The sequence below is a fragment of the Saccostrea echinata genome, unplaced genomic scaffold, assembly GCF_033153115.1.
Source record: "Saccostrea echinata isolate AGI-Se365-2 ecotype Australia unplaced genomic scaffold, CSIRO_AGI_Sech_v1 ptg000009l, whole genome shotgun sequence".
In the NCBI taxonomy this organism is placed as follows: domain Eukaryota; kingdom Metazoa; phylum Mollusca; class Bivalvia; order Ostreida; family Ostreidae; genus Saccostrea; species Saccostrea echinata.
The window spans coordinates 914,864-986,952 of NW_026889758.1; the positions used below are offsets into that span (position 1 = coordinate 914,864).

A 72,089-nucleotide genomic window follows, 5' to 3' on the forward strand; every position below is an offset into this window, starting at 1 on the left:
CGCTTTATTCAAAAAATATGTCATGATTTCATTAAGACATATGGATTTATGGATTTTTGTTTCCTATGTTTTAATGTCTGGGTTGACTTGTGAAAAGTTGACGTTAATGATTTGCAGAACCTTAAATACCGAGTATATAAATTTGCAGAAACATATGTGTGTGTGGTGTTTAATTGTTTTTTTTTAACATATAACGAAATAATTGCAGTACTGAGTAATTAAAAAAAATTAAAATGGCTAAACACAAAAACAAATAATAATAATAATAAAGATTAAAACTCTTGTACTCTAGGGTTTAGACACTTTATACTCGGGAAAACCCTTCATACTAATACTCAACGTTTATCGTAAATTTCGTATTTTATCCAATGAACTAGTCCTCAATATTATGAGTTCAACCCAAAGGTTACATATATAGAATTTCGTGTATTGCATCACATATCACAGGCTACCGTCCACTTACAATAAATATTGTATTTTTGGGAATTCTTTATTATTTCATAAACTTTAACCTTGAAGATTAAAGAAAAATGGGTTGGATAACAATATTCTAAAAAACGCGTTTTTAATCATGTTAAACTTGTTTGGATTTGAGTGTTTGGGAACACAATGTGTCATATATAGAGGTTTAAACTCATAGTCGTCAGAACCGGGGGACTTTTTTGCCAAGTGTGCCAAGACAGACATAATATAGGCATTGAACATTGGGGTGTAGGTTTAGCCCCCCCCCCCCATTCAAGAAGTTCAATCCCCCCCCCCCATCCCCCCACGAAATAGGATTTTTGGTTTTGGACAATTTTCAATTTTCCTTGTTTTTTTTCTTCTTTTTTTGCTTGTCAAGTTTTTTTTTCAGGTTTGAAATTTTTTTTCAATTTCAATTAGCCCCCCCCCCCCCACTTTCAATTTGCTTCCGACGCCTATGAAACTCTATACGTCACTTCTTAAAAAGTTTTTTTTTTCAAGTAAAGAAAATCATGCACTGTAAGAGGTTTATCATTATTTATCAAAAGCCATAAAATAATAATTATCAATTTCCCTTTTTTCAATTTCATTTTTCAACTACGACAGTTGTATCTTTGTTCCAAGGGAAGTTCTAATCTTGCACATTCCTGTTTGTCAACAACTGACAAGGGTACAGTCACCCACTCAAGTCGCTGCAGAAGCAAGTTTGGCGACTTTCCATGAAACAGATCAGCAAAATAACAATAAACGTTAGCACTTCTAGTAGTATATGAATACTTGTTTTATTGTCTAAAAACTTTTTTAAGACAATTATTTGAAAGAAAAAAAATCAAACAGTCTATCGTTTGTTAAAAGGGTTTATAATAAAGCGCTTATGATCCATAGGAAACAAGTACAAAGTATATACAAATAAGTTTTAAAAAACATCTTGTAACGAAACCTGTGGGCGAAAATCTGCTCAGATAAAAGTTTTCTCTTCCTAGTTCCGTTGTCATAGAAACATACATGTGTTCTACACACGGGGCTAGTCTAAGTTGAATTTGCTTGTTAGAACCTCAGGTAAATTAGGAAATGGTGCGCTATACAGATTCTGCATTATCTATAGAACTGAGGATTTTATAATAAGTAAAAGGAAGAAGAGAGAAATACGTTATGATTAGGGCACGCTTTAAAGAATTAAAATTCTTTTCGGGGAAAATTGAGAATGTTTTGGAGATTGACACCCCTCGTTCTAACGATTGGAATCCCCCAGCTCCAATCTGTTATTTCTATAGACTCCAAAGAAGGATGTACGGTTATCTGGCGGTGTAGATGACGTAGCACGCTAGGGGTTCCCTTAGCCAGAGATATACTCCCTGTGATAGGCTATTCCTCACATTCCGTCTCTCTCTCTCTCTCTTCTCCAATTATTTGGAAGGTTAGTGTAAGTGTTTACTTCAGTGTAGCCCTTTCGAGACTGAGGGAGCTTTGGTGCTGGTAGTCAAGCGGTTCTCGTCTGCAGTTGAAGTCTTCCCCGTTCATTCCTTTTTGCTTTTGATATTCCTTTTATTTTGTAGTTATTTGTAAGGACCACATTTTAAATACAAAATAGCCATGGACAGCATCAAGAAGAAGATGATCGCCATGAAAATGGAGAAGGAGAATGCCCAAGACAGGGCTGAACAGCTGGAGCAACAGCTAAGGGATACAGAAGAGCAGAAAGCGAAGGTAAGCAAAAACGTCGACAAAACCAGAAAAAACATCGTTTTTTCAAACACAATTTATTTCAAACTAAACTCGATAATGTAAGAATGTCTTCGTCGAGAATAATTCTATGAAATAATGTATATAATTGTGATTTCTCTTAAAGATTCTAAGATTTATGAAAATGAATATGTTTATTGCAAACGTTTGCTGTTAGAAGCAAAATGGCATCATTTGCAGACACTTTGCGGCCATCTTGAAATCTGATCTTATGCCTTCTGAACTCGATACCTATTTGGCATGATGTCTTCAAGCTAAGAGCAAACTTTGTTATGTTTAAAATTGATTGCATTCTTGTTGTAAACTAACAACTGGTGTTGTTGTTCTGTATTCATTATTATACTCAAGGATTTCTCATCGGGAAGTGTCGCATGCGCTCTTTTCTTTGCGCTAATCATTGCAAAGCATGTGAAAAAAGCTGAAGACGATTCCCTTTATCTTTCAAAGTCCCAGTGTCTATAGCATTAAACCCTATGTAAAAAGGAAAACAAACTGTGTTGTACTTGATTTTTCTAACATTGTCCAAGTTTAATGTGGTCAATAAGGTCAACAATTCAAATCGCTTAATTTTTTGCAGATAGAGGAAGATCTCACATCACTGCAGAAAAAGCACTCCAACTTAGAGAACGAGTTCGACATCGTCAACGAAAAGTACCAGGAATGCCAGGCCAAGTACGAGGAGGCAGAGAAAAAGGCTTCCGAGGTAAGCAGACGATATTTATGATGTCATTTTAGAGTTATAAACATGGCGAAATCTTTATGGAAACCCTCCCCTTTCTCCGTATACATTGCATGGCTAGCTTTCTCAATAGTTTGGAAGCCCAAACTTTCAGCTTTCTAGCTTCTGTATGGGTGGTGTTCATGTGGATTTTTTTTCTCTTAATTACATGTAATTAACATGTATCGTCTTAATACAAACTTCACTATCAGTGTTGTAAATGTATACTATATGAGTGTTGATGTAGAATGTTTACATTGGAATTCGGACAAAATCGGTATATTTCTAACAGTGTGTGTTGTTGATTGATGTTTGTTCAGGGATTTAAAGGATTGGAAAAATTTACGCAGTGCCATGTTTGTGGTTTAATTTTCTGCACTTAAAATCCTTAAGCTGCAACAGACGCTTATCTGCAGCAGATAATGAAGCGCACACTGTCTTACACCTGATGTGACGTCACGGCTCCCTATATGGGAATGTAACGCGAAGAATGTTCTGCCAGTCACTGCGCCGGAACCAGGGCTCAGTATTGGCTTTGCCGATAATTGCTCTTACTCCGTCGCATCGGAGCACTATTTATAGCCAATAAAATACTCAAATGTGACCCCGATTTAGATTTCAAAACAAAGTACACGTGGTCAACGACTTTAAAGATTTAAAAAAAAATAATTGAGGAATAATAAATTTTAAAGTTCTCGGGGAAAAACCCCTTATCACGACCTTGGATTTGTAATAAGTTAGAATTTGATCGTATGGAGAGGAGCGGTGATTCGGACTTAGTGGACACTAATAAATGGACGGATAGTTGTGATAGTTTACAAGTGGACGCTGATTTAGGGATGGGACTTTCTCAGGATTCTGTGGTCAGCATGTCGTCTTCCCAGCTCTCTCAGGACTCCGTCACTTCTTCACATTCCATGGACCTTACTTCGGATCTCTTAACAGACGTGACTGGAAAGAAAAAGAAAAAATCAGGAACGAAAAAAGTGAAAAAGAAAAAAGACAAGGGTGTTGGGGATGGGGGGACAAGTGAGAAAATTAAAAAAAATAAAAAGGACAAAAATAAAAAGAAATTGGCATCTGGATCTTCCTCGTCCGTCCGACCAGAGCCAGAGGGGGGTAACCCCGTGACCCACCCTCCAATGGATGAATATGACCGAGTGATATACAGCAATGACCCGTTATTTTCGGACATAGAGATAAGTGAGGAGGAGGAAGTAAAACCCAGACGTCCCTCCCGGCCTGGGGGTCTAATGTTCTCGTGTTTGTCCCTTGGAATTCAGTCGAATACAATGATTAAATATGCAATTATTGGAACAGAAGTACAGAATATCTTAAAAGTTTCCTTAAGACGGGTATGCTTTCCCAAATAGTTTTTAAGGAGATGCTTTTCCTATCTCGCCGTAATGTTTTAATTCTTCAACCCTCTATTTGCTTGTTATGCATTTTAAAATCATGTCTGTTCAATAGATACGTTCATTCTATAATTTTTCGTTGCTGGAGTGTTTCCAAATGATCAAGATGTTAAGAACAATGAGATGCGTGCGCCTTTTCCCTCGTGTTTTCTGAAGTTTTGTCTGTTTTTACTTTTTTTCCCACTTCTTCTTTGTATTAGAATTCTTCTTGAGCACACGCCAGGTTGCTTTCTGCTGCGCAGGCACCATCCTCACTGTTGCCAAAAATAGACCGAGGTAACATGACTCGCCTGCTGCAGAGGAACACATGTCGGGGATTTATGGCAAATGTTTTGTTGGTATTTTATATTGCACGCAGTAGGGGCTCCGCGATCTCTCTTACCAGATTAACTTAACGGTCATTTGTCAGTAATGATCACATGTAATAAGTGTCCAGTCGTGCGCCGCAAGACAAATGGCAACATGTGGTCAGACGGGGATGAGCCTAGCGAAACAAAGCAACTGAATAAAATCTCATCAGAATTTAACAAAACTAGGGAAAATACAACTGAGCAACATTTAAATTACTCATGGTCTAATCGGTGATAAGAAAAATAAATAAACATAACTCTTTGTCAGTACTTGATATAGTAATGTACTATACAATATAGAAGCCAATACTAATGTACAGTGCCCAGAAATACCGTCTAATCATTGCCACCTTTGTTTCAATTGTCAAGGAATCCCCCCCTCCCCCTTTCAACTGAAAATTGCTTCCTATGTGCCTAAATAAAAATGAGATTTTGTAAAAATACATATGAAGTAGAAGTGGTTTTGAAAGGTTATTTATATTATTTGCGATTAAAAAAAAAATTAAAAATTTCCTAACTGTGAAAGTAATGGAAACACAATAATTATCAAAATATTAATTAATTATTTCCTATTTTACGAAGTGCGAATTATTTTTTGCCATATATGGAATAAATGAACAAACAAGGGCGTAAAGCCAAAACACGAGACAGCCAGGTAAATATTTTTGGGTCAAATTAGTCATGTGACTTTATTTTGCATACTATCCTTCACCATTGATGGGACAGGACGCGTAGTGATATACAACTGAGCAACTTTTAGGATAACCCAGCGAATGCATGCCATTTAATTTTAGGAAAACTTTATTTTAATTTGAAGGATCTCACGAAATCAATAAGGAATATTTTTAAGTTTATACGGACTAACTATACTATTTTAACGCGGAAGAATAAGGAATTAGAGTGAAGCGGTTAAGACCGGCGAAAATATCTACCATTTTTGTGTGGATCTATATACACTAGGATAAAAATTTAACCAAAATGTCGCTAGGAGGTGCAGGCACTCTCAAAGCCCTTAAGGACAAAATGGGCGCTTTAAGGGAAGAAAATGACATTCTAAAGGAAAAGTTAGAAGTTCAAATTCGCATTACAGACAGCCTTAAACAGGAGAAAGAGAATGTAGGTGTTGGCCATATTCATTTCCGCTGTTAATATGTCCCGAATTTCCTCGGGATATTTAGCATGTGGTTCTCAATAATGATTGCTTAACTTCTTATGTATATATATTTAAGTTGTTTTATAAAAAGCACTAATAATGAAACCAAGTCATGAGCAGACATGATATTTATGTAGTATTTCTTTCCAAATAAGTTTAATCATGTTGAGATCTGATGTGTCATTTTTAAAATAACCTTGTTTGTAAATGTGAGGTTAAGATGTACTCACAAGTTTCTAAGACTAGGTGAGTGTTCAGTGTCAAATTTGAGACTTGGAGATTTGGACTGGGCACTTGTTCTTCCATTTCATCAGTCTGCTCTTATAATATTTATCATGAATATGCTTGCTATGGTGGTGAAATGTCCTATGTCCCTGTTTGGAATTTTCATGGCATATAAATTTATGAAACTCCAGCATGTTTGAGGCTTCAGTAAACTTAGATGGGTAGGGGGTATTTTATCTTCAACAGGGATCGACATTAACGGTTGTCCGATTGCCCGGGGCAAGTAAATTCTCAGTACGGGCAAGTGAAACTGCTGATGTACTTGTCCGATCGGGCAAGTGAATATTTGATAGATTTTTTAAATCTTATATTAGTTTATAAACAAAACAATAATTTGAACATTTGATTTCTACCAGGAATATATGACATTCTTTTTGTAGTCGGAAATTCTCGGTAGCGCCGTTTATTCAAAAATCAGGTTCGTTATTCCATTTTTCTTTCATGGTAGTTGACAAAACTGACTTCTTAACATTCTTATTATGAAATATGATATTTAAAAATAGCTCATTTATTCACTCACAGAACATAAAGAAAACCAGTTATTCTCGGCACACGATGTATTCTGATAAGGATATTTATGTTTCAAAACATGGCCAATGTTTTTCTTTAGCGTGGCTTCAGTTTTTCAGGGGGAAAAAATCTAAATTCACAAAAAGATCATTAAGAAAATAATTTTCAAAAATATGAATTTTATTTAAAAGGAGATATTGCTGCATGGCAGTGTGAGTTTACAAGTATTTAAAATGTAGCATCACCTGCACATCAAGATATTCTTGCCAAACATAAAAAAAAAATCTCACTTTATTTACAATAATAAATTAAGTTACCGGTTTCCCTTCTTTCTAAATTTTGGGCAACCAAGTTTTGTATTCGGACAAGTCAAAGTTTGAGTTCACTTGCCCAAAGGGCAAGTGAATCTGTAAGTTGATGTCTATCCCTGTTCAAGTGAAGAACTATCATTGAAATCTATCATATTATCGTCTTGGTAATTTATCAAGTGACATGTGTCTTACTAAATTCGTAGAATGTTTGAGGTTCCGTAAATATTAATTTCTGAAGAAAAATTTATTAGTTTCAACAAGGCTACTTCATAGATTTTACAAAAAAGGTAAAGTTTTTTGGTAAATGAGGTTTGGTAAATAATGATTTCTGAGGAAAATGTTAGCAATTGATTTCAACAAGGATTTGGCTCATTGTAAATTTTGACAAGCCTGCTGAGTCCTTAGTAATTTTTAATTGATTTCAAAATGCTACTCTTGATTGATTTCCTAAGTATAGGTTGCCATTATACAGTACTTCAGACATTACTGTGTGGGACTTTTAGACATTTACGCTGGTGATGGTTCTGTGTGTAGCAAGGAAGGAAAGCTCAAGAATTTGTTTCCTTTTTAGCATCAGAGGCCAGTTATTTGTACAATGACCTTGTTAACACTTGTTTCCTCCCTTAGGAATGTGCAGGATGAATTATATTTCATATTTTCACATCAGCCAATTTGTAGAGACAACTATGCCCAATTGAAACAAATAGCTGATTTTATCAAGGAAGGGTGTAGGCTATAACTGCACCATTAGATAGGGACTTTTGTTTGGGAAAGTGTTTATCAGTTTTTTTCTGTAGCTTGGGTTAGAGTTACCCTATCAAACACATACACACACTGTAAACTGCCACTATCAGAGGTCAACCTTATAAACAGCGGCCTGACCTCATAAAATCTACATTTACTACCTCCTCTATATAGATAACAAAAAGACATAACATAAAGCACTTAGCAAAGGAAAATTAACATATAGTAATGATAGTCTTTATGCAATGACTAATATGTTAATTATATGTTAATGAGGACATCAGCATAGTGAGGTTATATTTATGAATAAGGACTTCTAAGTCAGACAGGTATTCATTGATGGAATATGCAAACCTGCAATGTTATGTAAAAGTGCATATTTAGGATTACACATACTGGGAATTCATTGCCTTGGGACTAGACCACAAAATTATTGACAAACTGCATACAGATATACTTAGTCAAAACCAGTAAACAATACTAATGACCCTAAGAATGTGTCAGAGTCATAATGTAAACAAGAACTTCACCACTACTGATTCAGGTTTTGGTGTCTTGTATTCATAAGACCTCGGGTCCTCATTGCTTAAAAAAAACCTCTTAAGTCAATAACTGTGTTTATACAAAGATATTGACACCTGCAACATTTTTTATTTGATTTATAACTAGACCAGATGGCTATCAGTCCTGTCCCTGAGGGATACACTCGCAGGTGATCCGGTACTGAACCCTATCCCTGAGGAACACGGTTCACAGGTGATCTGGTACTGAACCTGTTCTGTCTCCTACATTGTCATCATAATATTAGGTTTCTCTGCACCAACAATTTTCTCATTCAGTTATAGTTTACCTGTGATCTATATAAATAGGAAGATATTTATTTTAACGGTTTAAACTTTCTCTCGCCTGTCTGAGCAATGGAGGAATTTTCTTTGGGAGGTGTGTACAGTAGCGGCGACCTTGTGTGAGTCATAGCTCCCCTGTGTTATCGGTGAAGCTGCTGACAGGGATAAAATACTGCAGTCAAAATTTTTCAGAGAGTGTATGCTTGTGTTTTATAAAGTTAGCAAAATGAATCATATTTCTTCATTTTCTCCACCTAGATCGTGTCAGCCTCTACTTTGGCTGGGAGATATTTGAGTTTACATCATGTAAACACAGATATTTTGTCCCTGTATGACTGCAGGGATCTCTGAGGTTTTTGATACAATATATTTTTAAAAAATGCAATAACAGCCCAAGGGGATGTTCTTTTCTGAGTGTTATGCATTAGTAACCCATGAGAATATTTTGTGTTATAGATAGCATTTGATCCAAGTTGACTATGAAAGAGATGGATAGTTGTTTCTGGGAAGATAAGCTCTATTCATATTTTGATCAATGATAATAAATTTGTAGGTTAGCTAACACAATGTGCCAGTTGTTACACACACATGTAATCTACAAAATTCCTGTCTGCATGCATGAGACGTAGTACATGTTTTCAGCAAGGTTTGAAGGATTTTTGAGTAATTTTTATACTCATTTTAAAAATTCAGACTTTAGGGTTAGCAAAGTTTCTGAATGAGTTTTGTTACACACTGTCTTGATGTGTGAATGTACAACAGGGATACAATTTTTACAAAAGATAAGTGCCCGGTGAGATAAGGACTTAAAAAGGAGTCATAAAAGGTTAAGTAGAGGCGGTATAATTTTTTATACAAATATTGTCCCCTCTAATCAGCTACACATGTTTACATCAGAAGGTGTAGCTTGGTATTTTAATATAGGACCCTGCCATTGACTGTGTAGTATTTGATTTATGTGGCCTTTAGTCACGGTTAAGTGCTTTCTGTTGAATTTAAACTAGACCTTCACAGATAATGCATGGTTGTAAGATGAATGCAAGGAATCTGGGCTTGATTTAAATTACCTCAACATGAGGATTGTTTATTTCTGTTCTACTTAAATGTCTCTGACTTGTACATATAGAGCTATATGACCCATAGCAAGAGTTTTACATTGTTAAAAATATTCAATGTTTGTTAACTTACAAGGAAATGACTTAAAAAGCTTTTTAAGAATGAACCAATCCACATGTAGTTGCTCCATTGAAGTATGATTTTCCTGCGAATTCTGAGTTAAATCCAAATTTTAGAAAAATTGTGCAGTACTAGTACATATAAGATATTACATGTACTTGTAGAAAGAAATTAAAATTTGTCTTTCGTTAGAATTCAACTTGTGAAGACTACAGTTAATACAATGACCCATGTTAAATACATATTATATAAAGGTTACCAATAACACAAAGTGTGATCCTCATTAGAATGATCTGTTCATATCTAGACAAGTGAAATTGTCTATATATATATATATATATATATATATATATATATATATATATATATATATATATACAGTGGCGCCACGTTTATCCGGACGCCATTTATCCGGACGCTTCACCTTCCGGACGATATTTTTGGGGAACCGATTTTTTCCACGTTATTCTGTCTCATTAATCCGGAAATTCGCGTTCCGTATCCGGACGGTCGATTTCTACTACAAAACGTAATAGTTCGTTGAAAAAATGACTCGTTTATCCGGACGGTAATTTTTCAAGAAACGGCTTTTTCTCACCCATCTTGCAGTAGTGTTAATTGTTGTAAAAACATTGGCCATGTAGTCAGTTAAAAGGCGGTTACCTGTGACCTACAGACAAAAGCGTCTATAATTAATCTATGTGTTTACCCCAATTAAATCACACGTCTATTATGAAACTCGAAGAATTTCGCTTACATTGTGCATTACTTAAATTATAATCCGTTCAAAATCATATTGCTTACCGTATATACATCGGTAAATTCATGAGAATTTTGGAGAGTTGTAAATAAAAAGAACAATAAATTACGAGCGATTTCGTAATGGTCTTGATCATGTTGACTATTAGTTTAAAACGCTTTTTTCTACATTAGGCAGAAAAGAAATATCTTTCTATTTAATGTATTACCGTCTATAAACGTACGTTACTTTAGAAAAGAAATATAAAGCTGGCGTTACGTATAGAAGTTGATTACGTTTTTTCAAGGTATTTTTTGTGATCGAAATTCAAACTTAGAGTCTTTAGAAAAAAATAATTGATAATCATTAAGATTGCTTGTGTTTATGTTGAATGTTTACAATACTTTCACTGATTGCGCGTGTTTGAGATAGCTTGAAGTGTTCAGTTACTATAGTAGCCCTGTGTAAAGAATATACGGGAATATACAGGTATCAAATGTAAAGGCAAAGGGAAAAAAACTGATATTTTGGTTTAAACTTTTTATTTTTTAGCTTTAAAAGAAGTAATTAAGTAAAGAAAAAAATATATTAAAATGTAATTTATGCGATAAAAAAATTGATACTAGGCAATTTTATGCTGAGACCTTTTTTAATGCAGGCTATTTTATTCGCCTTCTCTTTTGGCGTGAATTCATGAGCTGAGAAAATTTTGATCTACTCAGCATGTGCATATACACATGCTTGGAGAAGGTTTTTTTTTTTTTTAGAAGCGATTCACTTATCCGGACGATTCATTTATCCGGACGTTTTTGTTGGGAACGGAGGCATCCGGATAAACGAGGCGCCACTGTATATATATATATATATATATATATATATATATATATATATATATATATATATTATATTATATAATGTCATTTAGATACCTGTAAATTTATATTGTAAGTTTTCAAGTGTGATATACATTAAGTTCCGGAATACCTGTGTTGTATGCTTTCACATGTAGTTGATGTCTACTATATCCAATGTTTTAATATGTTTTAGTCAGAACAAGAGATCCAGAGTTTGAACCGAAGGATCCAGCTCCTGGAAGAAGACATGGAGCGATCCGAGGAGAGGCTCCAGACCGCTACAGAAAAGTTGGAGGAAGCTTCCAAAGCCGCAGACGAGAGCGAAAGGTACCCCCCACCATTTCTCTCATTACCAAAATATCACTCCAGTCTGTCTATAATGGCATAGCTACTAACTGCACAGTAAAAATAACTTTATAGGCACAATTTCATTTACTTGACAAGATAGTTTCAAGATTCACATAAAAAAAATTAATGAAAACTGAGAACTAAACTTTGAAATCAATTTTTAAATTAATGCAATTTGACACAAATATATTTATTCATTGCTTTTCTCATGTATTTATGCTACTTGAAGTTCGATGTAATAAAATATATTGTTAATCATGTTAATTGTAAACTCTATACACCAAACTAAGATTTTTCAAAAGTAGAACTATGATTCATCTCATAATTTTAAAACAGGACAAAAATAAAAATTTGATTTTCTTTGAATGTTTGGATTAAAATATGATGTAAATCTTAGATGTTGAAGGAAAGCTATGGTGTATAGGGTACCTGTATGAGACAAGTTTACATGAGTTGCCTCAGGACCTCAGATTGTAGAGAATTTGTTAACGCTTTAGAATCAGTAGACCAGAACTGCCTAAACTGTCCAGAATGCTGTAGATAGCATTGATTTTTCTCTACCTGCACATTGGCTGTGTCCAGGCTTGTTCAGGTATCCTGTGTACAAAATGAATTCTTTGCAAACATTGGTTCCGAGGCATCACATGTTGATATAACCACAAATCTGTATTTGTTGGAGTATATTGGGAAAATATCATCCCTTGATATCTTGGCAATTTGGTCTTTGAAGAAGAAAAGGAAAAGGGGAGGGGGTTTATATCAATTAAATATGTGTGGGAATGTGAAATTGAAAAATCTTTAAGATGAGAATCATCAGCTGCTTTTATGCTGGGGATTACATCTTACAGTTATGTTAGGAGTGTGATACAGGATTCATAGATCTGCAATTTTAAGTCCTCATTTGATTGTTTGCACTAAAATTTAACTTTAAAATTCTATTTTTATGCTCGCCCTTATCAGTTTGTGATTCTAATGATTTCTTAGGGGATGGATTAGGTAAACTGGGCCTTTATTGCGAAAACATGTAATTAATTTTCCAAAAAATGGAACAGAAGTTTGAAGTGTCTGCAGTAAATAAACTGTTTAATAGAATCTATTTTGAATGGGGATTGTGACTGAAGTATTATACTTATTTAGCATGGTTCTGCATGTGGGTATATTTGTATGAAAATTGTCAAAAATACATGAAATGTAAATTGTTATCTTGTATGGAAAGTTGAAATCTGTTGGCTTATTGAAGCAAAATCCTTTTTGAGTACTTGTAATTGTCAATTATTCATAATCCTCCATTTGACATGAATATAGTAAGAAATATCTGTATATAATTGGTATACCAACATGTAATGAAGTTACAGAATAGAGAAAATAACGACTTATGAGTTTAAAAATTAATTCCTCATACACCAACAGAATTCATCCTCTTTAATATATATCTTAATATTACTATGGAAGCATGTAATCCAGGAGAAAGACTGGGTAAGTTTTCTCTAGAAAATGTTTGTTATTTTTGGGATACCAGTCCTAAAAACAAACATTTTCTGACTCCAAGCTCTATATATAGACCTGTATATAGCTTGGGTAGTCGTAGTATGTCTCTAATGCCAAAGGGTGATGGAGGGAAAATACTGGGGAGGCAAAATGATCTTTGAATTTACGTCACCAAAATTCTACCTTAGCCAGTCACAAATTTCTGCACTCTTATAAACAGTGGCTTCTTCATATCTTCCTTAACACAATATTCCTTGATAAAGTCTGACAATGGTTAGACATCAGCACTTCTATAAAGGTTAAAAACACTACCTGTAGTGGCTTCCCTGTTCATTAAAGCATAAAATCTGATTGGCTAACTGTTGATGCTAATTAAGTGTTTTACCCAATGGCATTAGAGGTCGCAGGACCCTAGAGAGCAGAAGCAGGACAGATGAAAATAGAATGGATGACATGGAAAGCAAATTGCGACAACTCACAGAGGTCGCCGAGCAGGCTGAGAGCCGATATACAGAGGTAATAATACCCATAGCCAAAACATTATTGCATGTTCTATCAATTTTTAAACAGAGCCCGTCGATGCTTAGAAAATAAGAGTTTATTGGATGATGGCCGGATAGACCAACTTGAAATGAACATGAAACAGATGGAACAAGTGGCCAATGAGGCCGAAAGGAAATATGAAGAGGTATGTAGCCATGGTAACCCCATGGTGACAATTGGATGTTGTTCTAAGCAGGAAGTTGGGGATACCTTAAGGTTTGTGTGGCTATTAATGGAGTCAAAAGATTTCTTCTTTTCCAGATGAGGATAACTAAGCTTTTGATTTTGTTTCAGATGTCATCAGAATGGAAATACTGAAACTAATGTTTTTTTTTGTTTTTTTTGCTTCTTAATCTTTTTATTTGTCTGATTGTAACAGAGCGCGAAAAGTTTTAGAGAGCAGAAGTTTTACTGATGATGAAAGAATCGACGCTTTAGAGGCCCAACTTAAAGAGGCTAGATACATAGCAGAGGATACCGACAGAAAATATGATGAGGTCCACTTAGCAAATCCTTATACTCACCATAAACCTACATATACTGGCATGCAGCCTGTAATCTTTGTCATGTCACTTTAACACTGTAGCAGCTCTGCTTCTTACCTTAATCTTCTTTAGAGAATCAAGTGAGACCTTAGAAATAGTTCATACAACCCACATCTAAACCAGGGAGATCAAAACTACCATCTCAAGAAGATCATCCATGGCTTGTAGTTTATTATGGGTTCATTTCTAGTGTGACAAAGATTTAATTTAAAATCATATCTTCTTCCACCAGAAACCGTAAGGTGTTGGAAAACCTCAATAACGCTTCTGAAGAGAGAACGGATGTCCTAGAGAAACAACTCACTGAGGCAAAGTTGATCGCAGAAGAAGCTGACAAAAAATATGATGAGGTGAAGCACGCAACTCTAGACTCTCGCAAAGCTTAGCAGCAAGCTTATTACATATGTACATTTGTGTATTCAAAACTAATGTTAGGGAGAAATAATATTTTGGGGAGTAACATCATATGTATGTATGAAATAAGTTTGTAATCACTGTGTGTGATAGTGATGTTTAGCTTGATACGAGAGTCGTGCATCCCTCAGTAGTTGTGAAGAGTTTTGTTTCCTCCCATTGAAAGTCAATAACACCACCAACAATAACAGACTTCGTATGTTTTTTAGGAGTTTTCTGTTTTGAATTTAGTAGTTAATGTGTTCTCTTTTTTCATATTGTGATGTCAAAGAGATGTCATTTAAAAATTAAACCCTCTTTGAGACAACCCCCAATCACAGCCATGAAACAGAGAACAGTATCGGCCATCATTCCCATAGTTACCCCATAAACTTTGCCTTTTTTCTTCTGATTTAATTTTCTTGATCTCTTTCATTCTTAAATTTTATAACTTCATTAAATTTTACCAACCTTATCTGACTAGATGAATATTGCATCATGGAGACTACAAACTATTGGAATGCATGGCTGATTATCTAATATAGAAACCCTGACTTATTAACACGACACTGCTGATATATGAAGGATAGAAGGCATAAAAAGAATTGAAAAAGTTGATTCTCATCCCTGAAGGATCTTTAACATGTGAAAAATGTTATGCCCGAACATGATGCAGTGGCAAACTTGATTGTTTTTCCAGTAAAGGAAACAAAAACTGCTCGTATAACAAGGACCTTCATGTATCACAGTGAATGTCATTATATTTACAGGATTGTGAATGCTGAATGAAGCCTGGCTATTTTTACTTATTGATCTAATTAGATACACAGGATTGCTGGTAGGAACAGACAGGTGCTTTAGGATCTGCATCCTGTTTTACGAAAGAACTTATGACTAAGATCAAAACTTTAAATGACTATAAAATCTTTTCAGATTAATTATTTTACGAAAAATTGCTTGCATAAATATATTTTACAAAATTCTTCTGGAAAAGATTCATACAATTTTCAAATCATTGTAAAGAAAGTAGTTATTTGCAAAATTATATTTCAGTCTTAGTCGTAAGTTCTTCTGTAAAATAGGCCCAGGGCTGTAAAGCACCTGCTCCTTGTTATTGTTTAGTTTTGCATTTTCAAGCTGATTTTTATAGAAAATCAAAATTTTTTATTTATTTATTTATTTAAAAATCAGGCTGAAAAATATTTTTTTTCAGTAAATTCTGCATTTTTCTCTGTAGTTTTCTCAATGATAGTTTCAGAAAAATATAGAAAAATCAAATTTTTAGTAGATTAATCAGTTGTGAGGAAAAAATCAGGCTTAGGCCAACTTTAAAATAATGTTTGTTTGCCCTCTCCCGACTCAGGATGAAAATATTGGGTCAGTAGGTAGGTGGGAAATTTTTTTTCCCAGAAAATTTCAACATCAATGCTGAATTTTCAAAATTTATTAATTGGAGGTTTAAAAAAAGTTTTGAGTCAGGCCATTTTTAGCCAGTCAGTTGGGAGAGGGCAACCAAAGAATTTTTTAATGATGGCTTTATTTAGATTTTATACCGGAGGTTAAGTGAGTTGTCAATGTAATAGCTCTTTCTGATATTGAAGGGAAAGTTCTATCTTAAAAAGTCTGAACATCTGCAGAATTTACTGAAGAATTGATAGTTTGAATGAAATTAAACTGATCTTGTAAACATATTTTTCTTTTGAATGTTTTGTTGATTGTATCATGATTATGTTGTTTGTTCATATACATTGACATTTTTAAATTAATATTTGAAAAAACGGATAAATATATATCATTTTATCTTATTTTTAATTAATGTTAAACGTTTGTTTGAATCTGCATAAGTAACCTTATAGAGTGATTGACGTTAAATGTATAGCTCAATATTGAGAAAGTTTAAGTTTTGAACTGAATCATGTGAAAAAAAAAACATTTTGAGCTATACATTAATTGTTTTTGTTGTTTGTGATAGCAAGGCATGTCATTTCGAGTTTTAATTATTATTACTAACCCAAACAACGAATGTTTGAAAAAAGTAAAAGACATAATCTGTTCAGGATTCAAAAAAAGTTTAAATTTCATATGAAGAACATTTACTGAAATGAATATCATTCAAGTTAACAAAATTTTGTTCTTAAATTTGGAGTAAAAGTCCATTCTGGACCAAAATTGACTTGATTTTTGGGGCTTTTGTTGACTTTTGACTGACTGTGTCACAGGCAGCCCGTAAACTTGCTATCACAGAGGTGGACCTTGAACGTGCAGAGGCTAGACTTGAAGCTGCTGAGGCGTGAGTATCCAATGGACTTCCTGTCCAGTTCTAGGAATGCCTCAGAGTTGTGTCCCCCTAGTTAGTTTTATTAACACTGTGTGTGTGTGTTTTCAGTCTTGCTTGTACCAGATTAACATTTTGTAGGCTGCACGAAAATTATGTGTACTTGAAGGAGAATTAGAAAGAGCAGAGGAACGTTATGAATTAGCAGAAAGGTTTGTCTTAAATAATCTTAATGCTAAATTGATTTAAATAATGTTTCAGAACAATGTATCTTTTAAAAAAAATAAATCATATTTTGTGTAAGAATAATATCATTAAAGATCAGCAATGCATTTTTAAATTCAATGTTGAGGAAATGAAGGTTCATATGAGTGTACTGCATGGAGTTTTTATGCATGAGTGACTGTCTTTGGGGGGGGAGGGAGGGGGGTCTAGATAGGTATATTTAAAAATAAATGAATTTGAAGATTTTACAGATTTCACTTTGAACTAAACATGGGGAAATTGGAGATTAACTGTTGCTGATCTGTTATGCTCACTGCAAGAGAAATTAAGAAGAAATAAATGTTAAAGGGGAAGGAATATGATTGAAGAAATTACCCCCAAAATTGTTCAAAAAGTTTGGGGGGTGGGGAGGTGAACTGGTGAATAGAGATTCAGTTTATTTTGTTTGAAAGGGATTTATTGACATCCATGCATGGTTTACTAATTTGTGTATGTTTTTGTTGTTTTCCCTTTACAGCAAAGTTAAGACTTTAGACGATGAATTGCATGCAGCCACTAATAGCCTTAAAGCTTTAGAAATTTCTGATGAAAAGGTATGTACCATGTATCAATGATCAGGTGAGCTAAACTTCCAGAGAGCCCCAGCCCTCTGTAAGTCTGGCCCGGCCACTGATTTACAGTAAGATGATGTGTCTATACATTGGGTACAAACAGTTCAAACATTAACAGATACCTTCCCCACTTTTCCCAGAGCATGTCATTTGCACGCCTTTGTTTTGTGTGAACAGTATATTTGAACTGTTCAGCCCAGTGTGTACACACCGATTCAGTCTGGATATTTTCTGAAACGGCTCTGTTACCCAAATTTCTGGAGTTGGTGTGGCATGTTGTGATGGCAACTGACTGCATGCTTCTCTGGTTCCCAGTGTTGTGTGCATTCAGTATCTATTTCAAAACTGTTTTATTAAAAAGTTCAAAAAATTACAAAGCACAGTACCTTTTTTTTCTTTACATTTCATTTCATTTCATACATAGAGAAAAAAAAAAAAGAATCTCATTGATTAAATATGAAATTCCTATAGTCTGTGGGCTGTAAATTTGGAAGATTATTACTATGGAGTAATATTAATTATTTAAATGTAAAAAAAAAAATTATGTGGGATAAAGTTGAAAAAAAAATATACATTGGCTAAAAAATTTTTTTTTTCAATAAACAAAATCAAGGAAAAAAAAAAGATTTCGTACAATGTAAAGGCCACCTGACATGCCCGTAAACCTTCTCTTGTACCATTACAGCAAAGTTTATGAACTAGAGGAACAACTATCAGTTGTGGCTAACAATATCAAAACCCTGCAAGTTCAAAATGACCAGGTAAGGGGGAAATTATCCAGGCTGGATCAAACAGGGTGCAACTTCACAGGAAACCCAAAGGCTGAGTCAGAAACCAGTTCCTTGTTGCCTTATTGAGATGTGTCTTTTGGGTGCTTATGTTAATGAAACAAATCTGCCTAGCTGAAATATCATTGATATTTAAGGACTTAAACATGGAACAGGTTTTTGATGTTGAGGACAGGCCATCTTGGTGTTCTGAAGTGGGGCTGCATGCCTGAAATATTGTTTGGAAATGTTAGTCTTAATTTCTAATATTGCAGGAAAGTTTTGGAGTTGGAAGAAGAACTTAAGGTGGTTGGCAACAATATGAAATCATTGGAGATCAGTGAGCAAGAGGTATAAAAGTCACTCCCAGTGTACCTCAGCTGGTGTGCATGACGATGTATGCAGGCCTCTAAGCATGCTCACATTTGGTTACATCAGAATCAACATTGACCTTTTAATTTTCTGTTTTTGGTTACATTATTTGTATACATATCAAAAACAACAAGAATGTTGTCTTTGTTTATACAGAGAAGGGAAAAGAAATGCAAGACTATTTTATTAATTTAAACTTTTTGAAAATATATCATTATAAATGCATACTTTTTCACTTGCACATTGCCCCTCAGTGCACAATATTAAACTTCTTATTTACAACAAAGAAAGAACATGATTCCCCTTTGTGAGAGGGACAACAATATAACTGCCTACTGCATGACAAGATCCCATATACCCTGGTAAAGAGTTCATCAGTCTTTTCTATTGAGAAATTAATTCATTGGCCTGCAGTCTAATTTTTGATTGGTTGGAAAAAAAGGGGGGGTGGAAACACTAAGTATGGAATTTTTAATATAATTTGGAGGAATACATGCCTTTAAATACATGTATATATTTATTGAGGCATTCAAATCAAAATCTCAGTCATTTACGTGTAGCAAATCACTTCAGTTAATCCTTCATTAGTCTTGCATTTTTTCCCCCACCAACCTTAAGGATTGTATAGTGTTTTGGTTTAACATCAGATAAATAGTTGTATAGAAGTATAGACCACTAGGATCATACAGTGGCTCAGTTCACAAAACAACAGCTTGTTTGGATACATACTGTTGGTGAATTATCAAAAGTTGTCAAAAGATGTTTTTTGTGAATGTCCTCAGATTGACGACATTAACAAATCAGTCCATCAGTGGCTCAAGACTCGAGAGAAGTACAAACTCTTTAGCTGTCAAAGTGATTCAAAAGAAAATCTCGGGCAACTGATAGACCAAGAGTAAAAATAACCTGAATATGTGCATGATATAGCTAGAATCATCCATTATGTTGAGAACTGAAATATGTGACAGCATAGAGAATGTCTACCATCAGTAATTGACTTGGGAGGGCGGTGTTGGCTTGGCCAGTGTTGTGTCCATCTCACTGTGCTTTTGTCCATGCTATATGTCCATGCTAAAGTGTACTTTCCATGCTAAAAGTCGTTACTGAAGCAAAATGTTTGAGTGATTTTTGTCCTTAATGGGGTAAATTTGCACACTGCATGATGAAATTATAATCTGTAATTATAAGATTTTGTGTATAATGTTCTTTGAGAAGAACTATTTGCCAAGACTAACCCTTGAGAAACTAGAGATTGTTAGTGTATGATATCAGTGTAATTTCTGTGCATGCTCCGTACTTAGTTTTGTTTTTTCGGCGTAGGAGTGAGAAATAAGCATGGAGTAAAATTCTAGATCTTCCTCCGACAAAATTGGATCAGAATTTAGGAGTACTGGGGGCTTGTAAATTGAACAGGAAGGTGCATTTCTTAGCCTAGTAGCACTGACAGAATTGCTTCACATATTTCAGTTACATGTATTTATTAAGATATTAGGTGTTCATTAAATTAATGTAAAAGGTTTAAAAGCTTTGAGAACAAAATCAATTAACCAGTTGTTTTGTTTCAGTGCAACTTATAATTAAGTATTGTTAAAGCTAGAAAAAATTAATCAAAAGTTTGTTTATTTCAGTGAGCATATGATGTCACTTGAATGTTTGTATATATGAAGTTTTGACTATAAATTTCAGGCTTCACAAAGAGAAGACAGCTATGAAGAAACCATTAGAGATCTTACTCAGAGGTTGAAGGATGTAAGTCTACCCTTTAATTCTATCTTCTGCTTTATTATCTGGCTTTTCAACTGCAATGTTTCAAGAAAAAGAAAAGAATTTAATATCTATTTTCAATTTTCAATATAAAGAAAAGGGAAAAAATGTGTTTTATTGGTAATCATTCAAGAGAGCTTTTCAGCTGTGTATCTTTAGTTCATTATATTTTTTGTGCAGCATTTTATTGTCAGTGTCCAAAGCATGTTCTGAAAGGGAGGGTTTTATGTACATAGACTATTGTGATTATAATTTAAAATTCCTAGTAGCATTTAATATTTTTAAAATTACAATTGGCTCTAAATCTATGTGAGATATATTGAGATATTTTGTGAGGTATATTGAGATATTTTATGAGATATAATGAGATATTTTGTGAGATAAAATGTGCGAGTCCCTCTCTTCAGGCTGAGAACCGTGCCACTGAAGCTGAACGAACCGTATCCAAACTTCAGAAGGAGGTCGACAGACTTGAAGGTAGGCCCAGCATGTCCAGAGGAGTTATCCCCCTTTAGTTCCCCCCTGCCCACTCCATATAGTGAGCGTTGTATCCCAGTTTTACAGAGGACCAAAATAAACATCTACAAAAATTAAACATAAGCATGAAGGATTTAAAAAAAAAATGTCTTCTGTAATATTCTCAGCTACAATATGTAGTATTAGTTGGCAACTTAGAACTTGGATACAACAAACCACTGGGAATGGCTGCCATATTAATTCAGATTTTGTTTTCAGCAAGTGCCTGGAAAGGAGTGTGCATTGTAGAGTGTTCCAAAACTAAAAGCATGAGAATGCTTAGTATATTTTGGTTAGATATAAAACATGACATTAACTTTTACAACAGAGCCAGAATCGAGCTGAGATTGCGGAGAGACAGGTATACACTCTCCAGCTAGAAAACGATAGACTGTCAGGTAACAATAGCACCTCGTCACCGTCCACAGGCTTCAGACATCCTCTCTTTCTGCCTTCTGATGTTTTAACTTTTTCTCTACTAGATTTTCATTTCATACGCAAAGGACCTTTTAGATCATTTAGGGCAGTGGCAAAAATAAATTAGCTGTAGCAAATTTAGATGACATTTTAAAGCTGCTTTTTATATAACAAATTAAGGAAGCGAATTAATGAAACCTTTTTTTTTTTTAAATTTAATATGTATTTGTGGAATGTGGAAAATTTTGCAGTATTTATTAACCTATTCATCATTATTTTGCGGAGTTATTTAATAAGATGATGTTTTTTCATAAGACTACATAACAATATTTGCCCTAATGCTTAAGATACCCTACACACAGAGAAATGATTTAATTAGCAAAAAACTATTATGCTTAAGATAAGAGGTCAGAAAAATAGTAGTTGTCTCCCCTTTTCGAGCACGCTCACTCTCCTAGTGTGGTCTATCACTACATTGTGCTTTGGTAAGTATCTCCACTCTGATTGGCTCTGATAACATAATGAATGTTGTAAAACTTGTCATGTGTCGCTGATGTTTCTCCAGCATTCTAAACACTTCCTCAAATGCCAGCTTAACAAATCATCATGATGTTTGAAAAAAAGGAAATTTTAATACAATTAATTTGTCAGAAAATGTATTTCTCTGTAAGGTTTACTTTTTTGTGTTAAATGTTAATTAGTGTGAAAGATAAAAAACTGAATTTTTCACATTATTTGAATAGAACTGTAGTAGTAATTTTAATAAGTGTATCTTGAACATGTATATTAAATTGTATTATATTACATGTATATCGTATCTGATATTTAATAACATTAAATAGAGTAGGTATTGAATAATTTTTGTAATCTTCAAACATTAATTCATTCATTTCTTTTTCTGAAATTTATTGATGAGAAGAACTTTTTTGGAAAATCTAAGATTTCTGATTTAATAGCATGAAGCATTGTAGGAACTCTTTTGATAAGTCACTTTTTGTTTAATTGTTTGTTGCATTAAGGTCAGTCTAGGAACTGACCACTGCATGGTGACTTGACCTATTGGCATGTGTTTGTGTGTGAATTCCAGATGACTTAGAACAGGAAAGAAAACAAAAACAAGAACTACAGGCTGAAATGGAGGCAACACTACAGGATCTCAATAATTTGTAGAACCAGGGCTAGTTTTAGATGATCTACACAATTTTGTACAGGTTTGATCCACCTTCATATTATTAACTGTAAACGCAAAGAATTTACTAATTGCATTTGCATGGAACTTTGAAATTTTTTAGTTTTGCATTGGATTGTATGTAAGTTGTTCATGTATGTCACAAATATTATACAAAGTTGATGTTTGCCCAACCCTCAATAGTAGTTATTGATTTAAAAGTACTCACCATAGCAACAGTTTTTCAAAAAGTGTCCCACTGACGTGCCTCAGACTGTAATGATTGAACATTATCACCAAGGAAATGGAAGCAAAATTGATCATCCAGCATTTTGAATTCCTTGTCCTTCTGCAAACATCAATGTGTTTTATGTTGACCTTAGTCCCAGGAAAAATGACTGCATCAATTTTTCTCTAGTGAGGAATTGTAAAGCAGTGTTTTTTGTGAATTTCAGATGAACTGCTTGCAGAAAAAGAGAGATACAAGGCCATCAGTGACGAGTTGGATCAGACCTTCGCCGAGCTCGCAGGATATTAATTTTTCCTCTCTTCCCTCACCTCTGTCACAAGGCCAACACACGAGATGGAAAGACTTTTTTCATGGCTGGCACACGGTCACTGTTGTAAATGAACATTTATTATATTTCATCTGTATAATGGTGTTAGAGATTTATTTAAAATGTGGACGGAGATTTTTCTTTATGACTGATCAAATGTATTTCATGAAGTGTTCTCGTGAACAAACTTTCTAAATTAAAAAAAAAAACATTATAAAACTACTGAGGGTGGACTTAGATCTTTCTTTTTTATCATCAACTCTTGTTTCTATATGTTGTATGTTTCAAATGATAGGTATGTTAAAAACAAACTAGGTTACTAAATCAGATAATATATATTTATATATGTTTATATGTGATACATATTTATATTGTTCTGTATATAGAACGATTCATTTTTTCGAATCTGCATTGAACTGCCAGACTTAGGGTTGCCAGACTTCGGGCCATTTCTCTCCAGTGCTCTAGTAACCTGGTTTTGTTTTAACATTTGGCTGTGGGGAATTTTGTTTGGTCAGTGGTGGAAATTTTGGGGCCATCCGAATGGCAACTTTTATATGGTGACTTCCAAATGCATATCGAGCCAAATTCAGGGGAATGCATTAAATTTGATGTTAAATAAATAAGACTTCCCATCCACTATAGACATGGCAATATCCAGCTTTAATTCATTTCTGTCGGCCATTTTGATGCTAAAATTTCCACACCTGTCTACGATTTACGACTGTATATATAATCCTTGTACACTATGTAAACATTATGTATGCCAGTGAAGGTTTACCATGTACAAGGAAACATCATATTTCCAATTATAGATGTATGTGACAAAATTTTGTCAGTTCCTTAATTTCTATCTTCTATAAATTTTATATGAAATTTGTTTATCTTTTTATCGTATTACACAGTTGTCATATTTTTACTAGACAAGCAATAGGACTCTGTAGAATGTACTAATATCTTGAATTTTGTTTACCAGTAGACAGGGGAGGCCACTCTCCGCTGGTCACGTGATATTCGCTTTCTCTACTGCTTGAGTCTTTTGTCCCTGGATATTGCCTTAACCGAAATAAACTGTACTTGCTTACCTGATCTCATTGTTTTGTACTTAATTATGTCTGATAATATATCCGTCAAATTGCCACAAACGGAGTTGATATGCACTTGGAACCAGACTTAACTGACGGGGCCCAGCGTTACAGAGTGTAACTTTATGAAATTTATTTGTATGTTTTCAATTTTGAGTAATTTTAAAAAGGGAATGATATTTCACTGAATGCTAAAAATCCTCACAATGTCAGGGGTCCTTTGTCAACTCTTTGTCGTGGGACCCCTGGCAAATTTCATTCATTTTATTCGGGCTTGCTTCTTTCATCTAGAAGCACCGATCAAATTGAAATACCGGTATACAGATAATGTATAGATAATCATTTGACACCTAAAATGTACGTTGTACGCATTATCACCGAAAAGCTTAATGTGATTGGTTGAGATGTAAGAAAAACAAGCAAGATTTTTAATTTTCACGAAAGTCGTTGCTGCAGTTAGCCCGTAAGATATCGAAAGAGAGGGGGCCTACAAGATGAGGAAAATCCCCCGCTCAATCAGCCTCAAAACGTCATGGGTCCTGTGTCGACTTGTTGCCGTGGGGCCCCCGACAGTTTTCATTCGATATTATTCGGGCTTGCCTTCTCTCATTGAGAAGCACCAATGAGATTGAAGTATACAGATAATTAAACGAATCATTTGACACCTAAAATGTACATGTTTATCACCGAAATGTGCTGAATTTATAACGTCGCTGTAGCCAGCCCGTAAGATATCGAATGAAATTTGTCAGGGGTCCCATGGCAACGAGTTGACACAGGACCCTGACTTTGTGAGGATGAAATATGGAGATAAGGGAGTTGTATCCATATTTCGAGTTGTATCCATATTTCATTTTATACGCCAGTTGATGGGCTAAATATGAAAAAGAGGACCTTGATACTTTGTCAGAATGGATTAAATGTATCGGATAGATGTTGAAATCTGCGCATCAAGCGATTGAGGGTCAATGGTTCAAAAGTTCACAGAAAGTTTTTTTTCTAAAATTATGTCAGTAATGTCATCTTCAACATAATTATTTTGTTTTAATTGAATGGCTTATTGATTGATATTTTTTTTTAAGTTGACAGTTAAGCATAGTCAGTGGAAAATGGATGTATTGGAGTCATAGATAAATAATTTTAGAGTATAAATGGGTCAAACCACTCTAAATTAACGTTTAAATGATGCAAAAGTAATTGTAAAATCTATTTTATGTTATAAAAAATGGAGTCTGAACCCATCTGAAAATCGAAAATTTCTGGAAAGAAAATATGTTTCAACAAATTGGTTTATTGACACGAAACTGACAAGATTTCTAAGCTTAGTGGTTAACGCTTTAGTCTAACGCCTATCCAGGAGCTTTGGAGAGAGTTCGAATCGTGTGTGAAGATCTTTTTTTTCTCTTTTCACGTACCGTAAAAACAAGTGAAAAATAAATTATTTATCAATAAGTTATTAATCAATAGAGGATGGAAGTGTGTTTAAGATGAATTGAAGATACAATATTTTTGTGTAAAAAATAACTTTTCATGAACTTTAAGAATTGAGAAATGTCATTTTTCTTAGACCTGGAGATTGTCCTCGTTTTGTACGCCTCCATTCTTTGTCAGGGATCCCACGGTAACGAGTTGACCCCTACATAGTGATGGATGCTGAACTGTGTTGAAATACAAACTCTATGGCATAGAGGCTTTAATCTGTAGCTTATCCTAATTACCGACATGTCCCAAAAATATCACAAGGTTAAGTTCTACCACACGAGTTCGTGTACCTATTAATTTTACCGAAATTTTCAGTAAATATTAAAAATACGTAATACTTATAATAACACCCTTGTGTTATTTTTACAGGTATTACGTATTTTTTTTATATATATTTTCTGAAAATTTCTGTAAAATTGATAGGTACACGAACACCTGTGGTTCTGTTCTACACAATTGCAAAGAGCAGTGTATTCTTCGAGTAATATAAATCGTTATGGTGTGTCCTATGTGTGGACCAGAGTTTAAGACTGAACGGAAAAAAGTACTGTGCTACAGGACGTGGTCATAACATCAGTTGTTTTGGCTTTTCTTTATTGTCCATATGTATATGTTATTATTGGGGGGAGGGGATAGAAATAAGAGGTTTTTTATTTTAGAAATTGTAGAACTAACAGAAATTGGAATTGTTTGGAGAGACTGGTATGGAGTATGTACAATTTCTAAACAAGTACATCTTAATACTACCCCCTTCCTCAACTAAGAATTGATTATTTGGAGGTTAAGAAGAGGGGAATGAAATATGGAGATAACGAACAGTAATCAAGCTCAGAACTTCATTGAAATAATACAAATTTGGAGCAGAGCAAATACGGACCTCTAAAAACATCAGAGGTAGGATCGGGTGCCATCCCCTGTCGATCGGTCACACCCGTGTGCTCATTGTCATGATCGGACAAACGAAAAAAATTCGTAGACAATTCAGTGTTTAAATAATGGCCTAACAATTAGTATGAAAAACGTCAGTCAGCATTCGAGTTAATGATAGATTGTATTTGTTCGTACGTGGAGCATGCTCTTGCGTATCGAATCAACTGGGAGATATAAACTCCATATATATATATATATATATATATATATATATATATATATATATATATATATATATATATATATATATATATATATATATATATATATATATATATATATATATATATATTAGGGATGTCAATTTTGTCGATAATTCATATTCGAATATATTCGATAAAATAAATAAAATCTGGTTTAGTTTAAATATGTATCATCCTACTTTTATGAAAGGTTTAGCGTAGGTATTCTTATATTGGAAGTAAAATTGTATGAAGACTTTTGTAGGTGTAGAATAAGAAATTCCTTTGGATATTATCAATGTTTGAAATAAATATTTAATTTAAATGTAGAAAAGTACAATTTTAACAAATTATACAATCATGTGTTTTTATAGTAGCTCCAACTGAGGAACCAGTCGTCTTACCAAAGGCAGGATAGTCGTATACCGTTCAGATTTCAATACGTGCAATTAATTACAATTATCGGCCTAATAAGAAATATGATCATAATCTTTGATACAATGTTTTTAAAATATAAACAAACATTTCAATAGATAATTTTCCTAGGTAATTAACAATTTTCCAGATAATGAAAATAAAATTCAGGATTATGTACAACCCATGATAATCAAGTAATTTACACATTTATTCTGAAATTAGCCCTTTACAAAATTTAATTACAGACAACTTCCATCGGACATTCATTCAATGATCAATTAAATTTATTAAGATAAGTATACTCTTCACGTCTTTTAGACATTCTAAGAAGGCTTGCCTTTTGTTGTCTTCGATTCTATATCCGATTGTATTTAACAAATAAAAAAGTATGAAAGTACGTTTTGTATTACATAAAGCATTAATATATTAACACCTTACTCAAAACAAAATAATTTAGTAGATCTATACGATAAGGAAGAAGTGAAAGAAATCAGGCGATCAAAATTGATCGCTTGTAAATTAAAAGGGGATATCTAATCAAAATTTATTAATCGCAGTACTTCTTTTAATGAAATCTGAAAAATACCGAATATTCGAATCTTAAATTCACATTCGAATATCAACTCATCGAATAAATATTCGAATATTCGTTGACATCCCTAATATATGTATGTATGTATGTATGTGCAGGTGACAAAGGTATTACTCTACAATGATATTTCCTACTCCATGTTACCATTTTGGTTATAAATATCCAATGGATGATAAATGTAGTTTTTCTTAAAGCTTTATAATTATGAAGATCTGTCATATTTAATATCATATCATATCATAATATCAAATATCTCGTCTTCTACGACAGTTTTACTAAGGTGACAAAAACGAGACTCTTTTTGGTTACGTGGCTTTGAAAATGTCTAAAGGGTGTGCAGAAATTCTCAGTGTTGTTAATTTAGAATGCGTATTGATTTATTAATTGGAAAGAATATGGGCGAAAATGTCGAGCGGAATGCCTATAGTGCGACAAACATCAAGGTGAAAAATTAAATCTCAATTATAGCAAAATTTTCTTTAATATTTCATCTAGCATTAATGTATAGTTCAAGTAAAATCTCCACAATTTGTAAAACTCTTACAAAGATTGAAATTATTTGCCTATAAAATAGCATACACACACTAAAGAGGGCAAAAAGGATCTTTTTCTCATGTTTTACACAGTTTTTCGATATGAGTGGGTCTTCGCTCCATTTTTTTTGTTGAAAGTTTATCCTCAAAGTTTGCGTAAAAATGTACTTTGTGGTTATTGAGAAATACTTAAGTCCATTTCATCAAGGGTCATATCACAAACATGATTTAAATGCCACTATTCATCAGGAGTTGTGTAGGGTAATTAGTCTTAAGGATATCTGATCCTCAGCCAGGAAGGATAACTCTTAAATTTATTAATTTATTTTAAAAAGTCTCAAAATGAAGCTTGAAATTGAGATCTATTCGTGCAACAATTTTCATTTTATGCATCTCAATCTGATTCAAGGTTCTTTGATAACTTGGAGACGGTCTTGTAAAAAGTTAACTTTTGTACCCCATAAAAGAAAAAAATTTTTTTTTTTAGAGAAATCGAATTTCCTTTAATCTAGCATTAGATACCAATGCTTATTAGCAGGATATGAAATTTAACGTGATTTGTGATGTTTAGCAATAATAGCACAAGCTTTTTACACTATGTATTACATAAAAATTGAAATACTAAAACTAAAATACTGTATAAACATAAAAAGATGCAATTTTCTCCAAATGCCTAGATACCTATATTTTCTATATCCTAAAATATATTTGTTGATCAATTTTCAATTAGAAAATGCAGATGGTGGTGTTTTTATTCGCATTTCGTGAAAATATATTTGAGATTCGATAATTTTCCCTATATAATATGATTAACTATAATGATGAACTTTGAAGAAATACCATGCATGGCTAAATTCAGGTTACTCTGTAAAATCAGAGAATTTTGTGAGCATTTTCAATCACTTAAAACTAATTTTCAGAAAATGAGGGTTGGACTACCTTAAAGCAAAATAATACTGAGGATTTCTCTTGCTAGGGTTCGAACCCCACAAATACCACATCATTTTTTAAATAATAGAATAAGTTTTGTCGAGAAAAATTTCCTCTGAAAAAAATTGTTTATCATAATTTCTTAAATTTCGATAATAAGAACTTCCCTCTAAATACTAAATCCACAAATTGAATATGATTTTTAATTCACAGATTGAATATGATTTTTATATATCTGAAGATATAGGCATTCAGCATGCCTTGTTCCCCTTCTCCTTTCAGTTAGTCCTGGAATTCATAGATTGAATATGATTTTTATATGTCTGAAGATATAGGCATTCAGCATGCCTTGTTCCCCTTCTCCTTTCAGTTAGTCCTGGAATTCACAGTTCTTTCTAATTTACTGTAAATTAATAAACCACATCTTCTGAAGTTGCATAACAGCACTTTTATAACAGAAGCTTTTCAAGCAGCTGCTCAATGTACAATCAGTAATATCTAATGATGGGAGTTTGTTTTTATGCCCCTGTATCGAAGATTCGGGGGTATATAGTTTTTGCCCTGTCCGTCCGTCTGTCTGTTTGTCCGCAAAAACTTTAACCTTGCCTATAACTTTTGATTGGTTGGAGCTATGGCTTTCATATTTCACATGTGTATTCCTTGTGACAAAACCTTTCTTTGGGTACGATCATATTTGACCTTTTGACCTTGACCTTGGAGTTTGACCCAGTTTTGCAAAATTTTACCAAACTTTAACCTTGGCCATAACTTTTGAACGGTTGGTGCTAGGGCTTTCATACTTCACCTGTGTAATCCTTGTGACAAGACCTTCCTTTAAATAACAACAACTTTGACCCTTTGACCTTGACCTACGAGTTTGACCTACTTTTATGAAAACTTCAACATTGGCCATATCTTTTGAAGGGTTGATGCTAGGGCTTTCATTCTTCACATATGTAATCCTTGTGACAAGACCTTCCTTTGGATACCAACAACTTTGACCCTTTGACCTTGACCTTGGAGTTTGACCTACTTTTGGAAAACTTTAACCTTGGCCATAACTTTTGAATCGTTGGTGCTAGGGCTTTCATTCTGTACATGTGTAATCCTTGTGACAAGCCCTTCCTTTAGATACCAACAATTGTAGCCCAGTGACCTTGACCTTGGAATTTGACCTACTTTTGAAAAACTTCAACCTTGGCCATATCTTTTAAACGGTTGGTGCTAGGGCTTTCATTTTTCACATGTGTATTTCTTGTGAGAATACTTTCCTTGGGCGCCATTGATTTTGACCACCTTGACCTTAATGTTTGATTTACTTTTGAAAAACTTTAACCTTTTCCACATCTTTTCAATGGTTGCTGCTAGGGCTTTCACATTTCACAGGTATATTCCTCGGTACAAGACCTTACTTTGGGTACCAGCATATTTGATTTGCATTTGAGAAAGTTTAACCTTTGCTATAAGTTGCCATACGGGGGCATCAGTGTTTCACAAACACATCTTGTTTTACTTAAGAATATTTTCCGTTATGATATCTAGGAATATTAAATATAGGTCTCAATTTATATTTTTAGAACAAAGAGCTAGTTTCACGTGCACTTTATGCATAAATGGCCCTGTAGATATACCAGTTTAATGACTAACACCCTTTGCCCAATTTTCAACATCAATAAAAATTAGAGGCTTAGTGCTTTCATTTTGTATAACAAATTTCCTCTAAAGAATCCAGGTATTGGAAAACAGGTCGAGTGAAGTTGCAATGTTCTTGAATTTTGCAGAAAACAGTTGTATTTGAGAACCTTCAGCAAAGAAATAAAATATGAGCACACCCCTCAATCCAAAAAATAAAATATGGTTTATAATCTTTAGAAGCAGTTCTTTCATTATATAATTGCACATTTTGGATCAGAGGCCGTGCTTTATACGAAATATTGAAAAATAACATCATCTTTTGGGCTTTTTTGAAGACATCTTCAGGATTTGTGAATAATGACGCAATTCATGACGTCACAACATTAACTAGCAAGAAAATTACGTCATTTTTAGTAGATATATTCAATCACCAAGGGTTCAAGTGAAATTTATTGCCTTGTCGACGAAAAGTATGCAGTTTTGATTTTTCAGAAATTCACAGGCTCTTGCTCTTTAACATTCATTCAACAGATTTTGCCAAGAAATGAAGATATATTAAAGAAGTCAAGATAAAATTTTCACCGTTTTTGCCTGAAATTCGCACATTTTTACCAATATCTCAAGATTTACATCACTGACCCCAACTTTTTCTTTCATCATTTTAAACAAAACGATACTTCCAACCGATCAGCACTTAAGTCATAAAAAGTTTGATATAAAAAAAATATTTTATTGCCTTTTTAGATTTCTTATATCCCCTACTACCCAAACTCCGTCACCATAAGCGGAAAATACGCCAGGTTACTCTCAAAATTATTTTTTTTTTATTTGTTTCTTGTTTGCTACACTTAGTAATGAACTTGAACATTGTTTTCAGAACTATTTTAAAAAAATCAGTTATTGGGCTTACACAAAACTACTTTAAATAGAACGCGTATCACATACATGGATGCGTGTACATTACGTTCAATGAACCCCAACTCAGTCACCAGGGCCCTCTACAATATATATGTCAACGAATTAATTATAAATTTTTTTCCAGTTTGTATTTTAGGAAAAGTATCAACAACAGAAAAAATAACGTTAATATAACGTATTTCATATGTAATAACGTCACGCTACGTTATCTCCAATGTGTAGCGTATAAGGGCATAAAGAGACGAAAAATAAAATATTTTTAGCCATATTCAATATAGTATGTCTTATTAATCCTTTGTCAAAGACCTTCATAAATACGACGGACATGTAAAAATGAGCATATTGACGCACATGTTGGAGGTATCGATGGAATAGCGCATAAAGGAAAAAGTGCTTACTGATTTCACATAAAATATGATAGATACAATAGATCACGTATAATTGTTATTTATTTTTGACGCACTCTTGAACTTTACTGTGTTAATTTCTCGGCAATTAATCAATCGAATTTGTTTACAAACAGCAAGGAGTTTCCCGAAAGTGACGGAGTTAGGGTAGTGACGGAGTTAGGGGGTTTGGCGATACCCCAAATATGATACTTTTTTAGTGCAAAAAGGTCACACAATTTATGCGCATTAAATAATTTGCATGATTTGTTCAATGATAAATACTATCCAAACTATTTTACGTATTAAAAATAAGATTATATTTATTGCCATAATTACATCTGATAAAATATGATAACGATTTTAAAAGTGATTAACCAAAGAGTATTTAAGTGCAAAAAGGTCAACTTAATTGTACCGTACCTCTGTAAGCTGCACACTGACCCCCATATTCTTTGCTGTTTTGAGTCATGCTATAGTCATGCATGAGTTTTTACCTAAAATATATTTCTAAAAAAAATCCTTCATGTAACTAATTTCACGAGTGACATACCTACAGTTCAACTCGAATAGTTTCCGTAAAAGTTAATTACTCCTTTTGCACCGGTCGTCGACGGGGGGAAAGACACAAAATGCCGTCAAATTTAAGGCCTCCACCGTCCTTAGTGACCCGACTTTTTAACAAGAATCGATATACAAGGTTTCTTTACAATCACTGGTAAGACAAACTCATTTTTGTAGGGATGTATCACCGTATACTCCTGGTGAATCAGTCAACATCAGTGTCCTTGAGTCTATAACATAGAATGGTGGAAGTGTTTTTTATCCTTGTAACTGTATGCAGACATTATGCTACTAACCATTAATGTCTATAAAGAATTTGTCAACTGCATATTAAATATGTTTATTTTGTAGAATGAAAGTGATGATACATTTTTATGAAAGAGAGGGGGGGGGGGGAAATAAACAACAGAGTAAATTCGAGCTATAACTTTGACCCTATAGATCAAAACAAGTATTAGCTTTCTTAAAAAGCTTGTCTGACAGAAAATGCTACAGAAATCATAGCTACTAGATATTCGACAAGTGTAGACTTGACCAGCTTCATTCCTGCTGTTTTGCTGGAGATACACTGCATGGCCGTAGGAACGGGGGGGGGGGCACGGGGGGGCCGTGCCCCCGAATAATTTTGCCGATATATAGATTACTATAGCAAACATAGATACTATATGCTTGTGCCCCCTCAATAAAAACGTCTGATGACCCCCTTTTTTTTTTTTGCTTGTCAGAAAATTTTTGGTATTTTGGTAGTGCCCCTCAACTGTCAACTGAAAAATGTTTGGCTGTGCCCCCCAAAACTGAAATTGCTTCCTACGGGCCTGCACTGATGAATGATAAATGATGCATTCGAAAATGGCCAAAAGTGTAACGTGTAATATAAATACAAATACAAATACAAATATTTATTGGCACAAACACAATTACAATAATTGGCAAAGGCACAACACATTATAAGAAAAATCGATTGTTCATACATAAATACACAATATTTTAGTATAGAATGTGAGGCTATACATATTTATAAATCACACATCATTTGTATAATAATTATGTAATGCAATCATTTCTAGATGCAAGACATTTTTTAATAAGTGAGTGTGTTATTTTCAGTATTTCTGGACAATGGCTATTAAAGCAAAGCTTAACTTTCTGAGTATAAGACATATTTGATATTTTTCCTTGAAAAAAATTCATCAAGTTCCTTTCAAAAGTTAACCTATAATTATTGTATTTATGGCAGCTGAATAGAAAATGAAATTCATCTTCAATCTCCCCTGTGTTGCAAATATTACAAAATCTTTTATCTGTGGGTATAGACAAATGTCTCCCTTTTTCTATATAATGTGATAATAAATAGGTCCGGTGCTCTGGCTTGTTTGGGTGTTTAGCATGTTTCCATTAATCCTCATGCTCTCCAATTGATAGTTAAGTTTGGATGAAGTTTCCAAGATCGAGTTATCACAAGAATTCTATTGAACGACTTGACCGACAAGCCTTGGCTAAATCTAGTACTGTCTGACGCCATGACGTCAGACAACAATGAAAATGTTACCTCTGTATATGCTATCGCTTAGAGAAGGGTCTTTTAAGAGTGTCGGGTGGTGTTTTTCAGACTCTGAAAGACTTTAACATTCTTTTTTAAGGATTCATGTTGAAAACTTTAGCAAAAAATGGAGCTATGTACCCCTTTATCAAGAACAGTAGCAAACACCTGGGCAATTTTTTAACACAGGAACTTGAATCTTGCATTATGTGTATTTCAAAAATAGGGTGGACTTTACTTTACCGGTCCCTAGACTGGCAAGATCTGCGCGCTTATTGCACTAGATTTATGTCACTCAACTGATAAGGGTTAGTCTTGCACACTACTCAACTGGATAGGGTTAGTCTTGCACCCACCTGAGAGATTAGGGTTAGTCCTTGCACAAGTATTTGACTGATATGTAGGGTTAGTCTCACATCCATCTGAGAGATAAGGGTTAGTCCTTGCACATTACTTGACTGATTAGGGTTAGTCTAGTATCCACCCAGGAGATTTGGGTTAGTCCTCACATACTATCTGAGAGATTAGAGTTAGTGTCTTGTTCTTTCAGATTAATAATAATTAAGAAATTCAGTTGCATCTGTATTTTTTGCAAGATCTTAATTCAGCTTCAACAGCATCTCATTGGTTTGTTTACATGAAAAAATGGCGAAGTACTAAAGAAATGTCACTAAGCATGCACCACTTTGTTGACAATTATTTTTTGTTGATTTTTCTGTGAATAAAAAATAATTATTAATTTTTTTAAGAGAACAAGGTTATAAACTTTGTTTGAAAACGAAGTTTTAAACTAGACTTATAATAGTAGAATTTGATTTTGGGGCCAAAAAGCCAAAAACCTTGAACTTTTTTTTTTTGATCACTTACGCATTCTCATATGTATTGAAGCCGCCTACGGCAACACTATATCTTAGCGCGTTTTTCTGGGGACCGGTAAAGTCATTCCCAAAAATAATAATGACTAATTCATGCTTTGCCTCGCTTGAAGTCATTATCTTTTCAGATGTATTACAGTGGAGCACCATTAATTTGGACACTTTTGTTCCCAAGCAAGTTGTTCAGATTAATGACGTGTTCAGATTACTGAAATATAAACTTGGTGTATATAATATGTTGACGGTGCAACCATTAGGGTGAGCACAGATGCGTATTATTAGATACCTATTCAATTTTTAAAAACTTGGATCTGTCTCTTCAAACTGCAAGAGACATTTGGAATGTGTAGACGCTGACGTCACATGATGTTGTATGTTAGTTGCATTACCATTTATAACAAAGTCTGAAAAGTGCATATTTTAACAAAGAACATTTAATCTACTATATTTATCTGCAATATCCATTAAATCAAGATGAGTTTATTTTTTGGTGTACTTTTAAAAGTTGTTACCACAAAAATATAGTTAGGAGGCTGGAGCGAGACACATACGCATTGCATTGTGGGTCTCAAGGTAACTGCGGGAAAAAAAAATCATTTGGATCAATGTCAGGGGTGTGCAATTAAAAAAATTAAGTACTAGCCCACGGGCTAGTAACAGCAATAAAGTTACTAGCCCAAGTAAAAAGTTACTAGCCCAATTGTGGGAAGGGGGGGGGGGGGGGTATATTTTGAAGAAAATAGTTTATTGTTGAAAAAGTCAGGGTTTTAAAGTCATTCTTTTTAAGAAATAAGTTCAATTCTCACTAGTAAAATTGAATCATGTATAAATTAATAATTAAGATAGAAAATAAACATAGGTAATCAGAGATTACAGAGCTCACCTCAACGAATGTTGTCTTTAAGTAAGGCAAAGTCCCACACTAAACTAATAATCTAGGAGTGTGCATCCCTAGATGCAACATTTATGCAATTTTGGTCTGATAGGGCTTGCAGTTACTTGGGAATAGACTTATCTGAAAACTTGAAACTAGTCACTCATCCAGAAAATGTAAGTCAAATCCAGCATCCGAAGCAAGTTTTGAGATTGTCGTCCCTTGATGCATCATCCATGCAAGTTTGGTTCAGATAGGCCTTATAGTTACTTGGAAATGAGATCTGCTCCAAAAACTTTAATCTGGTTACTCATCCGGAAAATGTAGGTCAGATCCAGCATCCGAAGCAAGTCCAGTAGTGTGAATCCTTAGATGTATCATCCATGCAAGTTTGGTCAATATAGGGTTTATAGATACTTGGAAATGACATCTGCTCCAAAAACTTTAACCTGGTCACTCATCCGGAAAATATAGGTCAGATTCAGCATCCGAAGCAAGTCCAGTAGTGTGCATCCTTAGATGTATCATCCATGCAAGTTTGGTCAATATAGGGCTTATAGTTACTTGGAAATGAGATCTGCTCCAAAAACTTTAACCTGCTCCAAAAACATAAACCTGGGCATTCTTGAGCTGAAATTGCAGCATCTGAAACCTTGACTGATACAATGAAACACACTAGAAGCATCCTCCATGTATCTCTGACTAATATAGGCCATAAAGTACTTGAAAACAAAACTGCTCCAAAAACCTTAACCTGGGACGCCGACACCGACGGTATTACATAAGCTCCCCCAACTTCGTTGAGGTGAGCTAAAAATGCATTTAAATAAATTATCTTCCCTTTTTCTGTGCATTGCACTAGCTCATATAAAATGAAGTGAAAATCTTTTTTTTTCATCTTAAGTCATTAAATACACTGGAAATATATTTTATATAAACCACATAACACTTATCTCTCAGTTGATTGAGTGATTGTAAATAATTTAATAAACAGAGGAATAGAGGAAATTCGGATTAGAAAAAAACCCGATCGTTTTTGGAAGTAAATAAGTCAGGAAGTACTGCAAAATGGATAAGATTATGGAGATTTACGAACAATAGGAGCATGCTCCCTGGAAATTTTTCATTGGTTGGGAATTTAATAGCAAAAAATGAGTGAAAATACCGATAGTGATTTTCATGTCTTACATTGGTAGTTTTAATTTTTACTAGCCCAAGGGCCTACCTCCGTGCAGGAAACTACTAGCCCGACCCCCAAAAATGGTAGTCCCGGGCGTCGGGCTATGCTAATTGCACACCCCTGAATGTGCAAAGTCCAAATTTTCACTTTGCCCAGGAGTTGCTTAAGAGCTGGCAATGATTATTGGGGGTTCACACCACTTGCTGTGCTCACTATAAATTATTCCCCTTAATAAGAGCTGGCAATGATGAGTGGTGCTTCATGTCGCTTGCTGTGCTCACTACAATTGTTCCCCTTAATAAGAGCTCGCAATGATGAGCGGTGCTTCATGCCGCTTGCTTTGCTCACTATAAATTGTTCCCCATAATAAGAGCTCACAATGATGAGTGGGGTTTCACACCACTTGCTGTGCTCACTATAAATTATTCCCCTTAATAAGAGCTGGCAATGATGAGTGTGCTTCACGCCGCTTGCTGTGCTCACTATAAATTGTTCCCCTTAATAAGAGCTCGCAATGATGAGCAGTGCTTCACGCCACTCACTGTCCTCACTATAAATTGTTCCCTGTAAATTTTGTCCAGAAGGTGAAGCATCCAGATTTTTGGTATCAGGAGTAATGAGATTCAACTGTATATCATGGTATATATAGAAATATTGATTTAATTAAAAATTTTAAAATCATAAACTAAATTTTACTCAAAATAGTTAGCCTGACAAAGTTTCTTTTTTTTTTTTATTATTGTCATAACTGCAACCCCCCCCCCCCCAACTTTTTTAAAATTTCCTTTTTTGCATGATTATATCTCAGTTAATCGTGAAAACTAGTGTTTTGTTCAATATGTGTAATACTCTCAATTGTAATTGAACAGATGATTATTGTAATAATTGACTTTTCTCAGGCTTGCATAATAGACTTGCATTTATATTAGGGCAGGGACAATATATGGAGATAATCGATAATATCGATTCAATGTGAGGACGATACACACATCGATACATATGGATAAATATTAAAATATCGCAAAAAAATCTGACTTATGTTTTTTTCTTTGTTTACTTAACATTTTGGGTTAAATATATGAAATAAATATGCAAAATATAAATATGAAATACATAATGATAAACACCACTTGTGTACAATAATTTTGTTTTACAACAGATATACAACGTCTTTGAATGAATTATTCTTAATTGTGAAGAAATATTTTGTTCATTTCAAAACAGAAAACCATTTTGTAACTAATTCAACTTATCGTGATACATATCGTATCCTGGCTCAAATATCGTGATACGTATCAATAGAGAAAATGTTGTATCATCCCAGCCCTAATTTATATAGTGAAGTCTTGAATTAATATATTGACATAGTTGTTAATATGACATCACTTGTTATGAGCATGATGTGTCTTATAAAATTTTAGAAGTGATACATATAAACAAAAATAAAAAAAAAAACACCTTTTATTCAATTGCAATTGTTATTTTTTAATGCTCCAACTCAAAGATTTGGGCATATTAGTTTTTGATTTGAATGCAATGATGTTTTTTTTAATCTGGTTGTATGATGACGCAGACTCAACCTCTGACAAACTTTTGAACTATTTCAGGAAGAAACTTCAACATTGGAATATGAATTGATTAGTCAAGCTAAAACCCAGGTTAAAACTTTCAAACTTTGTTACATACACTCCAAAACAAAAAGGGAGATATGGAATAACAGCAAAAAATGAACAATATAATAATACTTGTCATAAATCCCTGTTAAACTTATCAGATAAAGGTTCTTTGAAATTTCTCTTATTTTTTTTCTTTTTGCAATCTTAACAGGCGAAAAAGTTTGGGGATATTTGGAGTAACTGGAGCACTAGGAGTTGTGTGGCTTTTTGATGTCCAGATGGTCAATTATCTCCGATATGTCCCTGTCTTTAAGAAGAAGTTCCAGCATGTACAGTTTGAAGAAACAGAAGCAAAACCTAAAAAAGAGGAGGAGGACGAATAATATTAGTAGATGATAGTACATTAAATTGTAAGTATACAGCAATCCATTTTAGTACACTTCACTGTTACAAATTAGCAGTACATGGATGACATGAATTCGAGGGTCTGACTCTATAAAATGAAAACAACAGAAATAAACCCTCCACAAAAATGAGTGATTTCACAGTATTCAGCAAACCGTGGTAGTATTAGATTTGTAGGTATACAACAAAGCAATGTTAGTTCATAAAATCAATGTAACATTGCATCTTTTTCTTTCATTTCAGTTTTGACATTATAAAGAGATCAGCCTTTTCCTCACCATGGTGAACAATGTGATGTGATGAAAATATGTAAATAAAACTTAAATATGTGTTGCTTATCATTCTTGTGTTTATTTCCACTATTGAAAACTTATTTAGAAAGTTTTGCTAATCCTAGAGACTTAGGACCTTGCAATGGCATCCTTTGGGCCTTTCCAACAAGCTTGGGAAAACAAATATATTTACATCACTGGATGTTAAAATTTTGTTGCTTCCCATCAGTTAAAATGTTGGCTTACTAGTATCCCTAGACAAGTTTGCCTTTCTGTAGTTTATTGTGACCTTTCGAGTCTGCTGTACAACAACTACGATACAGGACACTTTTTGATGGGCTTTTCTAATGCAAATGATGAAAACTGTACAATAACTTCAATTTGTTGCATTCAGTGAAGTTTAGCTCCAGACTTTACAGTTCATGCTCACATTGAATAGATTTTTATGCCCCGCCATGAATATGGCCAGGGCATATAGTGTTTGTCATGTCCATCTTCCGTCACACTTTGCATTTAGCTCTGTTCAAAGCTCAGTTTCAAAGAAACTATGCAAGATATTTTTATCAAACTTCATATGCTGATAGGTATTGATGAGAGCTATGCAACTGCAACAACATTTTTTGACCTTGACCTTTCCTTTTACCTCGACCTCACTTTTTTTAAATTAGTGTTTAGCTCAGTTTTAAAGGTACCATTCAAGATAGTGTAATCAAACTTCATATGTTGATACATACTGATGTAAGCTATTCAACTGCATCAACATTTTTTTGACCTTGACCTCACTTTTCTTAAATTAGTGTTTAGCTCAGTTTTAATGACACCATTCAAGATATTTTTAACAAACTTCATATGCTGATACATACTGATGAGAGCTATTCAACTGCATCAATATTTTTTACCTTGACCTTTCCTTTGACCTTGACCTCACTTTTCTTAAATAAGTTTTTAGCTCAGTTATAAAGATACCATTCAAGATAGTGTTATCAAACTTTTTATGCTGATATATACTGATTAGAGCTATTCAACTGCATCAACATTTTTTGACCTTGACCTTTCCTATGACCTTGACCTCACTTTTCTTAAATTAGTGTAAAACTTCATATGCTGATACATACTGATGAAAGCTATTCAACTGCTTCAATATTTTTTGACCTTGACCTTTCCTTTGACCTTGACCTCACTTTTCTTAAATTAGTGTTAAGCTCAGTTTTAAAGAAACCATTCATAATATTTTTATCAAACTTCATATGCTAATACATACTGATGTAACCTTTTCAACTGCATCAAGAATTTTTGACCTTGACCTTTCCTTTGACCTTGACCTCATTTTCTTAAATTAGTGTCAAACTTCATATGCTGATACATACTGATCTAAGCTATTCAACTGCATCAGTATTTTTTTTGCCTTGACCTTTCCTTTGACCTGGCCCTCACTTTTCTCAATTTGTGTTAAAATGTTGCATTACTAATTTACCCTCGGCAGGGCATTCATGTCCTATGGACATATTTCTAGTTTTATTTTATTCTTTGCTGAAGTTACTGGTAGTTAAATTTATATTGAAGAATCCACATGCCATGACCCCTTGGAACTAGGGTAGGGCCAAAAAGAGCTAGGTTCACTGTATCCATAAAATGGCCCTAGCTGCCAATAAACCAATTAACTGGCCAAGACCCAATGTCCCATTTTGAACATCAATATATAAAGTAAGAGACTTTATGCTTTCATTTCCTATAAAAAAAGGTTTTCTCTGAGAAAAAAACAGGCATTGTGAAATTGTAATGTTCTTGAATTTTGCAGAAAACAGGTGTATTTTAGTACCTTCAGCAAAAAATTAAGATAAAAAAATCACTTCCTTCCTTTTCCAACTTTAAAGTTGTTAATTCCAACTTTAAAGTTGGCTTTTCCAACTTCATTCTTGGCTTTTCAAACTTTACAGTTGGCATTTCCAACATTAAAATTGGCTTTTCCAACTTCAGTCATGGCTTTTCTAGCATTTTACGGCTTTATGCGATTATATTTACATACTTTGTAGCTGGACTCGTCTTGCTGTTTTATACATGTAATTACAATGGAAAGAAACTAATTATGATAAAAGAAGGAATGATTTCATTGTGTTATATATACAGAATTGATACATTTAGTTCACTTGTATTTGTGGCATGAAATATAATGTTGATTCATCTTATATATCGAACACTTAATTATGGTCACATTTGTTTAGCTTATTCTCCCACACAAACAAAATATATGTCTGATCTGCTAAATAGGTATGGTTGAAACCCTGGACATCATGTACGGAGTTGTATGAAGTTAACCTCTATAAAATTATAGAAGATGAACCAAAAGAAATGCAAGGGCTTTTAAGAAGTTATGTGTTAGGTCATAGGAAGGTCAAGGTAAAAAAAATAATTGACACAGTTTAACAGCTAACCAGTTTGTTAATAAAGTTGGTAATAATCCAAAATAAAGGAAAAAGCTAAGGAAAAGGGTTAGAAAAGCTCGAATTAAAGTTGGAAAAGCCAAGATTTAATTAAATTGGAATTACCAACTTTAAAGTTGAAAAAGCCAAAATTAAAGGTTTGAATTACCAACTTTAAAGTTGGAATTACTGACTTTTAAGAAAGATTACATGTACTTGGCACTAATGCGCTTCCGTACTAAAACTTTTGACTATCTGTTACATGATAATCTTATACGTAAGCTCTCAAATTATGGTCTATCTCAAAATTATGTGTCTAGTTTGGCTAGCTAATTGTATAAACGTTATGAGCAAGTGAAACTGTCAGTCGTTGGAGCACTGTAAAATAAGAAAGTGCCACAATTTTCTATTTCTTGACCATAACTGTTTCATATTTGGATGTTTTACTGACTATAAACTAACAACTAAAATAGCTGTCTGGTAAACGAGATGACTTCAGATTTTCCATCGTCAAGTTTCCTTATTAAGGTAGTAATATTCCACCTGCATATGGTGCTTATGTCTCCCCAACTTATTCGATACTAGAGCATGCTCTGAATTCGATCAATTTTTAAACCGAGACATGCTACTGACAATAACTTGATGTTAAAGGGATTTTAACTACCTAGTTGAAAGCATTTCGTAAATTCTGTGGTTGTTATAATGACCTTGTTAGCAAATACAACCTATCATTGGGTCTAGGGCTGTGCGGTGCACCGAAAATTTCGGTGCACCGCGGTTCATACTGTTCGATTCGATGCACCGATCCAGAATTCCGGAATTCGGTTCGGTTCAAAATTTACACAACACGTATAAACAAAAATGGCCGCCAATATGGAGATCAGAAGTGTTTGTTTTCATGATTTTAATACTTTTTATAATGATTGTGCCAGTTTGAAGTCAGTGATTATTTTTTTTATTCCACAAACACCCCTTACTTTTACAATAGAGGTTACTTTAAATTGGCATGGGCTAGTAAATAACCCGACTTGCTAGTGAAAAAGTAGCAGGTATTTTCCAAGTTTTGCTTTTAAATCCCCAACCAATGAAAAAAATCAAAGAAGTGTGATTCTCTTGTTCATATCTCTTCTATCTAATTCTTTTAGCACTTCTACATTATTTTTTTTTATTTCTAAAAACATGAAAACGATCGTCTTTTTTCTACTAATCCGAATTTCCTCCATTCCGATTTTTTGGAAAATACATGTATCAAATGATTAAATTATTTCCAACTACTCAACTAATTAACTGAAGATTTACAAGTATTATCAAAAATATATGAATTAACATTGTTTCTGAAAATTTGAATTAAAAAAATAAATCACCTAGCTTTCACTTCATTTTGGAAGATCAGAAAAAAAGATGAAATGTATACTACCATGTTAAAAGGTATCTATAGCATGATTGTTTATTCTGTTAAATTCAGCCTTAAATAATTTCTCTGATTATTTATTTATCATTGACTCAGAAGAAAAATACAAAATGAGAAAATAAGCAGAAGAAATATGAAAAGAAGAGTAATTCATTATGAAATGGAATAAAATAATCCAACAAAAGGTTTCAAATTTTATTATTTTTCTGGGCTAGTAGAAATTTTACTTTAGCTAGTAAAAATGTCAAATCCACTAGTCTCACTTGTCTCAGAAAAGTTTTTGTGAAGACTGGAGTAAAGGCTTTTCATCAGTTTTTAAAGTAGAGGTTATCATTTTTCATTTATGATGAGAAATATTTAGACTGTTTTAGGTTAAATCGAACCTAATCGAAAAAAACCGAACTGTATCATTCTGAACCGAAACCGAACCGAATCGATTGAACCCTGAATCGTCCCAGCCCTAATTGGGTCGTATTTTGACTGACATATTTCATATAATTGTTAGGCTTTTGTTTTTTAAACTTAATTTGACTACAGATTATCCCGGCGACCTGATCAATACACAGGGCTCACAGCGGGGGTGACCGGTCGACATGTTTACTCCTGATCAATACATAGGGCTCACAGCGGGGGTGACCGGTCGACATGTTTACTCCTGATCAATACACAGGGCTCACAGCGGGGGTGACCGGTCGACATGTTTACTCCTAACTTTTTTATATTTGTTTACAGAATTGTATTGTTTGTAGGTTTTTTTTATATTTGTTTACAGAATTGTATTGTTTGTAGTTTTTTTTAATATTTGTTTACAGAATTGTATTGTTTGTAGGTTTTTTGAGATCGATCATTGTTTGTTATCTTTATATATTTCTTTTTTATCTTTCTATTAACGATATCTTTTATTCACAAAAAAAGTTACTTAATTTAATTATGCTTATAAATATACTTTGGCTTATTGGCCTAACGATTTTGACACTCTCACAAATACTTCGCAAAATGACATTTTTCTGCAATTAAAATAGTTCAAAAGAAACTGTATGCAGGCTAATCCAGTCCATATTAAGACAATTCCCCTTGGAAAGTAAACATTCTATAAGAAACCAATTTTTAAAATCGATGCTGCGGAAATATTGTTTGATGACACTGTCAAACTGTTGGTATTAAATATTGATTTTATACTTAAATTAGGTGTTTATTTAAGCATTGAATCATTATTTTTTGAAGATGTCGTCTCATAACTGCAACGGTGTGTGCAAACAAATTGATTAATTGAGTCCCTGTATTATCCTTCGGGTAAGTTACAATTAATGGAAGAGCCATTGCAACGGCTTCTATTCAATGTGTGCGTGAATTTGACGTTGCACTTGCACTTCAACGTTTGTGACATCAAAATAAAATGCATACTTTAACTTTTTGACCCCTTTCGTGTTATAGTGTTTTGAATGCCGTCGCTTTCCAAACACTTTATAAGCAAAATAAATGTAGAATGTAAATATATCAGTATAATATTTGCGAAAAAAGCTGCCCTACAACTAAATGTTTTCAAATTGTCTTCTTGTTTGGCAATTCTGCTCAACAAAACACAAGAAAAATTCATAAGTTTTAGGATTGTACACTACATTTTATTTATGAAGATCTGGAAAGAAGCTTTGAAATTCTCTACATAAAGCAATATTACATTTCATGAAAGTGAGAAGCAGCATGCATGGCTCTCGGATGTTTTAATATTATTGATGACCTATCTCCCAGACGTTTGTCAGATTCAGTTAGTTTAAAGAAAAACCAATTACAATTTAATGTATTTAAGTATTTTAGAAAATTTTGACCTTTTACATAGAATACAAGTATATTCATTAAATTTAAAATAACTAACGAACTAACAACCAATTTTTTTTTAATGATTTAATATCAATTCATTGCGACAAAGCGGTTATGTTGTCTGATTCCCATTCTATCTGAAATAGAAGCAAAGCTTTAATTAAAACTTTAAATTCTAGAATTATGTATAGTCCCTTCAGTTGATGTCATTGCAAGAATATCATACATAACATAATTTGAAATGAATCGCGAAATAATTTTTTAAATAGAATTTGAAAAACATTATGATAAAACATTCCGTAACATTTAAAAAAGATTTTGAACAGTCTTTGTAATTTTAATAACTTGACAAGGCATCATCGAGAAAGAAAACACCCTTACTAGCTAAATTATTGGAATTTACCTTTCCAGTTACCCATTGCAACCAACACATTTGCAAACACACCAAGCCGAACCGCAGTATCCACCTCTGCAGCTAAGTTCGCCCTGGCAATAATCACTGCACGTTTTGTCGTTGTGATACACACAGTAACAACCATGCCCTGCCATGACAACTTTTGCAGAGGCTAGAAAATATTAATTTACAGTCATGCATTGATTTATATGTGTCGGACCACACCTCTAAAATTTCTGGGGGTCCGTGTTTATGCCCTGTTCACAGATTTGTTTTGTTTGTAGATTTTTTGAGACCGATCACTGTTCGTTATCTACACCCTTTTCAACTACTAAATAGATACAAGGCTACGGAAGGAAATTTATATAAAGCACTATAAAATAGTTAAAAATTATCAAATTTTCGGGACGCCCTGCCTCTCCATCAGGACACAGAAAAGGTCAAAATGTCACGAGAAAACAAAACAGATGAAAAAAAAAAAAACATCTAGCACTACAACTACGCTACTAAACCATATACACATGTTTTACAGTTTTACATTTTGAATTTCGATGTTGAAAACTAATTAGTTTGAAATGAACCCGGACCACCGCGAGGTACATCCGGTCATTCTGGTCTCCTATGGTGATGTGTGATTTGCATAAATGATCGAAATAATTGTCGCTAATTAATTGCTATGAAGTAATAAACCGTACAACGTTGTATTTTTTCCAACCCAGTGCTACTAAATAATAATATATATACTATGGTCGATACAATGATCTTGTCAGCAAATGCATTGCTGACTGACGTTTTTCATACTAATTGACAGACCATCATTTACACACTGAATTGTCTAAGGATTTTTCCGTTTGCCCAATCATTACAGGAGCACACGGCGGGTGTGACCGACAGGGGATGCTTACTTCTCTATGGTACATGATCCCACCTCTTATGCTTTTAGAGGTCCCATGGGTTATGGTCATTTACCGCAACTGTCAGGTTCTCACATTTGTGACCCTCGAGGTTGAAATGTTTTCAACTTGTTCATTGATTTTCTTGGACTTATTGATGGTACGGTGATTATTAACTCTTCTGCGGGGATCTCCCCTTTCCCGAGCATACTGTTTTTGACAAACTATGCAGCTGATGAGAAATATGCAATTGTCTGTTTGACAGAAGAAAATAACCTGGAAGTTCAGTGGAGGGTGTCTTGTTTATGTAATCTATGGTGTCCTTGAGATAGGATGGTAGTTCTCTACATGCTGACGGAGATGCAAATCAATTTATAATGAAATTCTCTTCTTTGGTTGTCCAATTCCACTCGGAGACCTATTATACCTTTTTATTGCATCTTCGGAAACGTCGACACTAATTTCGTTATTTTTAACATTTCTTCAAGATTTTTGTTGATTGCAGCTGGGAACACTTTTATAGGATCAGAGTCCAATTTCTTTTAGAAACGTTTGTCTTAATGTTTTCTTCGGCCGTCCGCCATGTACGTCTCTTTATGTAGTACTACTACTACTGTAAAACCCTTGTCTACTCTCTTGACTTTTTAAAATATTTCGACCCGTTTCTAATCCCCCCCCCCCCCCCCCCAAAAAAAAAAAAAAAAACAAAACAAAACAAAAAAACAAAAAAAACAAAACAAAACAAAAAACAAAAACAAACAAACAAACAAACAAACAAACAAAACAAACAAACAAACTTTGATTTACTACAGTAAACTATAGTAAATCAAAGTTTTTACTTTAGGGAATCAAAGAATTATTACTATGAATTTCAACTTGTTATATTTTATTTTCTCTCACTCTAAAATCTAAAATGTAAAAGGTGAGGACAATGAACAATGATAAATTTCACAATTCCAGCGAACAAAACCAATCGCGAACAGAACACAAACTGGGATTTTTTTTTAATATTGAAAGAAACTATTTCTCTTATATTATTTGCGAAACTGACATCATTGGAATGTAATTATACAAACATTTAGATTCTTACTCTCGAAAAAAGTTCTTGAGTAGAGATCTATAGTAAATCAAAGTACCAAAGTATTTACTATTAACAGACTCTAGTGAACTATAGTTAACTATAGTAAATTTTTGTTAGGGATGTTATATTTAGTAAATGTATATTGTATTTTTTATATTATACTTAACACAACCATAAACAATTTGGTTTTTCCGAATCTAGAGTTTAAAAGAAAAATACCTTCTTTTTTTTTCGATTAAGATATTCTGCTTTGATATTTAAAGATATGCAATACATACCCATCAAAAACACACACAGCACGATCAAAAGGATGGATTTCATCTTAAAGGTTTGGATTTAGATCTGTAATTGAAAATACCGATCTGAGAGGATTAAGGTCAATTTGCTCACTCAGTTAATGGACAGTTTCTCGAAAATTTTAAACGGTATAAACAATATCAAGAACGATAATTTAATCGATAGAAATTTTATAAACCTATGAAATCCTTATTTTAACATAGACATAGCACAATTATTATATAAAGTCTTAAATCCTAGAAGCAAGTTTCAGTTGATGTCTATTAATTAAAACTTATAACGTCTACATTTAACAAGAGAAAGAAAGCAGTGAAGTGATGTTTATGAGAAAATAAAGATAAATTAGATTTGTTTACTTAAGTGCAATAATTAGCAAATAAACATGTAAATATACATACCAGTAGAAGTTAAAGCAGTGACAATTAGAGGTTTAGCTTCTGACGATTCGCAAATGAGACAAATAAGAAAGGGGCAATGATACCTATTTTATAGTTTCATCTTTTGGCAGATGTAAACTGTTTTGAAAAATTGCTTTTTCCCCGATGGTATGATGACTTTCAAATTACATAATTTTAAAACTGTTATATCACTTCTGACAAAAAACAGAGCGCTAAATTTATTCCATGCACACACTATGAATAGGTGACATGTGGTACCGATGCTTTTAAAAACAACGTTGTTTAAAACAACAAAAATTACATTTAGCTTAGCTTTTTAACTTGTGAATTTGATTCACACAGTAACCAAAGGATTTACAAGTTTATTGAAATATTATTTTATGCATTCAATTACAAATACCCACAAAAGGAACTAATAATCAAACAAAAAGTGTCAAAAAATCGTTCTTCTTTCTTAAAATTTTTCCGATAGCTTGTAATGTGGATTCATTATCTAAATCTTTCCAAGATAAACCAAGTGAAATGATGAAATCAATTTTGAAATGTTTATTTTGTCACCTTAATGATCATGTGTTTTCTTTCTTGTTTTCCTTTTACTTAACCATAATATACAATTATTGCTGGTTTTTGAGGTCAATACGACGATTTAGACCCTGAGGAGTACAATATTCACCGAGCCCGAAGGGCGAGGTGAATATTGTACTTCGAAGGTGGCTAAATCATCGTATTGACCGAAAACCCCCCAGCAATAATTGTTTTATTATATGATTAAATGATTAAATGACAAACACTCATTAAGCAATCTACGCCATCTTACTTGTTTACATCTACTGAAGTACTAGTCGAACATAATGAGAGAAACGGGGTTTAAAAAAAAACAAAAACAGTTGTACTATTTTGGAATTTTTAATTCTAGTTTAGATGCAATGTAGAAAAAAATAAATGTCAGGCACATATATAGGATTGATTTTGAAAAAGGGGACATTAAAAGGGAAAAATTGACAACTAACCTGAAAACAAATCTTTGACTTACCCCCCCCCCCCCCCCCCCCCCAAAGGAAAAGAATTCTCCCAACTCAAAATTTTATTTGGTGGGATGTAAAGGTCCATAAACGAGGGGAGGGGGGCTTTATTGAAACTTTTTTCCTTAAAATTTAAATTAAAACTTTACATTCTTAAAAGGTGGGGAGAGGGGCAGGCCTCCTGCAACCCCGCATCCCCACCCCTCACCCAAGAATTTATGTGCCTCAATGTTATGTTCATATGAGTGGAAGTCACTTGGAAGTGAAATAACTTTCCAAAACTATTTGCATCAATTTGGAATTTCCCTATCTATTTTTGGTCCAATGTAGAATAAATAATTCCTTATATTGACCTGGAAGGTCACGTGCAGGTCAATATAACGTAGTATTTTTCTAACATTGCTGGATCTCAGCCAATCAGAGAGATGGGAATTATTCAATCATATAATAATGTATAATATTGAAAAAATATTGTATTTTCTTTAGTTTAGGGATATGATATATGGAGATAACGAGCAGTATTCAAGCGCAAAGTCCATCAAAACAATACAAATCGGGAACAGAGCGAACACGGAGGTGGGATCAGGTGCCATGGAGGAGTGAGCATCCCCTTCCGACCGGTCACACCCGCCGTGTGCTCCTTTTCATGGTCGGGAAATAGCGGAAAATTTCGTCGACAATTCTGTGTGTAAATAATGGCCTAACACTTAGTATGAAAAAAGTCAGTCAGCATATGACTTAATGATAGATTGTAGTCGCTGACAAGGTCATTGTATCGACCATAGAACTTACCAAATGATAACTTTAAACGGGATTGTTGATATTCTTGTTTCATCAACTTGTTTGTCAATAACTTACCCCGTTTTACGAATTGTTCATACGTACAGCATGCTCTTGCGTATCTAATCAAGTGAGATATATACACCCCATATGCAGGTGATACGGGTAGTAAGGGAAGTTGATGATTGAAAAGTTAAAGCTAATACGTTTATCATAAAACTTTGTTGTTAGATTACCATTAATGTCTTTTTCTAGTAAAATATCCAAATATGAAACAGATGTGTCAGACTCTGTGGTGTCTTTTATGTCAAGCTCACTGGGATATATCGAGTCGACATATGAATGGAAATAACGATTGTTAATTGTTAATTCGTTAATCAATATAAAATATATTTTCCAATCAAAAAACTTTACCTACTTAATGATTTTTTGTACTTAGAAGTTTTAAAGCAAATCTTTATTCAACAGGTCAAACCTTTCCACGAATAGTTTTTTTTTTTAAATATCGCATGTGAGTTAAGACTAGGAATAGCCGTTTCAAGGCAAATGAGGCAATAAAAACGCATAAGAGGTATATAAATTATTCAGAGAAAGTTTTGATTTATTTTCGTATACATACTTAGTATCCATGATATGTTATAGCCAGTACACATTATGACGTCATATGACGTCATTGTTCTTTCCTACTGGAGGTAATAAAACACATCAACAAAACAGATTTTTTGATTTTATTTGATTTTTTATTTTTGATTTTGCATAAAAATTATATTATGCTAAGAAGAATAATCTATAGATTAATAAAACTGCTGCACAAATCTTAAGCATTTTCTCATTTGATCAAAATGTGAGGAAACCTCTATCGGACTGTGCATATTTACTCTGATTCAACTTAAAAGTTAACAAATAGTAATTAAACAACTGAGCTGTTGATATTTGTGCGTCAATACTAGCAATCCTTGGAATATTTTGCTTCTAAATATACCTTGCTTCAGTTAAATAAAATAGAGCATGTCCTTGCGCTTAGGCATTTTTGTTGTTGTCCTTTACTTGAAATAAAAGACATGACAAAGTCTGTCACATCTGTTTCATATTTAGATATTTTACTGACTATAGACGATAAGGTCAATTAACAACTAAATTGTATGACAAACGAGAGGACTTCTGCTTTTCCATTGTCAACTTTCTTATTTATGTAGTAATATTCCACTATCACCTGCTTATGGTGTTAATGTCTCCCAACTTATTCGCTACTCAAGAGCTTTTCAAAGCGAGGCAGGCTACTCACTGATAAGTTGATGTTACAGGGATTTCAACAGCCTCATTTAAAGTCACCATTTCGTAAATTTTATGGTTGTGGTTGGGTCAGAATAAACCGAAATGCCAGCAAAAATCAATCACACAATTTTAACTTAACAGTTATTTATTTACAGTAATATATAAAAATCAAAAAGTACAAACTTACAGCAAGAATCCAACCATACATACAATAGAGTGTCCGTTGCTACACACAATGTCCTAGTGAGAGCATCCAATGCTTAAGCTATCCCAGTCTCTTTGGTACTCCAGTCTATTTGCACGCCAGTCTTACCCATGCATATAATTGACAGTGTATTTATACATTAACATAAATCTTGGAAATTCTAGAAATTGTAAATACAAGATGTTACGAACATTCTGGACATACACGAAATTCAAGATTATAGAATGTTCTAGAAAAAAAATGACCATACATGTTGACCACTCTGGAATGTTCCAGAAGTTTCTTTATGTTACTTAATATATACAAGATGAAACAATACAAACATATTTCAATTACAACACATCTCACAACAGTTGTTATAATGACCTTAATAAAATATAGCCTATCATTGGGTCGTATTTTGGCTGACTTGTTTCATACCAATTGTTAGGCCTTTGTTTTTGTACTGAATTGACTTCAGATAGTTCCGTGTACCTGATCAATACATAGGGCTTACGGCGGGTGTGACCGGTCAACAGGGATGCTTACTTCTCCTAGACACCTGATCTCACCTCTGGAATTTCCAGGGGTCTGTGTTTTATGTCCTCTTAACATATTTGTTTTGTTTGTAGATATTTTGAGATCAATCACTGTTCGTTATCTTTACATTTTACATAATAATATTGTGTAGTGTACTGGTTATCTCACGTCGTGGCTACCAAGTATGTATTTAACAAGAAGTTTTAACGTTCTCTGTATAATACTCGTAGATATCGTCCTTAGGCATTTTAAATTTATTAGCATAGAAATGCCTATACTTAGCCTTTACTCATTTGCGATCGAGATGGGCGTTCAACAGAAATAACATGACAACAATAATTTAAGTAAATGCTTTTATTATTGTCGATCATATAGTTTGACACATGACAGTAAGAGTTGCTATCATATATTCTATGCACATATCCAGCATTAGTGAGATATTTTGGAAAGATTTAAATGTATGGTATAAATCGACCAAACAGCAACACTTGAAGAGTAAAATGATTATTTACAAAATGGTTAATTTCTCTGAAATGTTGATTTTTTTTTTCATTTATAATTTTTTAGTTTTAGGCAATTCTTTATTCTATCTTCTTCCAACTGAAACACCAAGAAAAATACGTAGTATCATTGGAAAAAAGGACGAAATGCTTATTTTAACGGATTTCAAGTATACAAAAATAGAATACTCTGTAAAACACAGAGAATTTGTATGTAGATTATTCTGAAAAGTCAATTCAATTAGCATGGTGACAGATAAGTGATCATACAAGGAAAACAACAACTAGCTAAGGTCGCCCGCGTGGCGCAGTTCTGCTCTAGAGTCGCGGAGTAAGGAGTTGATCCTTACGTCGCGGGTTCGAATCCCACTGTGGGACGTGGAGACCGGTCCTTCGGATGAGACCGTATTAACCGAGGTCCCGTGTCGCAGTAGGTGCTGGCACGAAAAAGATCCCTTTTTGACCATTATCGATCTTTAACAACTGGTTTTATTGTAAAAAATCTCAAAACATGGGCATAGTGACTATTGAGGAAGGAGGGGGAACCGTTGGAATGTTGATATCTGGATCGTCCTTAGGACAAGTTATACTAACTTTTATTTTAGTGTTAATTTGATATTACCTTTAAAAATTAACAACCAGTATAAAAAGGATTTAAACACATTTTTCTATAGGATGCGCGTCATATTCATCGACAACTAACAACAATTTGAAAGCTTTGGACAAAATTTAACCAAACCGGAACGATCTGGATCTTCGTCTGAGACCAAGGTTTCGCGTCACAACCAGGTTAAAAGATTGTTACGTGGTCCTGAACCACTTTGGAAACAAATTTAAATTAACAACTTCAATGGCGATCAAAAAGCAGCAAAGTGGTGCTCATGGCAATCCAACATCATCTCAAACAGTCTGAATCCTCCTTAAAGAGGTACATGTACTTCCAAGGAGGGTTTAGTGTTGACCAAAAGGCATCTGTGTGATGCCCTGGCCTGCCAAATCCCTGAATATGAATACCATTGAGCACATTTGGGACTTTAAAAGGAATGTCAATTAAGCCCATCCCGCTCCACGCAATTTCAACGAAAGAAAGATCCATGCAGCAGGTGTGTCAGCAGATAGGTCAGCCTTCTATTCAGAACTACATTGTATACATAAGGAAACAGTCTTGCAGTAATAAGAGCGAGATGTGTCTCACTTCATACTGATTATTTTATGTGACTTTTTATTTTGAGGGTACATCATGTCCTTGACACTTTGCTTTAAAGTCTGACGAGATACTTACATGAAATTTACGCAACATCAAACCGAAAGTATGTATCATTCACTATGAATTAAAGAAATTACTTATTGTATGCATTTGTTCTTAATAACTTAAAAAATGTTAAGTGAACAGTTAGAAGGTTGGTTCAGTCTACATGTCGAGAGAAGTTAGGATTCTATCTGAATGTTTGATTTCACTAACTCACAATTTTATGCTCTGCTTAATGATCTAGCATCCACTGGAAAATAGGAGATTGGAAAAAATGTTATATTACATGTTATATACGATGAAAAATCTTAATGATATTTTTTTTCTTTACAGATTAATGAGATTGTCAAAGAGGGAGACTGTAGTGCTTTGAAGAAAGTGAGGGGACAAATTCAAAACATTATATACCGGTACTCTGAAAGCTAAAAACGTTTTTCTTCAGATCTCTTTTGGGGTTACGAAAAGGAAAACAATGTGCATTAATTAATTATAATTCATGAAAATACGTACTAGTTGAATATCTATTTAAACTTTACATTAAAGCTATATATGCTGTATCTGAGCTAAAAAATAAAAATACGAGATTGAGTGTAGATAAACATGATGTATGTTATTTACGTTCAAATTAAAATTTTCGCCGATTTTGAACTTGAATAATCTCATGTTTCCATAGTTAAATTCATTTTAAACCGTGTGTGTAATTAAATGCGGGGTCGGTAATAAATCGGTTATTGTTTTAAATTTCTAATATCTTTGAAACGTGATTGATTTAAAGTGTGTAATTTACAGGAAAGTCCTATCTTTATATAAAGTAATAAAACAAATAGAAAGATCTTTTTAATATAAAAAATACGCCATATATAACTTTAACCCTAACTTTTCAATTTGTCACTATGATAGAATTTGGTTGTTTTTCGAAATATCTAAATGCTTCGACGCAAAGTAAAATTTTAAATGATGGAACACCTGTATATGTAACTCAATTTATTCTTAACCTTTCCACATCTGTGTGCTGAAACTTCATCGCCAAAGCACCACAAAAAGTAAATAAGGGAACAAAGATAAATTAAAATGAATAGAAATAAAATTTTTCATCCATGTTCGAAATTCTGTAATGCTTGGATATTCCAGGTCTTTTCATTATTCCTCTCAATTAGTCAGTTTTCAGCATTCCGTTGTAACCGGGCCTATCTATATGAAAATTCATATAAACAAGGCGAGTTTGGTAACCTTTCTCGTCGAGCAAATCATGAAATAGATCTTCCTGGTTATATCTTTTAGGAATGAAAAAAGTTGAAGAAAAAAAAACGTGATCGATTAAAAAAAAAGACCTACAAACAATACAAATATATGAATATGACATGGAACCCTGATGTGGGATCAGTTGCCAGGGAGGAGTAAAGATTCCCTGTCGACCAGTTGCCCTACGTAGAAACCACGGAATAATAATCCGTAGTCAAATTTAGTATAAAAACAATGGCCTTACAATGATAGGTTGATTTTATTTTAACAAGATATTATAACTAACACGTAATTTTCGAATTGCTGACTTTAAACTAGTTGTTGGAATCATTGTTATATCAATTTATTTGTCATATTGATATTGTTTGCAGATATAACCTATCGTTAGATCATATTGTGAATGTCATTGCAATGGATGATTTATTTTGGCATAGTATTGATATTGTACTTCTAAATAATTATTGCTAGTAATTTAGTATGTTTTATTACATTGTATAAAGTCGGGAACGTTGCTGGCGCAGCGTTTGGGTCAGACCGTTCTAAGCAACGCCCTAAACGGCCTGTCCACCGTGATACGCTTGATGCAGTCCCAGCTAGGCACTAGGCCCCAGGAGCATGAATCAGACTCTGAATTAAGTCAAATTTTTAATTACCTCTTTCTTCTACATTTTTATTAATATTTGAATGAATATATAAATTTGCAGATATCAAAACTTTTGTGACACTATATTAAAAGAGAGTTTAATTTTGGACTGCTTGACTTCTACATTTTAGTACATTCTAAAATTTTTTACTTAAGCCGTAGACAATCCCGTATGAAAATAATGGCCTAACAATTGGTTTGAAAGAAGCTGGTCAACAACTTATCGATAGCCATATCTACTTTATTTAAAGATTCTCTATGTTATCTTGAAAAGCACATACAATTCCGTACGGAGAAGAAACACATTCTCTGCTTTATTTTAAGAAATTTCTAAATTGTAATTTTTCTGAAGTTAAGTGTCTCAACGAGTGTTAAGTATGCACATGTACTATTGCAGGAATTTTCAGAATAACAAAGAAGGTAATTGAATGCCTAAGTTTTGACATTCGAAACAAGAGTGTTGATATGTTGTTATTCTTTTGAATAGAAAGTGTGCGTTATAAGAATAATCTTTGTTGAAATTATCTCTTTATATTGTATAAGTATGTGATAAATCTTATGTTTATGATTACATGATTATAACATGATTATTTGTCCCTTTTAAGTATCTACAGCATAGAAGAGCTTTTTAAAATACTTTCGATTCACCAATGCTGGCACATAGTTTCAATCTGCGAATATTGCATTTTACAATGAAATATGGAGATAACGAACAGAGTAATCAAGCTAAAAGTCCATTAAAACAATACAGATCGGGAGCAGAGCAAACACGGACTTCTAAGGGATCAGGTAACATGGAGGGTTAGCATCCCCTATCGACCGGTCACAACTGACGTGTATTTTTTTTTTTTAATTTTGATTTTTAATCAAAATATCACAAGGTACAGAAAGATAAATATGTTTGTTGATTAATATATTAATCACGCAAAATTATGAACAAACCACTTTAAAATAAGAACAAATAATTCCTTTGAAAAACGATTTTCTAAGCAAAATTATCACAAATGAAAAAGAGACGATCATTATCCGAATTAACATGCAATAATATTAAATGATAATATAATACATAATTATAATAGTATAAAATATATTATGTTTTTTTAATTTTCATATCATGTGTGAACATTATTAAAGCATCCTTTAAGATGAGGATACCGTAATGAAGGAATTTTTTATGCTTTTGAAACATTATACTTGAAAAGGAAAAAAAAATTGGATTCTCTCTCCTTTTACCAAATTTATTAATGGTTAAGGTGAAGAAAACGAGTAGTGATCAACTAAAAAAAATCTACCAACAAAACAAATCTGTAAACAGGGCATCAAACACGGACCCCCGGCTTTTCCAGAGGTGGGATAGGGTGCCTAGGACACTAAGCATCTCTTGTCGACCGGTCACGCCGGCTGTGTGGTTTTGATTTTAATTTTGATTTTTATGAAAATTTTCAAATCAGACCTAGCTTACTAACCTATGCTCAGTCGTTCCAGCATCCAGTGCAAGAGGAACGTCAAAATAATTCATTGGTAATGTATGTTTCATTACAAATACATTTGTAATATTAAAATTTATCTTAACATACTTCTTTACAAAATGTGAAAGAAGCTTTGAAGCGTTCAAGAAATTAGGAGGTCAACTGTAAATTCCTATAATTAAAACAAAACTTTTAAATGATCTTATGGTTTCTATTGTGAGAACGAAAAAAAGAAACATTTAATGCGCTTTAATCATTCATCATTAAAAATGCAAACAAAATGAACATTCAAATAAAACCCTAGCAGATGATTTTATCTGTCATTATGACAAAATGGTATTGTTTGCAGAAAAGCTGTTCACGCGCTTTGAGCTACAGTAAAATTTTTAATTATAGAGAACCTGTATATAAAATCAATCACACATCCTTGTGTTGATTCAGCATGGCAAAACCGAAATTTTTAAAATAAAATGGAAACGGAAGAGCGCAAAATAAATAAATTTTTTTTTTGCAAATTTAACTTTGTTTCGGGTTGTGATTCGAGGTATTTACTATTCGTCTCAGTCTTTTGCTGCAGCCTGTTATCTTTGTAAACAATTTAGATTAACAAGGCGAGGTAGGTAACATTACTTTTCGCATATAGACATGCCTGTTTTATTAATATTAATAATAATGTTTAATAATAATATTAATATAATGTTTAATTAATATAGTATTAAGGAATTCATAATGTACCAAATAATAACAAAATGGAATACCGATTTTACCCAAAATGATAAAAAATAATTCAAGAAATAGACAGATAAATTGCCGACACAAATCTTCAGACATGGGATATATCAAATCAACGTGTGAATGAAAACAGATACTGTTGATTGCGAAAACGTCTACGATTTATAAAATGTTGAATTTAAGGCCAAAGCGAGAGACTTCTTTTCATGTAGAATTTTGTGAGTAAATTCCGCTTCTTAAGAATACAAAAACAGGTCATCTAATAATGGGGCACAATTGGCACCTTTGGGAATTCCAAGAGAGACACTTGGTTTTCAGAGAACTGCATTAATATTGTCAATGAGGAACTCAAGCACTTTTTTTATAGAATAGTTTTTAACAAAGTAACTTTGTAGATGGCCAATGACAAGGAAAGGATGAATCGTTTAAACGTCCAAATTTGGCCCCCCGATAATTTACAAAAAATTAAATCAAAGTTTTTCTACATATTTTTGCTTCAATCTTTCCATCAAACATTGTAGTTTATTAATTTCAATTTCAATTTTTACCTCCTTACGCTGTAATCAGGTATTTATGTGATTAATATAGTAGGGGTATGTTGTTTACATCGATTTCTCATAGACTTTAGGCCACACCCCCATTTTGCAAGCCCATTTTTTATATGAGCGCATGGATGTTTCAAGTTGTGGTAAATACGGTCAATGTAAAGAGTTATACTAGTCATTAACATTCATGTAAGAAATTGAAACAGTCTTGCGCTCATTTGTTATTTTCAAAAAAGGTGCAAAATCACGGGTGCTTGTCTCCATAGTAAAGGTACCTTGTTTACAAATTTCAACCCGTCTTTGACCTCATGAATAACAAAGCACTGAACACGTGACTCAAATCTATTCACTTTCGCGCTCTGAGCACACCTATGCGACATTGTATCTAGTGTCTGCGAGCCATCGATGGTCAAATCATTTTTCAAATGGGTAATTAAAATTTTGGGAGATTTTTTTATGATTAAGATGTGTTAAGATTTTCAGTCGATTTTGTTTGATTTTTTTTGGTATCTATCAATTTATATTGAAGTCCTGTAGCATATAGCTTGCACTTACTGCTTGTGTCTCATAAATACAGAATTCTAAAATTTAAATTAATGTGGGTATACATGTATATTATACATTTGCCATTGTTCCTAAATATACATCAGTGCTCCGTTCATTGACTTGGAAGATGTGAAAGATTTTTTTTCAGTTAAAACTGTCATTAATTTTATAGTCCGTTATTTGAAAAACACCAATTCATCATATCTTTAGAAAAATAGTTTGTTAGTTACAAGTGCACAAATGCATACTTCCAATAGAAGAAACCTTCATGGAAAGAAACCTTCATGGAAAGAAATTGAAGTACGGAGCGCTCAAAAAACCTGTGTATCGGATGAAAAGTCACGGAATACATTTGCCTAAAAAAAGCACCCCTAATTTGAATAGAAGGAAGCTTCAGGTTTCTTCCGAAGCAAATGCTATAACTTTTTACATCGGCACAAAATTTTACAGTTTTTTTTTGTTGCAGATCATTTAAAAAAGTCCATGTTCGCAGGTATTTTTAAAAGCATAATGTTTAAAAGCAAGAACATGCATTTGTATGACCCTTTCACATGTCCGATCAACGATATTAGTAAAAAAAAAAAACCCCAAGCATTCTGAGAGTATTGCATTAGCAATACTAGTCCCCTACTGGCAAGTGTAATCTGGTTCACGTTAAGAATTGAAAATACCATAATTCCGTCAAAAATGAATGAAGCGGGACGAAATGCAAACTTGATCTATAACTAATCAAGGTAAAGTCACATACCAAAAATCAGCTCAATATCTACAAGCGTTTAGAAGAAAATTGCGGAAAACCCGTAAAAATTGAAAAGGCCGTAATTCCGTCAAAAATCAATGAAGTGGAACGAAATGCAAACTTGATCTGTAACTCATCAAGATACACTCACATACCAAAAATCAGCTCAATATCTGCAAGCGTTTAGAAGAAAATTGCGGAAAACCCGTAAAAATTGAAAAGGCCGTAATTCCGTCAAAAATCAATGAAGTGGAACGAAATGCAAACTTGATCTGTAACTCATCAAGATACACTCACATACCAAAAATCAGCTCAATATCTGCAAGCGTTTAGGAAAAAAAGTGCGGAAAAACCAAATGGGACAGACAGACAGAGGGACAGACAGACAGTCGGACAGACAGACAGACAGACAGATAGACAGACAGACGGACGGACGGACAGACTCAGAGGAAACCTATAGTCTCCTCCGGTTTCACCGGTAGGGGACTAAAAAGTACAGGAGTGGATTTCGGCAATTAATGAATTCCTAAATGAGGAAGATCATATTAACTGGTCTGGCATGAATAAACAAGATTTTTTTTTGAAACAATGCAATATGGACTGTACAAAGTACACTGACACTGTTTCTTTACCCACCAGCGATGATACTGACGTTTAATTGACGTTCAAATTTTCACTCTCTTAACTATATATTTTTTTATACACCAAGTGTAGTTTTATATCATAATTCAACCGCCTACGTGTATTAGTTGTAGCACTCAGATTTTGCAAAAATCTACATATGTATAAAAAAATTTCAAATTATGTAATAAGCTTAAATGGATTAATTGTCTCTCTTTCAAAAAAAGGTTTCTTTGAAGTATGAAAAATAGTGTATCCTTCGTTATACGTTCTGTTTCCAAAGTCCATTGTGTATTCAATGTATAAATAATTTAATGAATTTCTAGTAAATCATTTCAAATACGACTCGTAAGTTAAGCAGAAAAGAAATCAAAGTTAAGCCTGCCAATTAAAAATGTATGCTTATATTTTGTCGGTCTCTAGCATAAAAAAAAGTCTTTTTAGGTGTCAGTTAATCATAAAACTTAGTACACCTCGAACACATGCTAATGTGTTCATACTAATCGCACGCTTGATAGACGCTCCGCCTTCTCATTTAAACAAGCATTCTGAGAGTATTGCATTAGCAATACTAGTCCCCTACCGGCAAGTGTAATCTGGTTCCCGTTAAAAATTGAAAATGCCATAATTCCGTCAAAAATCATTGAAACGGAAAGAAATGCAAATTTAATCTATAACTAATCAAGGTAAAGTCACATACCAAAAATCAGCTCAATATCTGCAAGCGTTTAGAAAAAAAAAACCCTTAAAAATTGAAAAGATCGTAATTCCGTCAAAAATCAATGAAGCGGAACGAAATGCAAACTTGATCTGTAACTCATCAAGATACACTCACATACCAAAAATCAGCTCAATATCTGCAAGCGTTTATGAAAAAAAGTGCGAAAAGCCAAGTGGGACAGACTGACAGACAGACAGACTCAGAGGAAACCTATAGTCCCCTCCGGTTTCACCGGTAGGGGACTAATAATACAACGACCTGCATAACTGTAATGGCGAAACCGGGATTTTACAGTGAAGTATACGATTTTATTTAATCGATATAATGTATATATTGAAAGTCTCTTTCCCCAAAAAATCTTTTATGAGTATCTAAACAGACTATGCTTGAAGACTTTAGCTATAATATAACAATGTTCTAATTTGAAAAGGTAAAATTATGCATTTAAAAAGGGGCGAGAAAGCAGTGTTATGAGGATTCATTCTTTGCAATTACCATTCCTGTTAAAAAAGCAGTGATATCATTACTGTAAGGTAAGATGTAACTGAACTTGTGATACATTCAATTTCCATCATTACTTTCAGTACTTTGATGTTTCAAATAGAGATGAGTTTTTCGTCTGTTGGTCCAACAGCTGTATTCCCATCAAGCTTATATAGATTTTTGAAATATGTTTATCTTAAAAAAATTATTTAGCATAGAAAAATGTATTCTTTTTTTCCTCAAAATATCATATTTCTCTTTTGTTTTCCATGATTTGCTTAGTTATCCTTCCAAACCACATAAACTGATAGAAGCAGCTTCATAATTCGTATTTGGAATTGTTAGTATTCATTAAAGACAATATAATAACTAATAACTGATGCTTTAATGGTTTAATAGTAAGTCATTGCGACAAATGTCACGTAGTCTTGTTCCTTTTTTTTTTTCTGAAATAGAAGGTAAAATCTTTTTAAAAACATGCTGGTATCGTAAATGTAAACATGATTATATACATTTCAAAATCTTTTCTTAGAAGCGAGATTATTAGAAATAATATATTTAAAAATATATTTTGAAATGATCGCTTTAATTCAGTTGAATAACCTACCGAGCATTCTAAGCTTATTTCAATTTAACTTTTTTAATTACATGATATGGATCATAAGGAAAGACAATATGCATTCTCTTTTTATTATTAGTGTTTTACCTTTCCGTTACTTTTTGCAACCAACACACTTGCAAACACACCAGCCAGAGCCGCAGTATCCACCTCTACAGCTGAGTTCGCTCTGGCAATAATCACTGCACACTTGGTCGTTGTGATACACACAATAACAACCATGTCCTGCCATGACAACTTGTGCAGAGGCTAGAAAATATCCATATTTATGTCATGCCTTATGAATCACATTATGGGTTATTTCAAGAATTATACATATATTGTGTATATAACGTTACATCTATCAGGTTATTTTCCTTATTTTTTTAATTGTAAAATATTTTTCTCTATCTCTGTCTGTAGTAAACATAATTTTGTTCAATTATGAAATGTGATATATGATGTGAAAATATAAAGTACATACCAATCAAACACACACACAACACGATCAGAAAGAGGGATTTCATCTCCAAGCTTTAGATTTAAATCTGTAGGTGAAAACATGAATGAATTCAAAGTTAAATTTAGTATTAAAGCAAGGGCCTTATGTAACTAATTGTATGAAACACATAGGTCAAAATACAATGCAACGATACGCTGCATTTGTATTCAATGTCATAGAATTTGCGAACTGCTGCCTTTCATCGAGATTATTGGAAACCATGTTACATCCACTTATTTGTGAGTATTTACAATTTCCTTGGTGCAACTATGCTTGTCAAGCAGTAATTGCGATTAAAAGACTTTAAGAAAACCTTATCTAAAAACCTCTTAGAGTACTAATATAAATACACTTACCAGTAAATTTTTCAACAGTCCCAAACAGCGGTGTAACCTCTGTGAATGCTTGAAAAATACAATAAGAACAGGATAATCATATCTATTTTATATTTTCTCCTCCGGTGGCAGATGTTATCTGTTTTGCAAGATGCTTAGTCGTTGATTAATCTTTGATTCTCATATTTAATATTTACGTGAAACCAAAGACTGAGATCAAATGCTACTGACGTCAGGAGTGCCCTTGATCTATATTCCGTTCACATATCCTATCACCAACATGCCATTCGTAGCTACTAAATACTTTTTTGTTATTATCTCTAAATATTACACTATTTGATTTTTCAGCACTAAAAGTAAAACGCCATTTACATGAGTACTCATAGGCAACTGTAAGTAATGTCTGAAGACCTGCAGGTGTCAAACTTAACAAAGCTATGTCATCTGCCAAAGTTGGGTTTGAGATTTTAGCATTTAGAATACCCATATTTTTACTAGCATTATGAAGTTCATTTATCAGGTCAATTATAAAAACAGAGTACAAAAAAAAAAAAAAAAAACCCTGATAAAACTCCCCTTGTCGTACACCTTGTTCTACACTAAACCATTTTGACATGCATCCGTAAACAACAATAGCACTATGTGTATCTATATGACAGTCATCTATGATAGACCATAATTTGCCATTAATCCCTAATTTATTCAACTTAACCATCAGTAATTATGTAGCATTATAAGCAAGAGACAAATAGGCCACAGTGCTCATCTGGCCCTATACTGTTCTTCATCATCAGATTTAAAAAAATTTCATTTAAATAACAATAGACCCATGGGCCACAATGCTCACCTGAATCACCTTGGCCTGCTGTTCTTTATAAAAATTTGTCCCCTCTTATTCCTATAAAAATTTTTGATCCCATATTGTGTCCCCATCCTAGCCCCATGGAGTTAAGACTGAACCAAACCTGAATCAAAACAACATGAGAATGCTTCAATATTAATATGTCCTAGTTGCTTTGGGGAAGATTTTTAAAAAATATTTCCTGTATACATGCAATTTGTAAAATTTGATCCCAGATTTTACCCCAACCTAACCCCAGGATCAATCATTTGAAAAAAAAATTGAAGCCATACAACTTAAGACTGTTTGCAAATTACTATGATTTAGTGTGGCCCTGCTCTCTTGAAAAGTATTTTTTAAACTTCCTATACGTTTAAATATAAAATTCTAATTCCTTATTGTGGCCCAACCCTGAATCTGGATCTACAGTGACCACATATTATTTATAGAATGGTTCGGTTTCATGAAGCAGCCAGGTTACCAAATACAAATGAGTCATAATGCAAAGTGTTACATGAAGAAAATTAACAAGAAAATGTCTTTGAAGTTCATAAAAATAGAAATTATTTTAACAACAGTTGATTGAATTTGCTGGTCTTAGCATCAGTCAGTCTCTCTCTGAATCAGAAAGCAGAGCCTCGAAAGCAACGATATCCTCGAGGAAATTCCGCAGGATATGCAAAATGATTCGGAATGACAAATAACTGCAAGTTCATAGTCAGAAATTAAATTGATAACAAAACACCAGAAAAACAAAATTTGATGAGTTTTGTTATGAATTTTGACTTTCCCAATTTTCCCCAAAATGACAGTAATTTTCCCAATTTGAACCGCCCCGGCCCCAGTCCCAAAAAGTGGTGTGAGAGCCCTGCTTAGTCACTTTGGCCCAGCAGATTTCTTTTTAAATTTACCTCTTTCATTTCGTAGATATTTTGACTTAATGTTGCAGACCAAATCTAGACCTAAAAGAATAAGAATTTATTTAAAGTTAAATCAACAAAGCATTGGGATGCTTCAATATCAATATGATCAACATGGTCCTGCTTTTTTTTCTCTCTTACACATGCATTATATAGTGACTGTGAGACATATGCTCTTTTTTGTAACTGTTAATCACTGGAATACCCACAAAAGGTGTTATACGTTGAAAGATGTGAAGTAATCATCAATCGCAAATGTTTAATTTTATCAACAGGCAAAAAATTCTCTGTTTTGGGCCATATGATTAATAGCAAACACATGCAGTTCAATGTCTTTGTTTACAGACATGAACAACCATATGCTCACAATTATCGGCACAGACATGAAAAAAAGAAGAAGCCCAAGGGCCTAGAATCGCTCTTCTGATAAATTGAATAACTGTCGCTGTGACTTATTATTGAGTCAACATATCTTGAAACCCAAAGGCATTAACTCACAGGGTTTGATGATCCTTGGTCAATATAGGCTTTTTTGCTTGCTATAATATGTGACAATGAATAATAATTTAATTCTAAATATAGGTCACTGTGGCCTACTTTTGGGTTGACACAATCCTGTACCCCAAGTGTGTCAATTTTATTCTTCTTACATATTTACATTGTTTTACCATTTAATAAGCTTGAAAAATAGTCGTAATTAGGTGATAAAAAACCCGTAATTTAGGGTCCTCACAGTAGAAATCTCCACTAATTTTAAGATAGCCAGTCACGTGATACTGTGACGTCATAACATGTCAAGGTATGCTTTGTGAATCAGTAGTAAATAAATCACTTCTTCAGCTGTTCAACAATGTTCAATGGCGCCATACGCCAAGTTATGAATTTCATACGAAGTCTGTGCTACTTCTTCATGATATTAAACATGGTTAATGCATGTTGGTTAATCCCTTACAACATTCTATATCATTCATAATATTTTATAAGTACAAAAAAAAAATTGTAGTGCGAGCACAAATGATGGCTATGAGTTATTGTTCTTGACTATTGTTTACATTGAACAGAGTAATCAATCAGAGGTGTCTGAAGTTTTAAAGATGTCTATTTATCACATTAAAGTACTTTTTATCAGACTTTCTACTTAAGAAATGATCATATAAATATCATATTCTTTCAAAGTTAATCTCTATTATTTAAATTAAAAAGTTGCTTTGCTGTGGAACTTAAATAGTTTTCTCCATGGGGCTTGTTTTAGTACCATCGTTGTAATTAGGTATTGTGGAAGCAAATCACTGCACGTTCCTTCTTGTGTCCATTTTCGTATCCAAACGCTGAAAAATACACCATAATAACCTTCAATAATCTAATTATCGTTTATTTGTTGTTTAATGATTATAATACATGCAGTTATTTATCTGTTTTGTAAACATAATAAGTGCTTCGCTAGACCAGAATTGTTACCTATTAAGTCAGAGCAATGGCACGTAACATTGCCGATCAAAATGTGCATATTGAGAGAAACTTTGAATCGCTGAAACACAGAAAATATTAATTTTCTATCAAAACAAGAGGCCCAAGGGCCTTAACGGTCACCTGAGTACTGTATAATACAACCCTGTAAAGGATCCATGGAATGGTAAATAATTTTAGAACAAGCATTCTGAGTATTGCATTCGCAATACTAGTCCCCTACCGGCAAGTGTAATCTGGTTCCCGTTAAGAATTGAACAGGCCGTAATTCCGTCAAAAATCAATGAAGCGGGACGAAATGCAAACTTGATCTTTAACTAATGAAGGTAAATTCACATACCAAAAATCAGCTCAATATCTAAAAGTGTTTAGGAAAAAAGTGCGGAAAACCAAGTGGGACAGACTGACAGACAGACAGAGGGACAGACGGACAGACAGACAGACAGACGGACGGACAGACTCAGAGGAAACCTATAGTCCCCTCCGGTTTCACCGGTAGGGGACTAATAATACTCAGAAACTTGCCTGTAAATGACACTGCTATCAACAATCATCACTATCACCAGACATGAAAAGTGCTTCAGCATAACTGATCACAGAAATCACAGAGTACACCCAGACAATTGGCCTCTCTTGGTTTTTGAATAATATTCAATGTACATATGTAAGGTATTTTTTGTTTCATTTTTATTCATCTATTATTGCAAGTTTACTTGACTATTCAAAACTATGAATAATTTTTATATCATAAATTAAAAACTTCTGTAACATTCTTTCATTCAAATTACCTTATTTATAGTGATTAATTAGCATAATTGAATAACAAAGGGGAATAACTTCTCTTAAAGCAGAGTAAAAATTCCCTTTACATGATCATAATGGAGCCCCACCCTAACTCCTGAACCCCTGACCCTTTTTTATTTTCTTTGCAGTACATATTATACATTACAGGCGAGAATGAGGAGTATCTGGATTTTAATGAGGTCTATGGGAGGGAGACCACAGATAAGAACCGGCCCAGCTGTGTTCTGAAAGATGCTGCAACCTCAGAGCAGGACAGATTGAACATACCATATATGAATGCAGGGAAGCTGACATAAATGCAGGTGAAATGCATATTCCTGTTCAATAAATGATTTATATTTCAAATTTAAATTCTTTTTCCTGTGTGTATTGAAGATGTTGTTTATACATGTACATGGATATATATTGATTTTTCAGCCCGGTTGAGAACCTTTTCATTTGTAGTGAGTGTGGGAAGTGGAGAGTGATATATTTTGTGCACAGAGACTCAATCTGGACCAAACAAGGGCGATCGAAAAAGTTCAGGATACTCTAGAATATGTCTGTGGGTCAACCCTTTTTCCTTTTGGTACTGAATACTTTGCCTCTGTGTTTGTACGAGAGTCACAAGAATGTGCTAACTCTATTTAAAAAACTTCAATGACGTCACCCATTGTTATTGGTCTACTTATATTTTACCGATTCAACCATCACTAGTTGGATATTTAAAGATCCAATTGGCCATCAGTTGGATATTCAAATATCCAACTGCCTATCGGTTGGATATTTAAATATCCAACTGTGCATACAAACATAATTAAGCAATGAACAAAAGAGATAAAAGAGTTGAAAATGTATTTCCAATGCACATAAAAAACAATTACTGCGAATTTGTCACACTATTAGAATTTATGTCCAATGCACACGGGATTTTAATCACTTTTTTCACATCATTAGAATTGTGTTAAAAATGTACTTTCAATGCTCACAAAAATTAAAATTCCTCCGAATTTTGCACACTATTAACACTTGTCAATAAAATATCCAATACTTATCCGATGGTATTTTAACAGAATGTTTTCGGTCTTAAATTTTGAAAGCATCACTTTTTGACATGCTTATGAATACATTTTCACCTTGAACCTTAATCCACATCACTTCCTGTTGCTGAATGTTATTTCAGGAATGCGTTATTAGCATATCCTCTCAGATTTTTCGAGGTTCGTCTCTGTTCTCATACTTTTCCAGCGTATTTCCCAAAACAATTTAATAAATTGACACCCCATCTATTTTTTTGTCACCCTTTTTATTGCAAATCTTGATATGGAATATTTTTAAAGCAGGTTCCGCATAAAACCTACAATCTTTTCATCTGTTATAGCACTACTAGAAGTATTGTCCGAATGGAGCTCCGCAAGATTCCAACACTTTTCTCAAATAAATCATCATCTTACATGTAATGATAGACTTCCAACCTTTTATCAAAAATTTGTAGTTTTCTTCTGCTTTCAGGACAGAAGTATTCAAAACACTATCTGAACCTCTCTAAATTTACATTGGATTTAAAACTATTCTTCATCTGATTCCATGACTGTTCAGAACAATGGAAAGGTTTAAAATGACATTAGCACCATGCGGTTTCATGCTCACTAGTCCATGAATAAAAGGGGTGTTCGATTAGGCTATTGTCACTGTTGGATATCTGAATAGGCTAGATCCCATTGTATTACAGCAAAGTTGGATATATGAATGGGTAAATGTTTCTTTGGGGTCCAAAGTGGGGAAGTTTTTTAAGTAAGATAAATAACTCGATAGTGTTGAATAGTTTAGAGAAAACATCCCCTCCTCGGGCCTTCGGCCCTCGGAGGGAATGTTTTCTCTAAACTATTCAACACCATCTCGTTATTTATCCATTACGGAGACAACATATTATTCTGGTTAATTTCATTGCCTTTAGTTTCTTAGTGTACACTGAATTTTGGTATTAAACTGTTTTAAACAAAGCTAGTACAAATTTAATTGAACTTTGATTATTTTGCAGGCGTATGTACAAAATTTGCAGATGTGTGTTTTTATTGTGGCGACTTGGATGTGGTAGGGGGAGAGGATGCCCGTATTCGCTGAAAAATTTAGTATTGTGCATCCGATTTGTTCTTCCTGCTTGGAGGAACGACCTCCATCAGTGAGGAATGCAAAGAAAGTTAGACAATAACCTACATTTTAATACTGTGCAACGTTTTATGACATATCCATGTGACTGCAAAACTTTAACCTGCATATTAAAAGTGTTTGAACCTTGAACAATTTTTTTTTTTTTTTTTTTTTTGTAGCCACCCAATGGATATTTTGAATGAAAAAATCCATAAAACAACTAATAAAAAAATGGCCTTATCCACAAGTACAACAAAAAAAGTCCAGAATGTGAATAATTTGAAATTCTCAAAGTCTAAGGGCAATAAATTTCGTGAAAATGGGTCAATCGTCACGAAACTCGAACTTAATCTGTAAGTCATCAATATAAAGACACATACCAAAAATCAGCTCAATATCTATAAGCACGGCAAAAAAAAAAGTCCGGAAAACTAAATTATGACGGGATGACTGACAGTGGAATGAAGAACAGAAAGGGGTAACACTATATGCCCTGACCATTTCATGGCGCGGTCATAAAAATAACAAGTGCATTACTATGAATATATTCTCATTCAAATTAAAGAACTCATAAAATGTTTTATGTTAAAACTTTCAGCGAACAGTTGAACTTGATTAAAATCCACAAATTTCTTTCTACTTTAAACATGTTTAATTAAAGTATGAGACAAAAATTTAGTAAGAGAATATTATCCAAAGTAAAAATACCATTTTCTGAACCCATGTTGGCCTTCTTTAGAAAATATAACGGTATCTGCTGCGTTCCAGGTAGTTCTCTACACGATAACTTAATATATTAGTAATAAGTTTATTACACTCACTAGCTGCAACATAGTGATACAATTTACTGAAGAAAATGAGATAATTAACCAAAAGAGAAAGATTGCCATGCTTGCTTACATGTGAAATATCTGATTTACATTTACACATCAGTTCCCATAAATGTTATGAAATAATACCAGAAGAGCCTCTGCATCGAAATTCACTTCCTTGTAAATTGCAATATTATAAATACGTATTTTGTCGTAATTCTCGGTATATGTAGTCAGTAGCAACCATGTGTACGTGTTATCACTCATACGTCAGTGATTCCTTTTAAAAATGGTTAATATGGGTCCAAGGGACCCCTCTTAATAACAGCAATGCGTCCCATGCCAATATCAATGCGTCCAGATCCAAGGGTGTATCTATTCAGATATTACAGAGGAAATTCTAGCTTACTACAAAGGGGTATTACACAAAAATGCCAAATGTTCCTTTGTAGCTTTGAGTGGTTCATATTATCAACTGGAAGTAAGAAATTAGAATACTTAGTTTTGTGGCATGAAAACAATACATTATCAACTACGAACCTTGGTTCTATTTTTAGATTGTAAATACGATCTCACGTACTGTATCAGACATGAAATGCAGAGGCATACCAACTGTTCTAAACATTTAATAAAGTGAAGAAAGTTTTCAGAAAAAGAAAAATAGTCAGAAAGAATTATGAGTCAATACTTATCAGTTTCTAATGAAAACATTAAAATGATGCGGCATGTAACAACTATAATATATGCTTCAGAAACTCAGTATTTCCACAGTAGACATAATTAAACTATGCTATCTAGATTTTCCAATATTTTTTTATAATTGCTTGTTAACTGCAATTTAACAGTGAGATGTGAAACCTGATCTGTTGTTGGCTACCTTATACCTGCCAAATGACTCGTGCATATCACTTAGCACATGGATATAATGCAATCAACCAATGTCTGTCTATAATTTTATTGCGTCCATCGGGATGCACATTTATTGAAATCATACGTCCTGAGCAAAATTAATGCGTAATTCAAGCAGGACGCAAGCCAAAATGAATCACTGGTACGTATAGTCAACAAATGATTAATTGATATTGTTTTTATTTTTGAATTCATAATGTATATTAACCTTGATGAAGAATAATATAGCAAATTCAGTGGACTACATTATCATGCTTGGGGCACTCGTGAGATGTATATGGGGCACTCGTGCATTGAATATGGGGCGCTTGTACGTGTACTTGGGCGCCCATAAAATTGTTAGGGGCGCTCATGCACGGGGCGTTCTGGTTTTGGGGCGTAGTGACTAGCACTCTACATGTATACTAGCTCATACACCTCCTTCTGTGCGTTTAAGAAGTGGAACCGAATCGTTTGTTAATCGATATAAATTACAACAAAATTTTACCGAATTTCTTCAGATAATCTTCTAATTTCCGTATATAGGGCTTTTTCTTCGTGATCCAATAATTTTTTTTCTGCCATCTCTTACATCTTTCAAGAAAAGTATTCCAGGTTCGAAAAGAAGAGAAAAGTGTATCGTCTTCCAGTATACATTCATAATCACAATCTGCCTCTGTAAATGAACAGTTCTTTGTTGCATTACAATGGAGACCAAGTTTTAACAATCCAAACAAGACCCTGTTAAAACTTTGAAAGTTTAAGGATTGAAGAACATGATCACGATGTCGATGATCATGAATATCATCAATATTTTCTTTGGCTGCCATTGTTAAGCAAGGGATCGGTGCTAGGAATATCAGGAATCCCGGGATTTCGGGAGAATTCCCTACAGGAAGAAGAATCCCCGACAAAAAAGTAGAATCTCCCTAAAAATGAATTATTTGGGATAGATAAAGGGTTTAGGTGGTGATTACTAGAATGGTATTGTTATCCGTACACTTTTATAGCCAATTTTACCTAAACTGAGGGGTGGGGTGGGGGTGAAACCCCTGGACAAGGATAAATGCAGTCTTTCT

General features: G+C 33.6%; 1 protein-coding gene and 2 long non-coding RNA genes across 18 annotated transcripts; 2 read left to right on the forward strand and 1 right to left on the reverse strand.

Annotated features, from left to right (window-relative positions):
* Window positions 1-1,869: 1,869 nt before the first annotated feature.
* LOC133181565 (tropomyosin) lies at window positions 1,870-24,383 on the forward strand. Of its 16 annotated transcripts, none has more exons than XM_061316066.1 (9): window positions 1,870-2,169; window positions 2,783-2,908; window positions 11,499-11,632; window positions 13,540-13,657; window positions 17,039-17,109; window positions 17,640-17,715; window positions 20,559-20,621; window positions 21,481-21,550; window positions 22,657-23,280. In XM_061316066.1, exons 1-9 carry the CDS (start codon window positions 2,056-2,058, stop codon window positions 22,737-22,739), a joined length of 855 nt encoding a protein of 284 aa, XP_061172050.1. In that variant the 5' UTR covers window positions 1,870-2,055; the 3' UTR covers window positions 22,740-23,280. The 16 variants fall into 16 exon arrangements, with proteins under 16 accessions (XP_061172050.1, XP_061172043.1, XP_061172044.1 ...); XM_061316059.1 differs by lacking the exons at window positions 17,640-17,715; window positions 21,481-21,550 and adding exons at window positions 18,776-18,851; window positions 21,044-21,113 and having other exon boundaries at window positions 1,874-2,169; XM_061316060.1 differs by lacking the exon at window positions 21,481-21,550 and adding an exon at window positions 21,044-21,113 and having other exon boundaries at window positions 1,875-2,169; window positions 23,193-24,383.
* Window positions 24,384-32,978: 8,595 nt separating this feature from the next.
* LOC133183139 (uncharacterized) lies at window positions 32,979-39,779 on the forward strand. The gene is made up of 3 exons (XR_009720590.1): window positions 32,979-33,102; window positions 39,245-39,443; window positions 39,682-39,779. It is a non-coding gene; the product is annotated as an uncharacterized LOC133183139 (long non-coding RNA).
* A 5,612-nt stretch (window positions 39,780-45,391) lies between these two features.
* On the reverse strand, window positions 45,392-48,536 carry LOC133183140 (uncharacterized). Its single transcript, XR_009720591.1, has 4 exons — window positions 48,423-48,536; window positions 48,006-48,069; window positions 45,763-45,925; window positions 45,392-45,496 (listed from the first exon to the last, which is right to left on the reverse strand). It is a non-coding gene; the product is annotated as an uncharacterized LOC133183140 (long non-coding RNA).
* Window positions 48,537-72,089: the final 23,553 nt, after the last annotated feature.

Coding starts and splice junctions, on each gene's coding strand:
- LOC133181565 (XM_061316066.1), top strand. CDS start 2,056: ATGGACAGCATCAAGAAGAAGATGATCGCCATGAAAATGGAGAAGGAG. Junction 2,909..11,498: donor CAGAGAAAAAGGCTTCCGAG/GTAAGCAGACGA, acceptor AATATGTTTTAG/TCAGAACAAGAGATCCAGAG. Junction 21,551..22,656: donor AGAAAACGATAGACTGTCAG/GTAACAATAGCA, acceptor TGTGAATTCCAG/ATGACTTAGAACAGGAAAGA.